At 37.0% G+C, this 60385-nt stretch overlaps 1 protein-coding gene across 5 annotated transcripts; it reads right to left on the bottom strand.

The window, feature by feature from the left end:
- Positions 1-3638: 3638 nt before the first annotated feature.
- SYDE2 (synapse defective Rho GTPase homolog 2) lies at positions 3639-52878 on the bottom strand. 5 transcript variants are annotated; one of them, XM_070268757.1, is made up of 9 exons: positions 51431-52877; positions 42369-42557; positions 42135-42248; positions 41862-42014; positions 35412-36514; positions 30711-30837; positions 17711-17892; positions 14568-14799; positions 3639-9753 (listed from the first exon to the last, which is right to left on the bottom strand). In XM_070268757.1, exons 1-9 carry the CDS (start codon positions 52737-52739, stop codon positions 9263-9265), a joined length of 3900 nt encoding a protein of 1299 aa, XP_070124858.1. In that variant the 5' UTR covers positions 52740-52877; the 3' UTR covers positions 3639-9262. The 5 variants fall into 5 exon arrangements, with proteins under 5 accessions (XP_070124858.1, XP_023497511.2, XP_070124857.1 ...); XM_023641743.2 differs by adding an exon at positions 10328-10375 and having other exon boundaries at positions 41862-42557; positions 51431-52878; XM_070268756.1 differs by having other exon boundaries at positions 42135-42557.
- Positions 52879-60385: the final 7507 nt, after the last annotated feature.

The raw sequence follows: 60385 nt of genomic DNA, 5'->3' as shown, positions 1-60385 counted from the left end.
ACACATGGCATGAGGTATTTTATTGAAATAGTTTTTTTATTTTGCATATGAATATCCAATTGTGCCAGCACCATTTGTGGAAAAGACTACCCCTTTTCCACTTGACAAAGAGATTGCCTTTGTCAAAAATCAATTGTCCATATATGTACAGGTCTATTTCTGAACTGTTATGTTTCATGGATTTGTTTGTCTATCCTCATGCCAATACCATACTCTCTTGATTACTGTCACTTTATAAGTCATCTTAAAATCAGATAGTATTGGTCCTTAAACGTCGTTGTTGTTTTTTTTTTTTAGAAGGTGTTTCAGCCAGTCTAGGCCTTTCATATGTATATTTGTGTTGATTTACATATATAATTCTGACTTCCATAAAATTTCCACTAGGTGATTTGCTAGAAGCCCAACCCCTTTGTGACTCAAGTCCTGTGTAAATGCATTAATGGCATAGCTGATAATGGATTAAGTACTCTTCTGTGGTGGCTGAGGATATAAGTACATATGGGAAGTTGAGATGGCTAATACAAAACTGATAATCTTTCAGAAGTGAACGTGACATGGAACTGTAGCAGCAGCATCAAGGAAACCCACAGTTAACAGAAAGAACTGAGAGAAATTAAGGGAGTCCCTTTGGTATTTTCTTATGCTATTCTTTAAAAGGGGGTTAATAAGCTAACTACAAATAAACTCTACCGCCATTAACACCCTAGTATTTTAATCAGATGAGGCAACTGCATATTTTCAGGTGAGACTGTAGAACCAAATGGAAGGCAAGTTTTTCCTGGAGGCAGAGGAGGCCGATTCTGTTGGGTATAGGAGGGAAAGGCAAGACAGCTTGGGACATCTGAGGCTCAAGGCACCAGAGCTGGCACATGGCCACAGGGGCTTGAGAAAGAACGGATTTATCAAGAGAGGTGAGAATATGTCCAATTTTGGCCACTTTGCAGGTTAACTGGGGTACCCAATGGCAGCAATTGCCTACCAAAGACGTGGGAAACCTTTACGTGTTGTTTTTGGCTGCCAATAAGCAGTACAGCATTTCCATTTCCCGCTCCATTTGACAAAGGGTCTCAAAGTTCATCCCGTGCCATTTGGTCACTAGAGGAGGAAGCAATAGTAGGCAATTTTTAGGGGATAACATCCCGTACTTCTTAAGTTTCCATAAAAGGGAGGGCACTTCTCCATCTCTCAGGAGGAAAGAGTATGGGAGGAAGAAGCCCCCTTGGCCACAGACCCAAGCCATATTCTCCAGCCTACCTGTATCAGCAGTAAATCTGCTACTTGGATCTCCACTTGTCTGGTTCCTAGGACTGGTTCTAATTTTGGGGGGGAAAGATAGTGTTGTTGGTCTCCTACCACACCTGAGTTAACACAAAGGTAGTTGGGAGGAAGATATGTTGGTAGGGGAGGGTTAAAAGTGTAATGAGAAACAAAATGAAAAAGAAAACGTGGTCAGGGCCACAGCTCCTCAAAGTCCCCAGAGTAAAAACTCAGGCTGCAAGGATTGGACTTTGGTTCTATTCCTGCCAGTGTGGGGCCTGCAGGGCAGGGGGGTTGACAACACTAGGCTTATGAGGGATAGGCCCCAGTGGGGACAGAATCTCAGAAGGCCGTAACCGATGCTTCTAGTCCTGCGGTAGGAAACCCTCCACCTCCCTTCATCACCAGCTCAGGTGAGGCTTAGGCAAGTCTGGGTGTGGTGCTTTTGTCCCTTAAAAAGAGAACAGACTGGAGTCATCTATGTGTCCAACTTCCAGTGCAGCTTTGACTTTTCTCGGGTCCCAATATTTGTGACAGGAAAATCGGGAAGGATGGGGACTATAACTCAGTGTTTCCCAAAGTGCGCCAAGTGTGCATGCCAAGGTGGACAGTCTGAATTTACGTTAGTGTGTATGTAGAAAAAATATGCATGGTTATCTTGTTTATGACAAATAATACTGGTTTTCCATTTATGGTAGCAATATGAAGTTTTACTCTAAAAATAAATTTAATTGAAAAAAGATTTTTTAGAGAAAATTAGAAAATATATGACGTACTGTACTTGAATATGGTAGAAATTGTGAAGGTTCTCTGTGAATGATGGACATCTAGGATAGCTAAAAGTAATGTGGAAAGGATCACAGTGTACCCAAAATGTGCAGTACTTTTTAAGGGCTATTAATAGCAATGTTGGATCTTTCCAACCGTGATGAAATCTAGGATCTGTGGTGAATTCACATATTATATGACTCTTTTAGAGGTTAATTATAATCACACAAAGTTCACCTCCAATTCATTTTTGGCTTCCAAAATGACATTTGTCGTGAAAAGTGCTGATGTCTGCAACTTACTTTAAAACATACCAAACATTAAGACAGATAATGGTGCATGGATATATGATCAAACAAACATAGCAAAATGCTTAAAATTATAAAATCTAGCTGGTAGATGTATGGGTATTCACTGTAAAATTTTCAAGTTTTCTATTTGAAAATGTTCATCATAAAATGTTGGTGTAAAAAGACACTAACATGCCTTCTCTTAAGCATGGCTTGGTTGACTTTACAGGTGAGTTTTGACATCGAGTACAGATCAAACACAGCCCCACAACCTTGGACAGACAGCACTTTATGCTCTGACATTTCTTATCTATCAGTTTAGACAAGCTGTTTTCACTTACCTAATGATTCAAACTTGCTCTTAGGTTAAAAGTGGGTTTTACAATGGCTACAGGGGGGAAAAGGTTAGGCAAGAACAGACGCAAACAGGCTGGCAACCTGCGTCCCTTCTCTTGAACAAAGGTCAAGAACAAGGGATCACTGTTCAGTATCCACAGCTGCAGAAAGACATGAGCTGCAGGCTCGCTGTCTCGTAACTTTCACGAAAACATCTTAATGCGAGGGACTTTCCCTTTCTTTGATTTAACACCCATTGCACTTTTATAAAGTTGGAATTTTCAACTCTCCTTGGAAGAGTTTATTTTGAAGAATGGAATTTCCAGTCAAAGAAGTATGTAGCATATTGAGGGCAACACCAAGTTTTCACTACATAACTACCTCCATTAAGGAGGTGAAGAAAGATGAACTCAAATGGCTTAAAGCACGCCAATGGCCTTACCGAGCAAATAAGGACTAAGGCAACCCAGCTCAGGAACAATATTTAGGCATCTTTCTCACTTGCTGAAAACAAACACTTGGCAGTGAGAACAATAAAAACATTAAATGTAGTGCCTGTTCCCCAAAGTGGTCTCTGCTATTCTTTCTAATGAGAGTTCTATTTATAGGATTCACTCAACTTTATGAAAATGTTTTCTCCTAATAAAGTGAAAAATAGGTTTTTCTAGTTCTAGCAAAAAGTGTACATTAAAGTGAATCAGTCCAAAATTAAGAGGACCTTTTTTGCTTGTGATTTCTGTAAAGAAAGAAATGATGTCTTTTAACAAAAGTTTTTTTTACAGACCTTCCTTTCCTACAGTGAGATGCACTCTTTCATACATATATCATTTAAATAATTGTTTCTACTCAACTCTGCAGCAAAAAATAACTATAAAAATTGCCCGAAATTTACCACACCACTAACTTTTTAAGTCATTCATTTTTCCAAGGCAACCCTAGTTCCAAAAGAAACACAAGTCATTAATAATAAAAAAAAAAAGACATTACTTTCTTAACCATAAATAATTTATTACTCAGGAGTGACATTTTGAAAAGTTACAGACATTGCATCTCATGGTCCTTAGTCTTTTCCTGACAAAAAGACAACCATTCTCTGGGAATCCCTTTACATTCATCCATTTATTAATAATTAACTGAACATCTTCTATGTGATAGCTCCTAGGCATATAGCAACGAACTAGATACACAAGGTCCCTGCTGCCACGGAGATTACATTCTAGAAGGGTGGACACAGATAATAAACAAATAAACAAGGTAATTGCAGGTAGTGATAAATGCCTTGATGAAAATAAGCCAAGGCGATATGACAAACAGTAACAATGGGTGTGGATATACTTTTCAAAAGTTTTTCTTCTTTAATTTCATTTAAATGTAAACATTTTCCAAAGTTATAGATGTCCATTGTTTAATCAAATAGTACTGTAACTTTTTGGTATTTGTTATAAGAAACAGAAATTTGAATTCTCAAAGCAGGTTGATGATGGGGTTTTCAGAGGCAGCCTCTGAAGTGACATTTGAGCAGAGAAGTGAAATGACAAAAAAGAGCTACCCAAGTAAGATCTGGAGAAAGAGCTTTCCAGAGAATGGCAAGTGCAGGTCCTAAGACAGAAATGAGGTCCTCAAGGTTGCTAGAGCACAGGGAGCAAGGGAAAAGGCCCAGGAAATGATGTGGTTTATCTTTTTAAATGACTGCTATTTTCCATGTATGGAATGGATTGTGGGTGTGGAGTGGGGAGAGTGATAGCAAAGAGATGAAATAGGAAGAGACTGAGAGATGCTGGTGGCTTGGACAAGGGTGTAAGTAGTGACAAGTGCACAGTTTCAGGACATATAGCAGTCAGAGAAGGTTGATGGGTTGGGTATGGGGGTGAGAGAAAGACTCCAATTTTGGGGCAACAGGGCGAGATGAAGACTAGGGAAGTGTGGATATTTGTCACTGCTCAGCATCTCAATCCCTTCTTATATTTATAGAAGCTACCACTGTCTTAAGTTTCGGGGAAATGATGCTAGCCCATCGCTCTCTGACTCCTGGAAGCTGGGGCACAATCTGATGCTTCTGTCAGGGTCTTTGAGTCAGCAGTGATGCAGAGGAGCAGGGACGCTTTATAATGAATTCCAGTGCTGTACATGGGGACTGTGTTTGGGGGCAGTGGCGGCAACAGCAGTACCCTAACGTTGCATAGCCTTGGTCGCTGTCATTCTGATCACCTAGCTTCTCTTAGTTCTGCTTATTTCCAAGTCTATTTCTCTAGCTTTCCCATTAAAAAAAAATTACTTAAAAAAATTGAGGTATGACTTCCATAAAGGGCACAAATCTGAAGTATGTAACCACCTATGAAACTTCCACCTAGATCAAGATACAAAATATTTTCAGCGCCCTAACATAGCCTTCCGTCTGACACATTATTTTTTTCAATAAATACAATTTCTACCTGAGTTAGTCAGTTTATAGCTGAGTCAAATGCAACCAAGCACTCTGATTTCTGGCACCTCAACGTCTATCAAATATGAGCCTTACTGAATTCAGTGAGCATGCGGCAGGGAAAAGAGCCAAGGAGCACTCCTCTTTGTACCAACGTCCTAGGTCAGTAAGTAAGACTCAAGTTATGATTCTTTCTTATTAAACATAATAATTAAACTTTATTACTATCTAAGTAAATAAAAATTGATGTTTTTAAATGATAAAAGCCTACGCCTCATAGTCACTCTGTGGTCTGGAAACAATTCTTTTTAGGAACCACACCACTATCCAAAGCTGTTTCTTTACAGTCCCTAACATAAAGCTACACAATCGGAAATTTTCCAAAGACAGCTACAATGTGGAACTTTGCTTAGATCCATATGAAGTCTTCCTGCTTTCTTATTCCTGCAATGACTCTACGGACATCATTACCAGTGCAGGAGCATTAGTACTTACAGTTAACAGGACACTATAAGGCATTTTGTTAACTAATATATTAATAACAACATCCACTACAAGGAGCTCATTTAAAAAATATGAGCCATCTCCATGTCATCTGATGGTAACTCCATCCTTCAGATGCTCAGGCCTTACTTCTTTCAGAGTCCAACTGGCAGATTCTTTTGGCTCCTACTTCCAAAAGATACGTAGAATACAACAATTTCTTGCCACCTCTATTGCTTCTTGCCTGGTCTGAATCACCATCTCTCTCGCCTGAATCACTGCAAAACTGGATGCTAGAAGATTAAAGAGGAGAAATGCCTTCAAAGTTCTAACGGAAAATGAGTTTGAACCTAGAACTGCAGGTCCAATCAAAATGAGGTAAGGGGAAGAAATAAAGCCCTTGTCAGACATGCAAGGACTCAGAGTTTATCTCCCATGCACCCTTTTTGTGTGTGTCAGGGGGGAAGTACTTATAATATACTTCAGCAAACAAAGAAAACGAAATCCAGAAAGAGTGGGATACAAAACAAAGCAGAACATAAGAGTGCAAAAAATATATATCCCAGGATGACAGCTAAAAGTTACTTTGTCCAAGTCTGATAGACTTGATTAAGAACCTTAAAATGATCTCAGGGTTATAGTGAAGAAGATATTTGTCTTCTGTCAAAGAAAAATATACAAAGGCAAGAATATGTATTAGAAATCTCAGGTTGAGAGCCAAAAGCACTCTGAACAAATCTGGTAATTCAATAGTATAAAAGAAGTGTTATAGTGAAGAAAGCATTTTTCTTCTGTCCAAAAAAAGGAGCAATTTATTTGCTCCAGGAAAAATAAACATCTGCAAAAGTCATGACCCAATTATGAAGCAAATAACACACAGCATGATTTAGAGAAGTTGATGGCTGTAAGATAAAATAACCCATTTGACCTCTGGCTTGGAACATTCTGCTTAAACCAACACAGACTTCAGGATGTAAGACCGGATATACAGGAGACAAAGTCACCTGGTTTACCTGTGAATACTTTTGCATAATCTAGCACATAACTGCTAGTTGTCAATTTGTAGTTTTTAGAATCAATATGTAAAGGAAAAGCCTAAGTCAAGTATAGTTTCCCAAAATAATATACATCTATTAATGTTTATTATATAAACTAAGAGTGTAACTTAGAGAAGTTAGGAGGTAAAGGACAGTAATCGGTTGGAAAGAAAGCAGAGGGTTGGTCATTTCCACAATGGTGGGGAGTCAAGAGACACTGCTTAAAACTGATGGATCAAGAAATAAAGATTACTAGCTAAAGTTACAAAGGAAACCAAAAGAAGAACTAAAACCATAAAATGGGGAGGAGGAATGGAGAGAGATACACTGCTTATCATCCATAATGGACAATCAACAGACAATGACAAACCAAGAAACAGTGGCAATAACCCTGGAGGGAGGGAGGCAGCTACCCGAAGAACAAAAAGCGGCCTTTATCTCAGAAAAGTGGGCTTGGCGTGGAGGGCAGCGAGAGCACTTCTACTTTTTATTTTCTATCCGTCCGAACTGTTTTAAGATTTTTCTTCAGGGACATGCACTAAAATTAAAATTGTTTGAATCCTGAAAAACATTAGGGCTGGTAGTCTTGGAAGGGAATGCCAGTTGACAGCCTAACAGTCTAGGAAGACCTCAGGAGTTTATAAAAAGCAGGTATAAAAACAAAAAAGATTTGAAGTGAAAGGCCATTTAAAATAAAGGCATAAACTTATTGAGCACTACTGAATACAGGTGAGTCAATAAAAGGTTTATAGTTACGACTCGGTGATTTAGACAACAAAAACTGTTTAGTATTTTCTATGTAAGAGATCAGGGATTCATTTTAAAACTATTCCCGTCCAAAATTATATAACAAAGTAAGTGTGGCCCTTAAAGTATTTCAGATTCTGGAAAACTCAATTTTGGACAAAAAGATGTTATTACATACATTTATGGATACTAAATGATGGTCTAATACTTTAACATGTTGGTTTAAAAAGAATGACCTTAAGAGAAATGATCCTTAAACTCATTATGATAATTAATAGCATGACACCAAGCTTATAATATTTTAATAAAACGTTCACATTGCTGGAACATCGTATTCAGTTCATCCAACAGACATGATAAAGCAAACAAAGGGAAGAAGACCGAGACAGTCCTCCCACAAAACACCTGAAGTACATTTCTTTTGACTGTTTACTCAACATACATACCTGTCACATACTCTTTTGGTATTCTTCTGAATTGCTATACAAAGCTTTAAAAAATGAAAATTTCATATAAAAGTAGTTCTTTATCTGTTTTTTTAACAATTGAGTTTTCAAATTAAATAACGAGGTGTTCCATTTACCAACCTATATTGCATAGAAATAGTTAAATACTTCAATGTGTAGGAAAACATCAAGAAGTCAGTTTTTTTAATGGCTGCTACGTCTTTAAGTTGGTAATTCAAATTTTATTTATAATTTAAAAAAATTACACATTCTGTGGGTATAAAAGTTAAAAAAATACATTCCAATTTAATAAAAAAGACTTCTCAGTTTACATTTCCAAACACTGCGGTGATTACTATAATGACTACTTTGTAGATATACTTAGCCAAAATAAGTTATCTTTTAAAAATCAATAACATGTAGTATGCTGGCAAGATTTCTTTAGAAACAAATGAGGGTAATTATAAAGTCATTGTTATAAATGCACTACTACAAATAAATACATTTTAAGTATAATTACTTTGTTTCATAAAGCAGAACATAAAAATGCATAGAATAGGTAAAGATTATTTTAATCTAAGTCCCTAGTGCAGAAATCTGGGCACTTAATCCCTTAAGAAGTTAGAGGATTTCAATTTAAAAGATGACTTCTCACTGGGGATATTGTGACTTTCAGTGAATCAAAAAAAGAAAGTCTATTATTTCTATTCAGATGCTTCTAGTGTTTTGGTTCAAGTGTTTCTGTACAGCTCCTCCTTTAACTTAAAAGTTCCTTCCCTGAAAAAGATATTTTAAGCTAATAATTTTGGCCTCATGACATAGATACTTTAAAGATACATGTGATTCTGCAGCAAATCCCTCTCCCCATTCTAATACCTTTACATATAGGCACTTATAAATATATACATATTTTCAGGATTATAAAAATATTTAATTTTATAAGCATTTAAATAATTACTGGATGTTAATACATTAATATTTGTATAATTTTACTTTTATTTATAGGAAGGTTTTCTTATAGCAGCATTTGCATTGCAAATGAAATCTGATCAATGATGTTGCAGTGCACATGGACTCATACCGCAAATCAGACTGCGCAGCTGCAGCATTCCCCTAAAGGGAACATCTATTTCAGCTACAGAAGAGCAGTTCCTAGAAAGTACAGAAATCTTAAGGGGCTAATAACTTCTCTGAACCTTACAAGTGCATTTAAAAGTTATCTCCAAAAAATTGGCAAGATTCATTAAAATACCCACAAGAAGTCCATGTTATCTTTACCCCAAGAAAAATTTTCTAATGAGATAAGTAAAAATTCTAATAATGAATAGTTTTTAATTGAATCACATGAACTTAGAAACTAATTGAAGGTTTCAAGAGTAAAATAAGAAAAACGTCACTGTGAGAGGTATAAGAAAGTGAGAAAGATTGATTTGACAGGTTAAAGTATTATGAAAAACCAAATAAAAACTCTCAATCTCACACACTCATATTAAGCTTGTTTTTGTTGAGCTCACGCTCCAGATTTCCAATCAAAGTGTCAATACTTTCTTGTAGATCTTTGAGATTGGCTTTTCGATCTGCTGTAGACTCAACTGTCTGCATTGTCAAATATGTCTGCAATGTGCACTCCTTGGACACGGGACTTGGCTGTTCAATCACTATACCTGGTCCATACATTTTGCTACAATTTTCTCCATCTTCAGAAGGGACATCATCATAATCCACATCATTTAAATGTTCTTTCGTATTTAAAAAGTAGTTCTCTCCACAGCTGCTCCAGTCCCCTGCATAGCGATTGCTAAGAGGACTGTCTAATCTGGTTTGCCTGGGCCTAAGTACTCTTGATGACTCAGTACCACTCAAATTTAACAGGTAAGGTCGTTCTTTCTTCTGCCTCATATAATTTAGAGAAGACTTCTGCTCTGGGAACAAATTGTCTGTTGATTCTTTAACAGTTAAACGCTGCACTGGAAACAAACAATAAACTTGCTTTAGTAACAGTAATCCAACGGACCTTAAAAAAACAGAGCTAGAGATAAGCCATTTAATAATCAACTACAAACATGCAATAAAACAAAAAACATGCACACTATCAGAAGAAAGCATTCCACAATTATTTTTTCTATCACCAGACATAATTAAGATTAGGGACAGAAGCTAGTAGAATGTTCAGTGGTGCTAATTCATGCTATATCATAACATCCCAAAACAAACCAAATTTCCAACGTTGATTAACTTCCTGAGCAAGTTAATTGTTATCTAGCTATAATTCAAACAGTAGCTAAGCTGGTAGCTCCTTCTAAATTAAAAGCCACAGCAAAAAGCAGGCAAGGCATGTTGGTGTACAAACAAAACAAAACAAAGTTCCTTCGTCTGCAAACATCTAAATAAGGCAAAGGCATCTAAAGTGCTCACTCTAAAAGTTCTGACCTTTGTGTTTTTTTGCAATTCTATTAGCAGCAGAGTCATAATTTACTTTACTAAGCAGCCCAAATTTCACTTTGATAAAATGCAAGAATACTAGACTTGACTACTTATTACCTGAGTTTGATTATACAGCATTAGCTACTAATAGTCTTCATTTACGGCCTGAAAATAGTACAGATATTTTATTTTCCCATTCTGATTAGGTATCTAACAATCTCAAAAAGCATTCCTCATACTAAGACTAATTTCTTCTAAGAGTATGCATTGTACTGGCCACAGAGATTACCACTGAGACACATGTTACTTCATAACAAACCAAGGCTTTACCACTTACTTTTTTGTTTAGTATATTGAACACAACATTTGTCTAAGGCTATTCTGCATATAAAATGGACTTAATTTAAATGTTGAGGAATAGTTATTAAATGTTGTCCATAATACGTTTCTCTTTCTGCTTGTTTATTCCCCATTAATAAGTGCCTCTCCATTTATACTTCCCTTCACTAAGATAAAGGGAACATATTATCAGTGATAATGCACCAACTTTACATTCCAACATATAACGAATGCTTGCTGCCTATTGTACAAAATAAGATAACTGAAAAATAAAACAAAAATGTATGAGGTTCTAGTTTTCCAGACTTGCAGTTATATCCATAACGTTTTCCAGAGATCAAGTAATTTTTTTTACTTAGATTTTATTAAAATGCTTGATACTTGTATACAGGGATGTTTTTAACATTTCTATTTATCTGCATTTTTATGATGGTTATTGTATATCATTATGAATAGCTACAGGCTCTTGATCTAAAGTTTTCTAGAAAATAAAAGTCTGATATTTACTTTAAACTGATCTTTAATAACCATATTAATGCAGAATGTCCCATGCCATTCACTGATGTAACTGTAGAATGGATTCCCCTGCTCAATTATTCACACTCCTTTTTCTCCTCTAGCTGCTTCTCTCCACTAAGCCTCCTTGCTTCTCTCCCTTCATTTTCTGTGCTATTCCTGTTCTTCTCAGTGCTTAAGTGTCATGCCTGTTGTTTTTGCCAAACCATTACAGTGCTCTGCTAACCTTGAGGTCATCTGTTTAGTGATCCAACCAAAGTAAAACATTTTTGACCCTGTGTGTTAAGCTGGTCTTATTGTGCCTGTTTTCTGACAATTATCTGCAAAACCCAGATTCATTTTGTTGCCAGTTGCTTAAAGTTGTTTAACCACATCCCTATTCGAACATTATTTTTGTATATTTTCTTGGAAAACATTAAGAAACCAATTATGATATTTTATATCTTTTATATTAAAATTCAATTTCTGAAAAATCAACTTCACTAGCTTTTTAAACTAATGATAGTGGAATGGTTTCCTATTAAATAATGCAGAGAAAATGGCTAATCTTAACCCCAAAAGAAAAGTTCTGGTTTTCCCAGCACTGTTGACTACTCCTCAACAGAATAAAAATGAAAAATGTAGTCTATAAGGTTGCTGAAAAAGTTTCAAAGTCTAATGATAACTACTAAGAAACTTAATTTTCTTATCTTTTCTACCAAAAGATTTAAATTTTTAATTAACGCTTTATTAACCTTTTCTCTATAGCATAATTACCTTATTTAACAGAATATATTGAATGTCTAGTTAGTGTCAAGTATTCTGTTAGGATCTGGGAGTACAAGAATAAGCAAAATATAGACCTTGACCTCATGAAGCTTAGTTTACTGAGAAAAATGAAACAAAAAGGATTAGCAAAAAATGTATAGCTTTTCCAAAAAATCCTGCCCTAAATCTACTCATCATGCAAAAGGGGACACAGCAAACAGCTGGTCTAGGAGTTACGCTCTCTCTAAAGCTATTTCCCCATCTGTAAAGTGAAAGGTGGCCTACTACTAATTTTCAATATTCTTCTTAAAACAGAAAATCCATTTTCAAAAAAGCAACAATTTTGTAAAAACTCAATGCATAAAAAAGATTAAATGAGACTGCTCTGGTCAAAAAGAAAGTGTGTTTCCATTTTGTTCCCCTACCTATTGTCAATCTGGCCCCAAAGCTGCTTCCGAAGAACCTTAGGGTTTGGCAGAAGACACTCTGACAAACCAATGGCAGGACAGTTTTCACCTTTCAGCGCCAAGGTACTAGGGTTCTACCTCATCACTTTAAGACAAGATTTTTCAAATAGAAAGCTCAAAGCAAATTATATTCTTGCCCAAAATTAAAAAACAGAAAATACCACAAAAAGAAAAACTAAGAAAATAAAAAGGAAGGTGGGCGGGGGAAGGGTGGAATCAACTCTTTTTATCTTGGGAGTGGGGGAAATTCCAAAAAGAAAAATAAGTAAGAGATGCATAGCAAGGAGAGCCAAAATCTTCCACTGAATGCACAGAGGTGGGCGCTCGCCAAGTTAACATGCCAGGTATGGCCCACTCTCTACAGCATCATCAACTTTCTCAGGCTCAGTGACTGCTCTACCTCTGCTTGATTTCTGCCTTTTCTTGACTAAAAAAGCAAATGATTTAGAGGGCAAAACCAACTGCTGTTCCCTCTCATCTTTCTGCCCTGTCTGTCCTTTGTCTCAGGTCCTACAGCTAAAGAAAATAACCGGTTATGGAAAGGCAGCAGTTATTTTTAAATCCAACAACACAAATCTTTGGAATAAGGTGCTATTCGCTAGCAATCAGTTGTTTAAGGTTGTCATTGAAATAGAGTGAATCTGAAATCTGAACCTGCCTTTTCTATAACATAGGATATAAGGTGAGTTTTTGCTCCTATACCCCAAATTAAGGCGGCTATTACAAAATAATGAAATGATATTAACCTCTGATACAGAACTGATAAAGAACTCAAGTACTGATGGTAAACTTAATGATATTAACTTTTATTTTATTTGTGATTAGAATGAGAAGATGGCTCCTCTTGCAATTCCTGATGTTTATTAGAATTAAAGCAGTTCTAGGAAAAGCTAGGAAACGTACATTTGAAACTTTAACCTGACAGATCCCTTATCTTGAGTACCAAATGCAGAAATCAGATCAATTATCCAGAGAATCTTGATTCAGGATTTTTAAATAATTAAAAATATGCACTACTTCAGTTCAAATATAAATTAGAAATACTTTTTAAGCTTGTGTTTAAAAGAAAGCAAAAATTTTCACTCTCCAAACTTAAAAGTTGAAAACTTCTATTAGCTTTATTTTTAATTGACTCTTTAAAATTAATCAGATTAACGTATTTTAAAAGAGCAAATCAAGCATTCCTTTGTACTTTGGTCTATCCTTCGCATATAAACAAATGAGTAACAAAGCACATTTACTGAGGGCTCACTTTACACTAAGCAGTGTGCTCGTTGCCTTAGATGCTCTATCTAGATAATTCTTCAACACTGAGGTAGGCGCTATCTATAGAGAAGCAAACTGAAGCTTAAGGAATTAAATATTTGCCTCAGCCCACACTGCTGGTGAGCGCCACAACCCAGATCTGAATCCAAGCCTGGCTCCAGGGCCCAAGCCCTTTACCACAGTGCTACACCAAGCATCTAGTACTTTCACCTCTGGGATTATGCTGGGTGGGGGGAGGGGAGCAGAGGTTACTAAAGGATAAAAATTTTGGAACTTAGATACAGCATCCTTTGTAAAACATCTAACTAAATCCATATTCCTTTTAGCTCTGAAACTATATAAGAGATATATTAGGAAAATAACTGTCCGTCTTTTGTTATTGACTGGAATAAGGGATGAATAAGAAAGAGAGAAAGATCAAAAATAACTGTTAATTTGCGCCTGGATAATAGGAAGAATGACCATGAATACAGTACAGATGTCAGGAAGAAATGATTAAAGGAGAAATACAAATTCTGCTTCATACCCATTGCACCAAAAATGAGAAGAGTAAAGAAATTAACATTTACTGAGTACCTATTAAGTGCCAAAAGCTGTTCTGAGCACCTTACATACGTTTTTTCATTTAATCATTTTGTAAGCCCTATAAACATATTATTAAATCCTTGTGACAAAAGATGATACTGAGGCTCTAAGATGTTAAGGAACTTGCCCAAGGTCAGACTGCTAATAAGTGACACAATCAGCATTCAAATCCAGATCCGACCAGATCCCAAATGTGTACACTGATCTATATGTTTATAATATTATCAGCAAAAGCAGAAACTTTAGATGGAGAAATCTAAAGGGCAGGTATCAATTCATAACTGTTTGAAAAACCAAAATCTAGAAAAGATTTTCTTCAAACATATATGGGCATATTTAATGCAAATTCAAACTAAGGCTAATTTAGTGCTAATTAATAAAGCTAATTCAAACACCCTATTGTTTAAAGAGAAAAATATGTCCATAGAAGTATTTACCTGGCCAGAGTTGAAGTAAGTAATGAAGAACTTCAATATGTTTTTTAAAATCCAAAGCACTTGCAAGTTCTTCTGAATCAGTAAAGACTCTGTTGTTATGGGTGGAAGTCTCTTGCCTCTGACTCAATAATACTGGTCCAAAGCACACGGCCAGATTCTGACAGGTCATCTTATTCACTTCATAATAAGAAGCCACCAATTTCAAGTGATCCAACAACATCGTTAGACTCGCCTAAATTAAATTAAATTAAATTTCACTTAATGGAGTTATACAGGGGCAAATTCAAGGACACAATTTATAGCAGAAAATACAGACAGGCATCCTGTCACTTTTAAAAAGTTTGTTTCAAAGATTTGCTTGTAAGTTGGATTTTTGGAACTTGAAATATATTATCTTATAGAAATGTTACACAAGACCCTTAGGTTCCAACAACATAATCTCATCTATTAAATGGTTAAAATATATATTCTTTATAAAATGCTCATGGGGCCAGCCTGGTGGCCTCATGGTTAAATTCTCGCACTCTGCTTCGGCAGCCCGAGGTTTGTGGGTTCAGATCCCAGGCACGGACCTACACACTGCTCACCAAGCCATGCTGTGGCAGCATCCCATATACAAAAAATAGAGGAAGACTGGCACAGATGTTAGTTCAGCAACAATCTTCCTTGGGCAAAAAGAGGAAGATTGGCCACAGATTTTGGCTCAGGGCCAATCTTCTTCACCAAAAAAACCCCCAAAAATGCTCAAGAAGGCATTCCAAATTTCAGCTAGAGTCCCTAGGAAAATATACCATTTTCCTCTCTCCTCTCCTCTAAAATGACCACAGCAAAGGCTGTGATGGAAAGGGAACTAGGGTAAGAGTGTTCATTTTTAAGTACAGATAAATTCTGTAATCATAAGTAGGGGACTACTATCCTTAAATCTAGGAAGGTAACCATTTCAGAACATGGCCAGGTTCTATCGTGATCCAGATTAGGAAAAATGCCAATGTGCTTCTTAAGTTATAAATAATTTTAAGTAGATAAACCATGGAAAAGGGAAGAATAGTATAGTTTGAAATGAAAGAAAAATTTATTAAAAAAATACTCTATTTTTTAATCATTGAAGAATGCTTACTCATTTGCTCAAGTAAGGGGTGTTTGCTCAAGAAGTAGAATGGTTATTAAATTAGGTTTACGCAATTATGGCACGGAATGTTTTTGAAGTAGTGGCACATAATCAATCATTTAACAAATAAAATGAGTGGGTAATTTCTTCTTCATAACTGTATTGAAGAAACAAATGACAAAAACTGTAACTTTAAAAAATCATAAAAAAAGAAAAAATCAAAATGACATGTTATTTCTGGAACCAAAAGTGACAAATGGATTTGGCGATTAGAAGGTCATTAGTAACCTTGGCAAGAACAAGTCCAGAGAGATGGGGTGGAAGCCAGATTGCAATGCACTGAGTAGTAAATGAGTGGTGAAGAAGTGATGTCAGCTGGGATAAGCATTCTTTCAATGTTTGGCTGTGAAGGGAAGGAATAAAGAGAGAATGAAAGCTAGAGAAGACTATAATTGATATTTTGAAATCAAAACCAGTCAAATATGTGAATCCAAAAACAGTGTAAATAATATTTGTTCCTCTTTTCCATTCATCCTACATTTCCTAACACAAGTGGGACTCCACATACATTGACTTCTTAAGGCTATTATCACCATGTTATATTGTGAACAGCACACACACACACAACCACAACTGGTTAAATATATTGAGTTCAATCTCAACAGCAAACCAAGAAATGCAACTTTATTTATTAATAAGAAAATCTTCTTCTGATCTACTAAATAAGATGAGACAAAAAATGTAATTGTTGTGTTCCTTTTGAAAAGTAATATGAAAACGTAGTAAGACGCTTAAAATGTTCACATCAGTTAAATCAGCAATTCTACTCTGAGATTCTAAGTAAGTAATTCTAACTGAAAAGAAATCTCTGTGTACAAATATATACAAATAAGTTCAAAACTTAAACACTATACAAAATAGTGACAAATTATGTCAAGTCCACTCAATGGTATATTTTGCAGCCTTTTTAGAAAGGATATTAATAGCATGAGCTTTAGGGACGGAAAGACCTAAATTCATGTGACAGACTACAACACTCAGAAAAGCTATATAACCTTGGGCAAGTGACTGAAATTCCCTGACACTCATTTCTTCACTTATAAGTAAAATGACACTGACAATTTTACCCTGTATTGGAGACAGAATATTTCTACCCCTTCATCCCACCCTTCTGCTTCTGCCCATCTGTTTGTAGCTGTTCCCCTCCCCCCACCCAAAGGAGTAACAATTGCTAATCTAATTGGACAGAGCAAGGACATTCAGAAGACTACAGTAAATTTGTGAATGAAGTTTCTGGGCTTATGTTCCTACCTTAACATTCCTGCACTCACTCTTGCACTTTCTACCCTCACATGATAAGAAATATGTGCAAAGTGAGTCTCATGTGGACAAATCCAGCCTCATCTCTCTCTCTCACTTTCCCTTTTGTCCTAAGAAACAACAGCTAAACTTAGGCTAAGATTGGTTCTGCAGACCCAGCCATCCCTCTGTCTCTGTTGTAGGCATACCTAAAGATCCTGGTCCCAAGATTTAGATTGTGGGGAGGCGGCAAATGGGAAGAGGCAAGAAGGAAGGAAATGGTGGTGGTGAGGGTTGCTTAAGTTTTGAGGCCAAGCCATGTGCACTAAAACAGTTACCATATTTTTAAAATATTAAAATGAAATAGACCAAAATGTTAAGCATAGTTGCCTTTGGATATTAATAATTGCAATTTTCTATTCTTTTCTATATCTTCCCAATTTTTCTATAATAAACATATATTATTTTAATAATAACTATTCTCTTTAAAAACTTATAGGGAGTATTGTACATAGACTAAAATCATATACAGAAAAGATAAAATTATTTTCTAGATTTATTCTGTTTAAGAAGTAGTTTCTAGATTTATGCTGTTTAAGGAGACTTTAGTAAAGGCAGAGCTTAAACTCATGAGTGCCACAAATGTCAAATACCTAAAAAATTATTTGTAGTTCTGGAGCTGACTACATAATTCATTAACTGGCTTTCAGGAAAAATGTACAACAACTACGCTTACCTTCTCAACATCAGGCAGACGATCCAGCAGGTCAACAGTGTACTTAGAGTCACTGAGGTCATTCTCACAACCACTTGATGACATTTTCAAAGGATTTTTTGCCATTGCATCTAATACAGCCTCATAAAGCTGCTTTGTTATCAGAGGAGAAGGAAGTTCTCTTAAATAATCCTTAAGAACACCTTTAGAAAAACAAACAAACGACAGACAGTCGGCAACTGGTCTTCAGAGTGAAATAAAAAACTGCAGTGAATTTTTTTTTAATTTAAGTATTATTATAGCCAACTTTTAATATTCTGAAAACAATAAAAGCAACAACATAAAAAAGAAACTATTATAACAAACACTAGCATTTTGTATTCTTGTAAACTGCCTTGGTAATCGACTTTTTGTTTTGAGAGCATGCTAAAAATGCACACACAAAATTTCCAATTATCATACGTTAGGTTTGTTACTCATAAAGTAAGCAATTCTTGATACATACACCCTATTGATTCTGTCCCCCTATGAAGAGCTCCTCTAAATGCACATAAAACAAAAGTTAAGAAAGCTAGGCATACTAATGGCAAATTATTCCAATTACATGAATTTTGAATTTCTAGATTTTTAATTGATAATTAAAGAATACCAATGGTCCATGTACAACATTGTGACAACAGTTAATAATACTGTGTTGCATTTTTGAAAGGTGTCAAGAGAGTAGATCTTTTTTTATTTACTTATTGACAAGATAAAGAATATTCTTCCTAACATTGCTTTGAAGATTTTAGTGGGTGTTGCATCCAAAGAGGAAGCTGGATCAAAATACCCGTCTGAATAAATTGGAATCACATCTTCCTGCTATGCCATACAATTTTTAAAACTAGAGATGGGAATTTTGATAGCTTTAGAGTAATTTACCTTGGGAAAGGATAAACTTAATGTCTGTTTTGTCTTTTTTTTAATTGAGATATAACTGACATACAAGAATAGCTCTTAAAAGTTCTCATCACAGGAAAAAAATTTTTGTAACTGTGTGGTGATGGATATTAACTAGACTTATTGTGGTGATCGTTTCACAATATTTACAAATATCAAATCATTATGTTGTACACCTGAAACCAATATGTCAATTACACCTCAATAAAAAAAAGAAAAGAATATCAATGGTCCAAAGCCCTTGCAAATAAGTGAGCTATATAAATATATTTCCTCTTTAATACAGAAGATGTGTTAAACATATATACTGGATGGCTGGATAATTTCTAATGCTACACTATTTTTAGAAGAAAAAAATCATTCCTAAAACCAAACAAATGAAATCAAAAGCCAACAGCAGAAATCGTCAGACTTGTTACTACATTAGGAGTGAGGGAAGTCAATTCCAAACACACCACAAGTGGTTATGATTCTAGAGAGATGACCTGTGTGGCACAGGAAACAGGAAAGGTTAATTAATGGTTGTTACACATAAGCACGGTAGGTAAAATACTAGCTAAAGGCCGGAATGTGATCACAAGAAAAATAGGAGATATTCCTGACATCAAAAACCTAAATATAGACAACACTGATTCAGAACATGCTCTCAGCTTAACTGAGAACTTACTTTGAAAGCTTGGTTTGAACTTGAACATGATCACATAAGAAGCTTCCCATCTATAATCTGTCTAAATTTTGACAGTAACGTGGTTCATTAGTTTCTTCCGCATCCTTCCAGTGTTTTTTTTATGCAAATATAATGTATTACCATTTGTTCCCCTTTATTAAATAAAAGTATATACCTCCTGTTCTGTTTCTTGCTTTTTCATTTAACATCATATCCTTCAGATCTTTTCAGTACACAGAGAGCTTCCTCAATCATTTTTACAGTCACATGATAGTATTCCAAAGTACAGATGTCCCATTGTTTTATCTAGTCAGTCTCTACAGATGCATACCTCGGTTGTTTCTAATCTTTCATTATTCCAAAACATGCTACAATGAATAACCTTGCACATCATTACTTTGTATATATGCAGGGATGTCTATAGGATAAATTCACAAAATAAGACCACTAAGCCAAAAATGCACTTGTAATTTTGAGGGAAAAGGAGGAGTAAGAATGTTTCCTAGGTTTGGGGCTTGAGCATCTAGGTGGATAGTAGTGGCTTTACTTATAGGAAAAAAAGAGGAAAACCAAGTTTTAGGCGATAGAAAGGAGTTTCATTTTGAACATGTCAAACTCAAGGTATCTATGGGACATTCAAGGTTGCTGGATACAAGAATGTGAGGCTCAGGAAAGGGATGGCTGGAGACACAGATCTGAGAATGATCAACTTAGAGATGATAACTGGAAACCTGGGAATAATTGAGATTATCAGGGAGACATACAGAGTGATACAAAAAGGCCCTTAAGAATATCACCTCTTAAGGGTGAATCAGAAAGAGGATCTTCCACAGGTGACTAAGGAAGAATGGCTAAGGAGGTATGAGTGGTAAGAAGAGGCGGGATGGGATTGGGGGAGACTGGCAAATATGCTGCCAAGGAAGTTAAGGAACAAATGTTTCAAGAAAGAGTCTATGGTATCAATTGATACCCAACAATGGTTAGATTAGGTAAGAACTGTGTTAAATATTATGGAGAACTGTATTTCTCAAACTTGGCTACATACTGAAATAACCTGAGGAACTTTGAAAAAACGGATTCTAGAGCCCTACAGCAGCCCTACTAAATCATAATCTCCAGGGTCAGGGCTCATGTCCCTGTATTTTTAAAAAATTCCTGTTGTGCTTCTAAGGCAGCAGGCTTTTATAACTAGGAATAAGAAACAATGAGATAATTTAAGACAAGGACCAAAAAATGTCCACCAGAGAAGAAAGTCAGCCACCTTGGTAAGCACAGTCTAGGGAATAAAAGACACAGAAGTCAGGTTGCAGTTTGTTAGGAAGCAAATGGATGTTAAAGAAATGAGAAAGAGAAAGAAAGACAGGTAACCTGCTCCAGAAATCTGGCTATGAGAGAAGGTGATAACCACAGAGGATCAAAGTAGGGATTTTTTTTTCTAAGATGGGAGAGACTTGAACATTTAAATGTTAACGTAAAGAAGATATTACTATGGTTTTCAAGGTCCAGGAGAGAGGAATATAATCAATTGAGCAAAGACGCCAAAGAGAAAGGAAGAAGAGGCTTCTGACAACACATGAAGGAATTAAAATTAGTCCAAAATGTACAGATGATCATTTCTATACTGTTACAGAAAGGATAGCGGAAAAGTGGAAAGGATGTATGCCAAAGAAGGCATGTTGGCAGGTTGGATCACAAAGTAGAGGAAGTTCCCATCTGATGGCTTCTATCTTCTCTGTCAGGTTAGGAGGCAAGGTCATATGCTAAGGGTGACATGGGTGAAATAAGATTTGAGGAATAACAAGATATTAAATAGACACTCTGGAGAATGAGACAAAGAGAGTGAGTGAGCAGATAAGAAAACATAATTATTAGCAAGTGCCACTGAGAGCCTAGTCAATTTTGAAGTTCACAGATTTATACTGCTACCAAGATATACCTTTGTGTGATGCTTTTCTAGTAGCAACTGGCAACCCAGATACAGGCTAGAAAAACAGACCAGTGCTTCCAGCCAAGATGGAGCGATAGGGACTAAATTTACCTTCCTGCCTGCAACAACTGGGAACACTAGACAAAATATCTGAAAAAAACTATGTCCAATATATTGGACATCAGGCAAAGGACAGTGATCTCTGAGGTATGGGAAACAAACAAGGTGTGCCCATAACTGCCCCCAGCTTACTCCCAGGAAAGACTTTCCAGGTCACAGTGAGGAAGTGGAAACCCAGGAAGCTAAGAGGTCTAGACCTGTTAGATAGATACTGATAGATATAAGTTGAAGAGAGAAGGCTAGAAGTCTAAGGAGGTCAAAGTGGCAATCGCTTGCAGGACAGAGTATTAGAGAGTAAGGAGATGCCCAGAAAGAACTCTGGAGATCTGTAAGGATCTCCTGAGTCTTCGTCTAAGAACTGATCAGCACATGCAGGTGAAGAAACCACCCAAGGCTGGGGAAAGAACCACACAAAAAGGATTAGAGGGAACAATTTTGGGAGCTTAGCAATAGCTCCTGTTCTGAGCAATCAAGTGGAAAACTTGATAATTCATAGGATTTGGGTACAGTCCTGTTATAGGCTGAATTGTGTCTCCCACAAAAAGATATATTTAAGTCTTAACCTCCAGTGCCTTAGAATGTGACCTTGTTTGAAATAGGATCTTTACAGAAGTAATCAAGTTAAAATGAGATCATTAGGGTGGGCCCTAATACAATATGATCGGTGTCCTTATAAAAAGTGGAAATTTGGACACAGAGACAGACATGCATAGCGGGACATGCACACAGGAAGAACACTATGCGAAGAGAGAGGATTGGAGTGATCTATCTACAAGCCAAGGAATGCCAAAGATTGCCAGCGGAATACCGAAAGCTAGGAAGAAGCAAGGAAGGATTCCTTTACAGGTTTCAGAGGGAGCAGGGCCCTGCTGACACTCTGATTTTGGACTTCCAGCCTCAGAACCATGAGACAATAAATTGCTGTTGTTTTAATCACCCACTTTGCAGCACTTTGTTACAGGAGCCATGGGAAACTTATATAAGTAAACAGAAGGGTTTTGCTTCAGTAGTGAACCAAAGAAGTAGAAAAAGAGGAACTTCATTTAAAAGCTGCTCTCATTCTGCTTAAAAGCACAACTAAAAAAGAATCAAACTCTTTCCAAGTAACTTAACTGCATACCAGAACAAAGCTCAAAGTATTTATAGGAATATAAAAATATCCAGCACCCAAGAAGGTAAAATTCACAATGTCTGACATCCAATAAAAAACTACCAGGCATATAAAGAAGCAGGCAAAATATAACCTATAATGAAGAGAAAAATCAACTGAAGCTGACCCAGAAACAACAAAGAGGATAGAATTAGTAGACAAAGACATTAAAACAGTTATTGTATGGTATTTCATATGTTCAAGAAGGAAGAAGAAAGACTGAACATACTAAGTAGAAACATAGAAGGTATGAAAAAAAATCAAACTTCAAGTAGAGAAAACTAAAATGTCTGAGGTTTAAAACACAGTGGATGAGACTAATATCAGAAGAAAAGATTAATGACTTGAAGAAACAGCAATAGAAACAATTTGAAATGAAACAGATTAGAAACAAAGGCTGGAAAAAATGAACAGAGGAGTATCAGTGAGCTGTAGAGCAAATTATAAGTGACCTAATATATGTGTAACTGATGTCTTTAAGGGAAAGGGGGTACTAGAGGATGGGTGGTGGGTGAAAACCACAATCACAGTCAGAGATTTCAACACGCCTCTCTCAACAAGTCAAAAGAAAACAAGTAAAGACATGGAAGATTGGAACAACATTATTAATCAACTTGACTGCATTGATAATTATAGCATATTATATCCAAAAACACTACAATACACCTTCTTTTCAAGGGTTCAAATGGGCCATTTACCACAAAAGATCATACACTAGGCCTTAAAATAAGTCTAAATAGATACAAAAAGATTCAAGCCATGTGAAGTATGTCGTATGATTTTAATGGGATTAAATGAGAAATTAATAATAGACAGACATCTGGAAAATTCCCTAAATATTTGACACAAACTAACACACTTCTAAATAACCCATAGATCAAAGAAGAAAGCAAACGGAAAATGACAAATATTTTGAATTGAATGAAAATGAAAACACAACACACCAAAATTTGTGGGATGCAGTTAAAGCAAAGTTTAGAGGGAAATCTAGAACACTAAATGTCTACATTAGGAAAAAAGGAAGGTCCCAAATCAATGGCCTGTTTCTACCTTAAGAAACTAGAAAAAGAGGAGCATATTATACTCAAAGTAAGCAGAGGGAAAATATAAAGATCAGAGTAGCAATTAATGAAATAAATAATAGAAAAATAGTAGAGAAAATCAATAAAACCAAAAGCTGGTTTTTGAAAAAATCAACTAAATTGACAAATCTTCAACTAGGCTGACCAAGAAAAAAAGAGAGAGACTCAAATTATTAAAATCAGGAATGAAAGAGGGGACATCACTACCTACCTTATAGAAATAAAAAGGATTATAAGTGAATACTATGAACAACTGTATGCCAATAAATTAGATAACTCAGGTGAAGGTTAGAACACAGAAAGATATAAACTACTGAAATTGACTCCAGAAGAAATATAAAATCTGAACAGAGATTGAATATATAACAAGAGACTGAATTAGTAATTTTAAAACTTTCCACAAAAGAAAGCCCAGGTCCAGACGGTCTTACTGATAAATACTACCAAATACTGAAAGAAGAATTAATACCAATTCTTCACAAACTCTTTCCAAAAATAAGAGAGAAGAGAACATGTCCCAACTCTCTCTACAAGGCCAGCATTACCAGACAAAGACATCACAAGGATACTACAGACCAACCAATATCTTTTAGGAATACAGCCACAAATTTCTCAACAAAATACTAGCACACTAAATCCAGGAACATATTAGAAAATAAAAAGAGTATACATCATGACCAAGAGGGATTTATCTCAGGAATGCAAGGTTGCTTAACATCTGAAAACCAATTAATATGTCAATAGACTAAAGGACAAGAACCACATGATCATTTCAAAAGACTCAGAAAAGTCATTGAATAAAATTCAACACCCTTTCATGATAAAAAACACTCAATAAACTTGGAATGGAAGGGAACTTCCTCAACTTGATATAGGAAATCTATGAAAAACTCAGCTAACATCATAACTAATAGTGAAAGACTGAATGCTTTTCTTCTAAAACCAGGAAGAAGATAAGGATGTTCTCTCTTGTCACTGCTGTTCAACATTATATTGAAGGTTCTAGCCAGGGCAATTAGGCAAGAAAAAGAAAGAAAAAGGATCTACTTTGGAAAGACGGGAGCAAAACTATGAGCCTCTATTTGCATATGACAATCTCAGATGTCTAAAAACCTAAGGAATTCACTAAAAAGCTAATAGAACTAATAATGAGTTTAGCGAATTACAAGATCAATGTGCAAAAATTTATTGTATTTCTATACACTAAAAATGAACAGTCCAAAGAGAAAATTAAGATAATTCTATTTACAATAGCATGAAAAAGAACTAAATGTTTAGGAATAAATTTAACAAAAGAAGTACAAAGCTTGTACTCTGGAAACTAAAAATCATTTATGAAAGAAATTAAAGAAGACTTAAGCAAACCGAAAGCCATCTCATGTTCATAGATCCGAAGACTTAATACTGTTAAGACGGCAACACTCTCCAAATCGATTACAGAGTCAACACACAAGCTATCAAAACCTCAGCTGCTTTCTCACAGAAACTTACAGGCTGACCCTAAAATTCACATGGAAATGCTAGGGACCCAAAATAGTCCAAAAAATCTTGAAAAAGAATAACATTGGAGGACTAACACCTCCCAATTTCAAAATGTGCTACAAAGCTTCAGTAATCAAACCAGTGTGATACTGGCATAAGAACAGACATATAGATCAATGAAATAGAATTGAGAGTCCAGAAATAAATCCTCACGTTTATGCTAAGCTGATTCTTGACAAGGTGCAAACATAGTTCAACAGGGGCTAGTCTTTCAATAAATGGATTCTGGATTGGTCATTTGTATGTTAAAATCACTTAGGATGTGGCAGAACATTGGTTGGAAATATAACCGCAGGCGAGATATCAAAGTCTTCACTGAATAAATGGGAATGTCCAAGAGTTCTGTAGATGACGTTAAATAGGAAAGTAAAGGTGGTATAGGAATATGCCATGAGCTTCAAGAGAGCTTTATTCCTCAAGAGAGTATAAGTTTCTACTCAACAGTGAACAGATAATAATCTGGAAATAGAACTGGGGAACCAAGAGAATACTGACCAAACTTCTTCCTTGACGTATATGAAGAGATATGATCAAGTGCTTGGCATATCATAACAATCAACACGTGATAACGATAAAGCCTTTTGTACACAGTAGGGCATGCAATAATTGTTTATCCCTATTTCTTAACTTATACCATGTGATCTTTACTACTATCATGAGTTTTGCAGTCTAAACCTACCCACACTGAATAACAACATTCAGCGTAAAGAGGACAAGTGAGTTACAATTAGAAAGTGGAAATGCAATTTTCTGTAGCTGCCAAATAAAGAAACTACTAACCCTCTAGGGCATGATTTTTAAAAAAAGGATTCCATATTTGCTCCTTGACAAAGCTCAGCTTGTTAGTTCTAACAAAACTCAGTATGCCCTGGTAGTCTGAGACATGCCCTATAATGCAATTACATTAAATTAAAACCTAAAAGATCTCCAGAAAAGATAACTTTATAACTTAGTGAAACATATATTTCAAATATCATTATCTTTTATGTAATTAATATACTAAACAACCATAATATAAATGGAGCTTTAAATTAATCCAAATTCAAGATCGTTTCACTATAATTTGCGGGCAAATAAAAAAGAATTAACAAATATTAAGCACTTAAAGTATGCTCAATGCAAATTATGTTCAATGAAGTAAAAGTTATAGTTCCTTTTCTAAAAGCAGACAAAGAGTTTATAGGAAAAATAAAATATTTTATAAAATGATACAGAAAGGAGGTATTTACACAGTGTTTTGACATATACTAACTACTCATAAACGTAAAAATTAGCTATATGGCCTTATCCCCAAAACTTAGCGATAGACAGGAGCATCTTAAACCATACTGACTTCTTAGTATCTTTCAAACACTTTGGCGACCTAAAAACCTTGAGATAATAAGTTTATGGTGATAATCTTTAATGCTACAGGAGGTACTTAAGGGAGACTTGGGGAAAACTTATAATGGAGAAGCTTAGTGCAACACAATAAATCTTGCATCATGTAATTGAAGAAAATGCAGGCAATAATCGGTAAATAAAGAACTGGTTCTGGCTATACCTCTGAAGCTGCTCATAAGTTTGCTGTGTAATAGATAATACGAAACCATATGTCTCTCACCTTCATATGCAGAGGGCCAACTACACAGGAAAATTCTATTCATCCCCATGATGGGATATACATGTATCATCACACTAAAGGAAACAAAACATTCTAATCACTAAAACTACTTCTACCTCTCAGAGGCTGGTTTGTAGTATCTGTATTTTATTAATTCTCAATCACAAAATTCACCCTGTTCTCTGTGCCTAGAACTCTGGCCCCAGATCCTCCAACAGTTAACCATAGGTGCTCCTCCTCATATATTATAATTAGCTATCTCTATGTCTGTCTTCCTTTTTAGACTAATATTCTTGAGGGCAGAGATTATCTCTTGCACATCATTGTATTCCAGATGCCTTAGCAAAGTATCTAGCATATAGTAAGCATTCAATATGTGATAGTTGGATGGATGGATATCATCTTTCTACTAGTAATAGCAGGACTATGAAGATTAATATATTAAATAACCTCATTCTTCAGGTGAGACTCTGTCCCCTGGGAAAATGGCCCTTATCCTCTACCGGCACCTACCATAACAAAAGATTAACTCACTAAAACCAGAATATTGAATATACAAGTAGAGAACCATGAGAATCATTCTTTCTCAGGTAAAACTTACATAGATAATAAAGATACACTAGAGCAGGTAGATCTGAATGTAGAATCATTGACATTTCCTGAAGTTAGTACTATAAATTAATTTTTTAAATCCATTAATCTACCCCACCCTACCTCACGTACACTTTTTGAACTTACTGCTTTCTTTAGGCATACTCTATACGTGTTACTCAGATCAAATGGCTCTCACATACTGCCTCAGTATATTTTCGTTTCTAAATTATGACCATTCCTCAATGTTTTGCATTCCTTAGTGTTTACATACTTGAGACGTCTGTGTTCAACTCAGATGAAGACAAACAGAAGTAATTTGGAAGTTAGTGTGCCAGAGATCAGAGAACATATACTATATATGATGGGAAAAATGTATATTAAATATGTGTAAATGAAGAAAATTATTAATGATTTGAAGATAATTTCTGGCTTATTTCTGATCAAGTTTTCTTTCAAAGGAAAATAAAAGAATTGAGGTAGGATTAAAATCAGAAAAAGGTATGGCCAAATGAACTTTTAAGTACTGAACCCAGATACTGATTGTGTAGCACTGACATGTGAAGTCTATTTTACAGTGGGCAGACACATTCAAACTGAATTTTCCTCCTCAAGAGATTTATTCTTTTCTAATAATCCCTAAGTAATAAATATTTTGACTTTTCTAATTTCTTCTATTGTTCTGGTAAGTAAGCCCCATAACAAGTGTGAATAGATTTCATATCTTAAATTTTGCATCTGATTGAAAAAATCTGGTTTGTCAGGAGCACTTCATTCTGTATTCCAGACTAACTACTAAGAACACATTAAACTGTAAGTAAACTCTTTCATTCACTTCATTAATTTCTCATTTTTTAGACCTACTGAACTGTTAATTATATTTCAAAGTTTACTCAGAAATGTGAGTTCACATGGAAAAAACACATGAGGCAACACCATTACTGGCCAATTTCCCAAATCAACAATACCCTTTATTTTGAGCCAAGATGAGACCTTCTGTATAATTTATTGCATTTCCAATGATCCTTCTCAGACAAATATTAAATCATTTCATTGGTTTTTTATCAAGAAAGAAAACAGCTCTATGTTCTTTTGAAAAACAGCTTCACTGAAATGGAACAGTACAAAAAATAGAGCCACGAAATAGCCAATTCATAAATTATGGAAACTCTCGATTTTAGATAAGAATGATATAAACCTAATGTTCATTGACCTGTTGTTCATATCTTCTGCATATGCTGTAAATTTCCAACTACGGGCCTTCTCTTATAGCAAATAATCAATTCAAACCACATCACTTCATCTTCTAAAATCATACATGTTTGACATAATTTTTATTTCTAAGATAAGGCTTCACCGAGACAAAACTTCCTTTCATTTAGTTGTAGAGTGTAGTTTCCTGAGAATTGCTATTTATAAAACTTCTCTTCAATGAATTTATAAAATGGATTTTGTTAATTACATATTATTAAGGAAAAATTCTACTATTTTGTAGAAATGATATTTTTCTTATAGAAACGATAAGCCTTCTTCTTTTACAAAAATAAAAGTAACCATTATTTCTGATTGGCTAACATTTATAAGAAAGAAAAAGTGCCTTGGTTTGTTTTCTCTTAGAATTAAAATGCTTAGGATCAAAGTTTTGGTTATCCAAGAGTATACATTAAATATTCTATGAGAATATAGTCATTCAGAGTTCAGAGATTGAGAACCTCAACTGTTTAGAAGGCCTCAATTCCAAAAGTAAGGTTTAAGAAGATTTCAACTAAGAAAAATCTCTTCAATATGTGCAAGTGGAACTTTCCTCAAATTCTCACCTAGAAAATTAACTGTATGTAAAATAAGAAAGCAAATTAGAAGAGAGAAACACCCTATAACATGGGAAAAAAATGGCAGTTGACAGTAGAGAGAAGGGAAAGAGCTATCAAAATACACAGAAGATCTGGAGATCCATAGCAGAGCATCTGCAGGGGAAAGGATATGATATCTGAGACATGCTTCATAATAATCCAAGTTTGCAGAGAATCAAATGAGAGGTATAAATGACACAGGTTTGGTCATGTGTTGTTTATGGAAGCCAGGTGATGGATAAAGAGGGTTTAACACAGTATTGTCTCTACTTTTGTACATGCTCAAAAACTTCATTAACAAAAAGTAAAACAACAAAAACAAATATGGAATTATAAGCCCGTAGTCCCTGAAGATATCAATTAGTTATGAATAATCTCCTAATAGCCCAATTCAAAGGTCTTTTTTCTGTTCTCATCTTACATGATCCCTCCACAGAATGACACTGCATTACACTTTTCCTTAAACTCTGTTGTCTTGTTCCCCAAACTTTCTGACTCCTTTTCTCTCAGTCTCTTTAGCTGTTTCTTCTTCCTTTGCCTGCCTCCAAAGTTAGGAGATCCTCAAAGTTCCTGTCTTTTCAAACAAATGGACAATTGCAAGGCGTTAATTACAACTACATCCCAATGTCCCTCAAACTGCCATTTTCTACCCCCAGCTCTCAGGTGCACTGGAAGCGTGTTTCCCATGCTTACCTTGGATTACGTTCACCACTTGGGTAAATAAAAAGACCCCTCAAATTCTACTCCATCCTCTTCTTAGCTGTAGATGAGTACTCTCAACTTTGCTTTATATATCCACTTAGGTCTCCTATTGGTACCTCAAAGTCAATATATAAGTTTGAAAAGAAACCCAATTTATCATCGTTCTCTCCATTTCTCCACTAAAAGCAGTAGCTCTCCTCCCAGCTTTCTTCTTTCTTCTAATGGTACCCAATTACCCAGGTGTCAAAGTCATGTTTGTCTGGGCCCTCTTTCTTCCTATCCTTTCACTTCTATTCCCCCTATTGCTACCGCTACGGGACTCCTTCAGCTCTCATTACCTCTTTGCTGGGACTACTGCCAAGGCTCCCTCACTGGTTTTCCTTCCTCTGGTCTCTTCTAGCTTCAACCCATTACATAGAGTTACCAGATTAATATTCCTGAAGACTATCTCTAAAGATTTCACTCCCTGCTCAAAAATCTTTGATGCATCCCTGCCTAGTAAATAAATCTAAGTTCTCTGACCAGATAGTCAAGCCTTTACATCACCTAAGCTCCAGTCAGACTGAACTCTGATGGCATTTTATTTATCCCTCTATGAAGAAAAGGTACCCTTTTCCTTCTGCTAGCTACCACAGCTAATTCACTGTGGGTCTTACTTCCGCCCAAGAATTGAAGCTGTTGAAGGGCGGGTACCTCCCCAGAGAAAACAACACAGTAGTGTTTGTGAAAGAAGGGAAATAAGACTTCAGAATAAAACCAAATTAAATTTAGGCTACAAAATAGTATTTCAGTTCTCTCTCCTACAGATGTTGTTTTTCCAGTATGTGTATATAAAATCTATTTCTTACCTGTTATTACATTTATATCTGGGTACTGGTTTTCACAGAGCTCAACAGCTTTACTATCCTTCTCAAAAGCCTCTCGAAGTTCTTTCTTGACTGCTGCCGAACCACATAATCGGTAAAGGCCTACTACCTAGAAATAAAATTATGGCCACATTCTGTAAATTTGATAAAAAGAAAATGTAATTGTACAGTATGTATAAATCACATAAACTTGGCAATCAACTATGTTCTAATGGCATTTAATTAAAAATACCTCAAACACAGCTTTTGAAATCTCACCACAGACTATATTCATTAGTTTTATTAGAACATTCCGTTCTTTCATTTAAATTCAAACAATATACTATGATTTCTGTAGTGCTGGCTGTCTTACCTTAAACAAAGATAAAATCTCTTCCGTTTAGTTTTATATGTTCAACCAATATCTCCATGCCCCAAGATGCCCTTTTATATGCCCTTTTATATCTTTTGCTCTAGACTGAAGTAACACAGCACAGTGGTTAAACAGGGGTTTTGGATTCGTAAAGAAAGCCCCACTCCATCACTCCTCGCTTGGTGAATTTGGGCAAGTTATTTAATCTCATTAAAACTCAGTTTATGTATCCACAAAGAAGTATACACTACTTGAAATAAGGTTCCAGTATACTATTTGCATGAAGTTATCTTTTTAGGGAAAAAAAAGATTCTCAGGAGGAAACAAAAGCAAACCTAGGATTTTTTAACTTATCAAATTAATTGACTATAAAGTGATAGAGGAAATTCAATTAAAATAACATATTAAAGGTAAAATAAAATCTCTAGTTCAAATGTATATAAGATGCATGACACCATCCACCTTCCCCTCAAGCTACACTAAAAAAATTTGTTTTTTAAACAGTTCATACAGGTTCTAAAATAGCAAGTCTTAAGAAGTTCACTATGAATTCTTGAGAAGAAATCAACACGGTATCTGTAAAGAGAAAACATGCCTGATTAAGCAATTGGAGTTTTTCAAAAGAATAAACCTTCAAGAAAATTAAGGAAAATAAGTGGGTGTCACCTATACTTCATATTATAGACTATTTAGGAAGTTCAATCACCTTGAAGTGAAGGAAGTTATGGATAAAGAAGTTATTTCAAGATAGAAATAAAGTAAAAACAAACAACGGGGATCCCCAAGGATTTGAATTAGGAATCACTTTAAAATGTTATAAATGATCTAGAGGAAGAAATCACAAATGAACTTTCCAGGTTTACTTATGACACTAACTTCTTCTGAGTCATCAAATAATTGATAGAATATACTATAGAAGGTGGGAAATACAGGATATATAGGAAAACTGTCAATATGGATACAGGGATATTTATCCAAAATATTTGAGATGATAACTATTAAGTATTAATTGAAAGATAGTAAGGAACCTACAGTTATTTCTAGGAGAAGGTAATGCAAGGTGCTGCTACATTCAAAAGGATCAGTATAATATGGGAAACCAGGGAATGTACTGAGGAAAAAAAATTCAAATTTCCTACTCTTATCCACATTCACAGTGCATTCACATTGAGAACAGCATGTGCTATGCTGGTCACATCATCGCAAGAAAGACATGGTAGAACTGTAGATGATCCAGAAAAATGAAACTAAAATATTGAACAGGATCAAAGGAAACGCTATCACATTAGACGAAACTAACTTGAGTAGAGCCTTTCTGGTGTAGGCATACTTAAGTGTCACAAAATCCCATAATAAGGATGTATCCCTTGAACTTGAGAAGGAAACGAGCCTAGAACAAATTGAAGAAAGGAATACTTCAATAGTAAGTAATAAATTATGGACCATGTTATCCCAAAAGCTGAAATTACAAATACATATTTTTTAAGGTGAATAAAGGAAGGAAGATCTAATATAGATATTCCAAGGAAAGGATATTTTAGGATATATCCCTAACTTCAGAGGCTGACTTTTTGAATCAAACACTTGAAGTACGTGCTTGATGCTTCCATCAGAGAGAGACTCTCTACTGGGTAGACCACGAGTATGATTTCTATAGCAATTTTTCCCTTTGGAAGCAGGAGATGGGTGACAGTAGCATTCAAAGCATTTGGAAGATGCCACAAACTATTTTGGTATGACTATCAAAACCTGATTTGCATGGTGAAAAAAAAACAAGAATAATTACTGACTAAAAAGGTAAACAATAGATGACTGGAAATATGGAAGGAAGCTGGAGCATTAGGAGAAGCCGCTCTTAATAGAATGCGGCATACACTTAATAATTGTTGAGGAGGTAAACGGAGTGAATGTATTGTTCTTCAAGCTTCCAGTTCTCCAACTAAGTAACGTGTGCACAGAGTAAAGAGCTTACTGTGAGAATCAAATAAGAAAAATGCAGGTGAAGCCTCTTTGTATACTGTAAAATACTACAGAGATAGGAGGGCTTGCTGTTATAAAAGGCTGATTGAAATGTATAAAGATCACTAGCCTTAAAATCAGAAAATTTAGTTTTAAATTCCAGCTCCACCATTACTAACTCTGTGACATGGGTATTACTAATAATAACTAATATTTATTGCGTGCTTAAAAAAAAAAAGGCAAACAAGAGCCAGCCCTGATGGCCCAGTGGTTAAAGTTCGGTGCCCTCACTGCTTCAGCAGCCTGGGTTTGGTTCCTAATTGTGGAACCACACCACCCGCTTGTCACTTGCCATGCTGTGGTGGCAGCTCACACAGAAGAACCAGAAGGACCTACAACTAGAATAGACAACCATGCACTGGGGCTTTGGGGAGAAGAAAAAAAAAAAGAAAGAGGTACATTGGAAACAGATGTTAGCTCAGGGTGAATTTTTCCCTGCAAAAAAAAAGGTAAACAAAATTTAAGTAGTGTGCTGTTCTGTAAAATGCAGTGTAAAATGCAGGCACAATAAGCCTCTTTCTGTGTGTGTCAGGGTGCAGGGGGCTTGGAGAAGCAAAAGAGATAAAACAAAAAGGTGTTTAAAAAGTGCAGTTCCAGGGCTGGCCCTGTGGCTGGGTGGTTAAGTTCAGCATGCTCTGCTTTGGTGGCCCATGTTCACAGGTTCAGATCCTGGGTGTAGACCTACACCACTCATCACCATACTGTGGTGGCAGCCCGCATATAAAGTGGAGGAAGACTGAAACAGATGTTAGCTCAGGGCTAATCTTCTTCAGCAAAAAAAAAAAAAAAGTGCAGTTCCAACTGTACCTTTTTTACTTCACAGGAAATAATTCTTTATTAAAATAAATCTTTCTAAATGTTAAGTATAGAAATAAAAAGCACTGTTTTCTTGGCATTTAAAATAAGTTTCAATAGTCTTATACACCTGCTCTTTTAAAATATTTCAGAAAATAGACTGTAAAAGTACAGTGCTATTTGAGTTACTTAATTTAATATTCAATTGTAAAAGTTTCTGTTGAGTAATTAGCTGTAAAACCTGCCTAATCTCTGACTTCTCTACACGCTGCCTGAAAAAAAAATGGAGGAAAAATAGAACTTTATGAAAAAACTAACTGGACCCAATGTTGGATTGCAAACTAAAGGCCTCATTCCCACCGAGACAACACAAACTCAACCTGATAGAATCACATATCTGAGAAGACATTTCAAAAGTTCAGATGTCCTACTTAGCTTCAGGAACCTATTGCATCGATACAAGCAAATAACGCCCACAGAGATTAAGTGATTTGCCCAACATCACACAGCTAATAATTGGAGGAGAAATCAGAATCCAAGTCTCTTGCATCTTAATACAAAACTCTACTAACTTATGCTGTTTCTACAGTTTCCATGTTAAGTTCAAGGAAGGCTATTTTAAAATCCTTTCTATATATAAAGAAATTCACATTCCAGATTTTGTGATATTTACCCTTGACATTTATAACGAATGTTTTAAATTCTGATAGCACTAAAGTAGAAATGTCTCAGAACATGGTGATTTTTAGGCTTAATTTGTGTTGCAAAAATGAGTATAAACAATTACTTGTACCTCAGAATAATATCCTCAGTGATATGCTGATTCTCACTGTCATAATCTATACGTATTAATGAAAATAAAGAAAGATAAGGTCTACTAACTGGTTAATATTTACATATCTTGTTATAAATAAGACCAGGTTTTCTGTTTGTTTTAATGGGCTGTTTTCACCTTATTTAAAAGGAAAAGAGAATGAGATGTGTTTTATCAGTAGGACCTCTCCTCATCCTCCATGCTATCCCAAAGTTAAGAGACAGATAAGCTTCTGCTTTCCAAAGATGAGGGAAAGTAGAGAATAAGGGCAGGGAATCAATTTTAAAAGTGAAGAGGAGTTACAAGATTCACTGCTGGAACTCTCTACCACAGGAATGTCAAACCAGCAGAAACATTCCTTAAATTAATTAGTTTTTGCCTATGTTATCAGCTCTGGCTTTTCCCAGGAATGCCATTGTAAAGCAATCTTGATCTCTAGGCATATGGTGCCTGCAGCTCTGTATCAGCATAAACTGTGGAACCATCTAGCCTGCTCTCCATCATTGACAACATAGGAGAAGGTATGACTTACACCCTAAACAGTAACGCAATAAAAATAAAGAATAGGAATGAGAAAATGTCTACATTAGATTTGTTATACCTTACCTTGAATTCCTTCCCCTAAGACTTACTATAAATAAATTTAATTAACTAATTAGGCAAAGAGATAAGGGGGTAGTAGAGAAACACAGTGAAATAATACCTGACAGCCTCTTTTTTCAATTTCCATAACACATTTCTGTATCAGGAGTGGCACCATCAATCCTGTATTCTCTTTCTCTACAACTTTTCGAATATCAACACCAAATATTTCTGGCTCTCGATTTATATCTAGTCCATGAAGAGAATTCTCCCACTGTTCCAAAAGAGTTACTTTCACATAAATAAGACCTCTCGGTTCAAGTTTGACAGCCAACTGATGTGTCTTTGTCACTCTGAATAAGGTGGGGAGAACAACAGTCCCGTGACAACACACTCGATTTTTTCTTGGAGTGGGTTCCCAACTGAATACTACTAATTTCAAATGCTGCGCATTTTCAATTTCTATGTTGAAAGTGTGATCCATGTCTAAAAACGTTGTCCGACACGTGAGCAAAGCTGTTCTTGCTTTGTTTACTGAATCCACCTGAATTGCACAAAAGACATCTTTCGAATCTATCCGAGGTGGTTTTAAATCCTCAGCACCATAGAAATGCACACTCATGAGCCCAGAAATATACTGTGAACACTTAGGTTGATCAGAAAAGCTATAATGTCTAAAAGCATCAATGTCTATTTCATTCTTGCTATAGATGTTTGGAATTATTTCTTTTCCTTTTCCAAATTTGTTTTCAGATCCATGTTTGCTAGATTTAGTTATAAGCTCAGGTGAATCTCCATCACTGAGGTAACCTCCTTTGCAGGAATACTTAGAAGTCACAGAGGTTTTCTTCTGGTAGCTGTGCTGAGAAGATACACTGGTATCTAGATGATATCGACTGATAACATTCCTCCTAGCAGCTGTGGTTGTGTTCCCAGAAGAGAGAATCACACTATGATGAATTCCTTGACAGTTACATTTAGACAAGGAAGGGGCACTATCTGCACCGTGTACGTAATTCAAGGTTCCCTTAACGCTCAGTTTTCGGCTAAGTTCTGGCAACCTTTTCATTTTCATGGAAAGTTTCCTCACAGTTCGTGGAGATTTTATTTTATCTGGGAAAGACCAATTAATTGAACTGCCTTTTTTCATAGGGCTAGGGCTTGGAGAAGATGGTTCTATAACTCCCAAATCAGTCTTACTTGTAGCAGGCAGGATCCCAGGACCTTAAAAAAAAGAAAAGATATTATAAGTTGATATGTTTTCATTCCTACTTTTACTCCTACTTTATAAACCATCAACTTAACAGACTCACAGGGACAAAAATTCCTCCCTTGTCTCATCTCAATAGGGAGACTTAGTTATAAGTTTAGGTGCCTCTCCATTAACATATTTAAGCAGAATATCAAGGATCTCCAAATGGCTTACAGTAAGCAGCAGCATCTTCCTCTCCATCTGCATTTCTATTCTGAAGATCTGGAGGAAGGGTAATATAGGCGCCTTTCTAAAGCTTTCCCACTGCAATATACTTCAGTGAGTACGTTATTTTATAACTGTAAACAGCGAATATCAGAGGAAATTTGGAAAGCTTCTTATTTTAATGCTTATTTTAACATATTAAAACACTTATTTTAACACATTCCTATTTTAACATGTTTACTTAGAAATCCTAAATCTTACTATAAGAATGTTTCCTCTAGGGGCTGGCCCCGTGGCCGAGTGGTTAAGTTCGCGCGCTCCGCTGCAGGCGGCCCAGTGTTTCGTTGGTTCGAATCCTGGGCGCGGACATGGCACTGCTCACCAAACCACGCTGAGGCAGCGTCCCACATACCACAACTAGAAGGACCCACAACGAAGAATATACAACTATGTACCAGGGGGCTTTGGGGAGAAAAAGGAAAAAAAAAAAAAAAATCTTAAAAAAAAAAAAAAAGAATGTTTCCTCTACAATCCTCTAAAAACTAAATTTTATCGCATAACAGTGCTGGTTTAAAAGAAAGTTAAAAACAAGTTTATAATTTTGACAAGAATGAGCCCCTCCTTATTCTAAAATTCTATTAGAACACATCACCAAATATTATATAGAATAAACTCTAGACAACCAAGAATAACCAAATATTGAACATCATAAATCTAACTAAATAATTTTCAAAACGGTAAAGACATTTTCTTTCTTGTTTTATTTGTATACAATAATTCCCTAGAATTTCAAAAGCTAAATTAGGGCCTTTCCTTGTAATTTCAACATATTAAACAACAATGCAGAGATATAAATAAGTTTTCTTATAATTTTCAGTTTTCATAAAGAACAATGCATTGAAATGTTTTTGAATTTTTCTCCACACAAAAATAGCTTCATTTTTTTCTTAACGTCAAAATTATCGAGGTTTACAAAAAGTTTTTAAAAGATACAAAAAAGTATAAATAAAGTAAACAATAGCCTAAACTGCACTACTAAGAGATTAAGCATTGTAAATACCATGGTAAAATACTACTACAAGTAGTTTAATATGAAATGATTAATATTTAATTATTAAAAATTAAATATTTAATTATTAAATTAATATTTAATTATTAAAGCCAATAACACCAGCCAACACTTATTGAGCTAGACAACATATGAAAAATTAATTTAATACTTAGTATCCACAGATTCTCATTTAATTCTCATAATAACCCTATGAGTTAAGATACCACTAGCTCCCTATTCTCCAGATAAGGAACCTACGCACAGAGGTGTCTAATTTGTCTAAGATAACATAGCTAGTAAGTGGCAGAACCAGGATTCAAACCTAAGCATAGTTCTTCAGAGCCAGTGCTCATAAATACTACACTTTCAGCCTCTCCATCCTTCTAAACATTTTTCTGTCCATATTTTTAAAGACGTTTTCTCAACTATTATTAAGAAGTTATTCTATTTAACCTTAAACTTTCAATCTCCCAGTAAAAAAAAAAAATGTACAGACTAACCAGTTTCATTTTTATATTTGAACCTGTTCCTAGTAAGCTTTCAAACAAAGCAAAATTAAAAATCTTCTAAAATCTATTATTATACAAATTTAAACTGTTGCATTAAAGAAACAAGCTAGTATTATCCCAATTATTTAAAGTTTAAATTAACTTTTCCTACTTTATCTAACTATTCCTTATAAAGATCCCTAATGACCCTAATATTGGAGGCTACTCTACACTATACTAGAAATGAGAAAAAAAGCTTTATTCATTTTAAAAATCAATAGGTTAAATACCCTTTCCTTAAAGTATCAATACAATATTCTCCCTCCACCCCTCTTTATGTGTCTAATAACAAAGAAGTGGTTTCTTTAGAGAGAAAGGACTATTTTAAGTATGCCTGCTAGGCTTTTCTGGTAAGCAACTAATAAGAAATGGAGTGTTTGATAAACTAGACAAAGCATTGCCTTGTACTGTAAATTGTAGTACAATTCTACTGGTTTACTGCTCTAAAAATTCTACGGTATCAGAGACCTGCTTTAGTCTACAAGCTATCTATTTTGTCACAGCATAAAAAAGCTCCCCAGTATACTGAATTGCTCTGTTTCATTAAATTATTAAGGAGTTTAATCTAACATTCTGACTTCTATTTTACACATTGTACATTAAATATTTCCATTGAAGTCCTTAACTAATTATTAAAATGAAATACTGTATATGTTAGCAATTTCTACTGCAGACAAGACTGAATTTATTAAAACATAAATGCTTTGTTTTTAAAAAGTCCAAGAGGGAAAATATTACCAAATTCAACAATCACTTAAAATTAAACTACAATTGTACTAATCAAATTACAGACTTGCTATATGGGGAAAGCACAAAATGAAAATATTTAAACATAAATTTATGACGCAGGCTAGAATCAAGTGAAACTGGCACACTCCTTCAGCACCTGGAACAGTAACGGGCAAACCGCAGAGACTCAGCATTTATTGAATAAATGAATTATTCAACCAACCAACCAATTGTTGGCTGCCTGCAAATTGGTAAACATTTTAGGAAATACAATAAAGGAATTACCAATAGTAGTTACCGGCCATAAAGACCCAGTAATGAATCTAGTACTCAGTCCCAAGGAAGCAAAAAAGATCCTAACGAAAATCATTGCCACAGTAGTGGAGGAAACAATCTATTAATGCCCAACATTAGGGAACCGGTCAAACAGACTAGGGCACGTCAACCCAATTAAATACTATAAAGACTGGGAAACAATAACATTAATTTTCATGAATAATACAGGATGAAGATACAAGTAAAAATAGCAAAAACCAAAAATAGTCCACTATGATTGCAACTAGACAAAAGACACATGTACATCTAGAAGTTAATAAGCAAAAAACAAGTCCTAATTCTGTTATGATTAAAAAATTGTTTATATTCAAAATACTTCAGCTCTCCTATTCCTTGATCAAAAATTTATTTTGAAATTCGACCATTCTCTTTGCCGATTTCTCAACAGTCTTCTGCCAATATTGCTAAAGAAAACAGATCACTAGGTAACTTTTCTGATCAAACTTAAACAAAAGGAGACAGCATATAAATAAACTGTCTACTTCCTTTGGTTAATTTAGGATTGTGCTTATTATATTCTAATAATATGTTTAAGAGAAGAATGATAGTAAGGACACATAAATGACAGCCCTATTGTACTTACAAGTTTTGGGGGGTCTTTTTGTAATGTCTCTCAGTCTTTCCAGCTTCACAATTTGCCACAGACATAAAAAAAGTTTAAAGGCAGTAACCTAAATCAAAGTGTGTATCACTTTAGACAGTGGCTTTCTAGCTTTGCTCTTGTCCTCATTCCCTCTTGCCTTTTGGCAACATTTCACAGGCATCACTATCTGCTATACCCCTGCACGCCTTCCCATCACTCCATCCTGATCACAGCCTGTGTTCCAAACTGTTATTTTACATAGTATTTGTTCCTCTCTCCATCCAGACTACAAAAGAAACAAACATTAACTCTGGAAAATCAGTCTACAATTAGAAATGCACATACACACACACACACAGTTTTAATTACCTTCAATCCCAACACCCCCGGGAGGGGGGTTAGACTAATATTTCTAGTATAGTTTTCAGTGCTTCTTTTAAAATTGACATCATACAGGACACACTGTATTATAACTTGCTTTTTCTCTTAACATAACATTTACTCCGCCTCCTCATATCTCAGAGAAAAGGATACCAGCCACAAACACCAGGTGAAATTCAAGGTGAATTATCAAGCCTGCTACCACTATGGGCAAGTGGAGCCTAAACGCATGAGAAAACTCTGAGAAACAATGCAGATTTATCCCACTCAAGGGCAGAGGAGCTGCGGTAGTCCTACCCAACTCCTGTCAGTCCTGGTTGAGAGGCCCTCCTAGGCTCCCTCTACCACTTCCAGAGAGAGCCCTCCAGCAGAGATGCAGATACTGATGGTTGGAATAGGCTGTCTCCATTTAAATAAGTAATAAAACCCAAGGGATATGGACACGGTACTGACAGCACCTGCTATACCTCACATCTTCGAATATTCTGTATCATTTCAAATTTTATAAATTAAAATGACTTCCTATAAAACATAATTACTTTCTATTCAACATCTGATATTTGCAACTAAATGTGCCATATGCTTTGTTTCCTGGGTAGGGTACCTGGGACTAAATTTGAAAAGAAGCACATCACAAAACCGCAGGCAATCAAGGAAGAATAAAATCATTAGGATGAACCACATGAAATGCTGTTTTTTGCAGATCAAAAACAGTTGAATATTAGCAGCTTCATATGGTTCAATGTACTATGAATCAAACTTCAATTACTTGCTTTCTGGGTTCCCTAACTATTGCAGAACCCATCGGCAAGGTATTTACTTCTACCTCTCATTTCTTTTTCTCTTCTCCTTTTCCTTGTTCATGAGGAAACATAGGCGTAAAAACACAAACTAATGACTACTGGTACACTAAAAGTACAACTTCTCACCTGTGGCCAGACCAAGTGTGAGCAAATGAATGAATGAATGAATGAAGCAAAATATGATTTACATAAAGAATATATCTTTCTCTTCTACTCCTCATGTTTCCATTCTTTCAACTAAAAGAAAAATTACTATCTCAAAAGACTGACATACTGGGGCTGGCCCCGTGGCCAAGTGGTTAAGTTCGTGTGCTCCGCTGCAGGCGGCCCAGTGTTTTGTTGGTTCGAATCCTGGGCGCAGACATGGCACTGCTCATCTAACCACACTGAGGCAGCGTCCCACATGCCACAACTAGAAGGACCCACAACGAAGAATATACAACTATGTACCGGGGGGCTTTGGGGAGAAAAAAAGGAAAAAAAAAAAAAAGACTGACATACTAAAGCACACCAGAAGACAAAACCAAGACTGTGATAGGAATAATTAAACCGCCACATACATAAAAATGTTTATAAACTTTTTTGAGTTTATTTTCATGAAAATACATTCACTTTGTAAGATAAAGTACATAGCTATGACAGACATCTCTATTTAGTTTTAGCTACTACCAAAGATTTGGAAAACGGAGAAGAAAGAAAAGGCAGATACATGCTCATCTTTACCTGCTAATGGAGATTTCACCAAGGGAGTGTCCTCCACCGTTATACCTTCTTGTGTCTTGTGTCCAAGCCTTTGCTTGTACTGCTGCCCAAACCCTGTGGAATGGATGGAATCTACAGAATTCGTTCCATTTGACTGTGTGGTCTGAACATCGCCTGTGTGTTCAGAGGAGCAGAGCGAGTCTTCAGTACGCTGCTCTACTTTCATTAGGTTGCTACCAGGTAATACTCTCAAACCGACAGCAGGAAACTTCAGAACAGCAGAGTTGGCCTCACCCAAACTCAAAGCATTTGATATCCCAAAGTCATCATCCTCAGGAATGGGGTTGTACCATATTTCTCCTTCATCATCTGCATCATTTTCCTCATTAAAGTCTAGAGAACAGTTTCCTGATAATGAAGAATTTGTAGCATTACACACCACATATGTACAATATTCTTCAGATGATTTGAGGAAAGGTCGTGATAGCTGATGTTTAGGTAGAGAGAGGGGGGAGACAGATAAATTACTTATATCTTGGCATTTCTTATTTTCTTCTTCCAAATTAAAAGATCTCAGAGTACTCTGATATAGCCAATTGCGTTTCTTTGACACAGTAATGCTGTTAAGTGGCTTATGACCTCTGAACCCAATATTATCCTTGAGATCTTCAAGTTCTCGTCTCTTCATTGTAGACCCATACATATTTTCAAATAAATCTGTTTCAAAGAAAAAAGGAAGGTAGAATGTAACGCCTGTATACCAGGAAAGACATGTCCCTTGAGACCGGTTATTAAAGTACTATCTTTAAAAAGAAAAAAGAAAAGTAGTATTAATCACATTCAAAGATTAAAATTGAACAAGAAAATTTTTGGATTTTTCTACCTAAAAATGACTTCTATAATTTAGAAATCAGATTGCTGGTATAAGTGTCACAAGAATTCTAAGAAAAAGGATGAACAAACTCTGAGACTGCCTTTATAAACAATCACGTTTATAAAGTGCTAACAAAGCCTTCTCTAAGCAAAACACACTTTGTAAAAAGCTTATATAGGACGCTTTGTATACAGCATGGCTTCAATTAATATTTAAATAATTTTAAACTCACTACTACAAGGACCAGAAGTCTTCAGAAAACACAGGTAATGTTCTTACCTTTTCAGACAAAGATTAACTTTGAATAAAAATAAGTGTGACTTACTTCATACTAAATGCCTTACTGATTACTAAAATTTCAAAATAACATTTATTTCTTAACCATAAAGTACAGTAGTATCTTATGCAGGGTTTAAGTTCTAAATATCTAGGGCAAAAATAAAAATAAAAATCCCTTAAGCAGGCCCAGATTAGAAGCAGGTATCCTGTCTCATGAAGCACAATACAGCTATTGCTATTGGTCAGGCACACACCTAAGCAGCAAGAATATATGGATGAAGAAAACAGTCTCTGCCCTGAAGGAATTTGCAGGGGGGAACATCAAATACTGAGATATGTGTGTGTGTTAATATAATGTGATAAGACTCTAATAATGTATATATAACATTAATTCCACATAAAGAGGAAAAATATTTATGCTTCCAAAGAGTGGTGTAAAGCTGGCTCCAATAACAATCAATAAGCTAAATATATATCATAATACTAATTCACTACATACAATTAAAAAAAAATAACATTTCTTAAAATTTAAGATCATGCCAGGCTTGTGAATTAAGGAATTATGGTCTTATACTACTTCGGGAATGTGGTTGATTCATCTTAGTATTACAGCAAGTAAAATATAATAGTCTAATACCACAGAGTGATAAAAACATGTTCAACTATGAGGAGCTTAATAACAATAAAAAAATCAGCTTCATGCATAATCATGGCTTTCAGTAACCTCCCTTCTACTGAAAAAAATCCTTTAAAACATGTACATTTGGGGGGCCAGCCTGGTGGCATAGTGTTTAAGATCGCATGCTCCACTTCAGTGGTCTGGGGTTCGTGGGTTCAGATCCCAGGCACAGACCTACAGGCCACTTATCAAGCCATCCTGTGGTGGAGTCCCACATACAAAATGGGGGAGGACTGGCACAGATGCTAGCTGAGCAACAATCTTCCTCAAGCAAAAAGAGGAGGATTGGCAACAGATGTTAGCTCTGGGCCAATCTTCCTCACTGGAAAAAAAAAAAAAAAGAGGTAAATTTGCCCTTTTTTAATCCTATACATTACCCAACCAACCAGATTAATTACAAAAAAACCCCAAAAAACCTTAAACACAAACTAGTTTTCAAGTTCAATTAGTTCCAGAGGCAGGAATAGACTAGGAATCAGAAGGGAAGGAAGCTCCCATGAACAAACGCCTACTATGCCAGACATTTATTTACTCAGCAAATACTTACTGATTGCCTATTATGCGCCAGGAACGAGAGAGAAAGCAGTAAGGAAGCCCTTAACCTCATTGAACCTCCTCAACAATCCTGAGACAGGTATAATTATTTCCATGAGCTTCAAAAAATATGAGGAGCATGGTCAAGGTGTTAGCCCTAGGATTCAAACTTAAGTCTGTCTAACCCTGAAATCCATGCTCTTACCCATCTCCCCACACCATGATACCCACTAAACACAGGGAAGTAGGCAACCCTCTGAACATGGCAATAATGTCAACCAGTTAACCCTGTAGGGTGGCTGCTGGTAAGGATTAAGTGAGATAATGTTCAAAATACTTTGAAAACTATATAGTACTATTCAGAAAAGTCAAGTAACTTGCCCAAGATCACCCAGATGGTGAAGGGAAAAGGCAGCACTCAAAATAAACTCTTCTGACTGCAGAGTTCATAGCTGTACACCTGGGCTACCACTAAGGGATACCCACCTCTCTCTCCAGGATTTAACATGCAAACACGTAACAGATATTCAATAAATATCTTGAATTGATTTCGTTTGATTTAATTAATGAAAACCTGAAGATTCAAGTCTTTCTTTGGTTCTGTGTCCTTTACACTTAAAATTCAGAACTGAAAATCAACACATACTCAGGCATCATTGAGGCTCCTGGGTTTTAATGACCATATCCTCTTGCCAAATGCATTAAAATCTAGATCAATTTCACATTTTAGCCCAAATCCCATATTATTGAGTACCATTTCAGACCTTCGCAGAATATTATATGTAGTTTTGACACAATTATAAACTTGAAACAAAAAGTATAAAATCATACAACTTACAATGGCTATGAGCCACATCTAACATTACCTTTTTCTCAGATGTCTCTCAAAACATGCAAAATTTTATATAGACACATTATTTTGAGTTCTATTAGAGTTTTTTGACATACACTATATATAAAATAAACAGACTTTTACTAGTACTACACTCCAAGGAACCGCAATGAGAAAAATAAAGCTAACAGCATCCCATATTTAAGCCAACTGATACTTCTATTGACATTAGCATTTAATGAGGGTGTAACATTAAAAGGCATAATTACACTGTGAGATACACTGCAACTATTTTTCATGAAACTCCAAACTGCAAAAACTTGAAACCAAATAGTCTGACTGCTATTGCTGAATATTTCAAAATACATGATGCTGAAGTTTAAATTTAGAGACAAACAGGTGCATTATTAAAATTTCTGATAAAGGCCAAATTGATTTAGTTATTTTAAGTGAATATAAGCAATACATTATTTAGGGCGGCAAATTTTACTGAGAAACTATTTATAAATAATTTAAAGCTTTTCACTTATATCTCAGTTAATTAAATAGATGCATATAAATGTAAATTATACAGAAATGGAAAGCTGTTTGCAATCTTCCCTTCACTCCCTTTTTGTGCTAAAATTAATCTTAAACCCTATTGGTATAAATTTAAAAATTACCTTTAGCTTCAGATTTTACACACACACATGCATGCTGAAAGAAGGCACAAGTAAAAAAAATATAAAAATAAATGTGCAAAGTTGCAAGGCAAAAAAGTCTATTCTCTTGCAACTACACATTACAGTATAATTATTCGATTCTATCTAAAGTCATTTTACTTTGAAAACCTAAAGAAAATGTAGAAGTGGCAATTAAAAGTTTTCACTCAAAAAAATATTCTAGGGGCTGGCCCAGTGGCACAGCAGTTAAGTGTGCAGCGGTTAAGTGCACACATTCCACTTCGGTGGCCCGGGGTTCGCCGGTTCGGATCCCAGGTGCGGACACGGCACCACTTGGCAAACCATGCTGTGGCAGGCGTCCCACGTATAAAGTAGAGGGAGATGGGCATGGATGTTAGCTCAGGGCCAGTCTTCCTCAGCAAAAAGAAGAGGATTGGCAGCAGTTAGCTCAGGACTAATCTTCCTCAAAAAAAAAAAAAAACTCTATATAGTGGTGAACTACTCAAGCCAATTTTATGCTCTCAACTATTATTTCTTAATAAACCTAGATGACTTACTATTACCAAACATTTAACTAGTGAGTGCCCAGCTCAAAATCATCAGCAAACTTTCTGAAAAATTATGTACTTGAACTCTCATTGAAAATGTACAGTATCTACAGACATCTTTTCATCATTTTTAACTTTCTACTGCAGAAACAAACTCTGTTGCTTTTGCTTACTTCTCATTAAAAATCCTAAATAAAAGTATTCTTATGAACGTCGTGTTAGAGTTTAAATAAATACAAGCAGTGCTGCTTACAGAGTCAAGCCTGGCTGCCCAGATGAAATGACTATAATAAACTTAAGCTTTAGGTTTATATGAGTGTGTTCAGACATATGTCTTTATCTTTCCTGGATAAATCTAAATGGGGTAAGGGGTACAAGAAAAAGGAAAGAAGTGCTTTTTGTATCTTATTTTTCCTCCCTTGTGACTAGCAATAAAATCCCTTAAGAAAAAAGCTGTGTGATAGCTTTGGGGACAGGAAAGTAGAGAAGAAAACTTTGAGACTGTTTTCAGTTCCACAAAAGTAACGGGGAGGAGCAAGACAAAAGCAGCACAGAAGGAAAGATGAACAGAATAAATAAGTGTCCCTAAAGGGGGGAACTCTAGTTCAATTCCCAAAGCTCCTCAAGGCAGTACCCCGCAAGTGATCCTTTCATTCTCCATCCAGAATCATGCTGATGTGGGGCAAGGCAGTACTCTCCTCACAAAGTCAGCATGCCTTTCTCCTGATAACAGTTAACTAAGCACCAGGCATGGAACCAAATGGATTATCTTTCTTCATCCTCACAGCAACCTGAGGACTGAGGCAAGGCAGGGCTATGCCTGTCCAGTAACAAGCCTGGTAAGTGGTGGAGTCTGATCAGAAACCAAGAAAATCTATTTTGTTAACCACTGTTCTACGTGGCCTCCTCTCTTGCAGATTCCAAAATATCACTTTTCTTAGTACCAGATGAGACCAATATGGAGGGAACTGCTTAAACTTGTCACACACAAGTAGTAATCATAAATTCACACAAATAAAATTGAAGCAGAAAGAGCTCAAACAGTTTGCTCTAATAGAGGTTAGTTTAAGTATCAAGTATCAGAATAAAGTAGAAAAGTAGAATGCTTTTACAAAACTTTAACAAACTTATCAAGATAGGTAACTGGCGGCACTGAGAACCTTAGAACCTTACTACTCAAAGCGTGTACCAAACAGCAGTACCTACACTGCCAGTTTATTAAAATGCTGAATCTCAGGTCCCACCCCCATACACACTAAATCTGCAGTTTAAGAAGATTTTCAGGGAGTTCATATGCACATGGATTTGAAAAGCACAGCTCTGTAACAGTCAACCACAGTTTGAGTGGCACAGGTCTAGAAAATAGCCTTAGTAATTCTCAAAAACTAAACACCACTTAGAAATATAGGACTTTCAAATCAACACAACATTATTTTCTGCTGAATTTGTAGTTCTCAGAGTTTTCCTGCCACCAGCAACTCTAATGTTCTATGGCACTCTTCCCCCCCCAAAAAAACCCAGAAAGCTGGACTTGCGTCTAAGGCCACAATGACAGAATTTCTCAGAGAGGAATTTAACACTAGAAGACAGTCAAAAATTATATGCCTATTGCTACTACTCTTGAAGAGGGCTAATACATAAAAGAATTAGTTGGAAAGGTTCATCAAGATAATGCAGCTCACAAAGATAATAAATTAGAGATACAAATAATTGAGAAAAGAGAAATAGATGGCAATCTGCATTATAAGTGTCAACTTTCTTTAAGATATAATGCACAAGATCACACATCTAATTAATACTATTTTACAAGAATTGTCTAAAGATTTTAGACAAATTATTAACAAGTTACATGCCCTAAATTTTTTCTTTCATAGATCATGAAGCAAGAAAAGTAGAGTCAAAGCAGGCTCATTATTTTCTAAAGTAGTAAAAGGCCAAAATAGCTCAACCTGGTACTTTTGAATTTATTTCTGAGTACTATATGCTAATTAAAACTTATTTATAAAGACATAATGAAGTATAGTTAGCAAATAGGTTAAAATTCCTTTGTAACCTTAAGACTTGCAGAAACTTGATGATATTTACTATGTGTAATGACTTTAGATTTCTTAAATAATCATCTCAATTAGGAACAAATTGGCCAATCTGTGAACACTACATACCCAACTGCATCAAATCACTGACATTATTACAATATCAAAAGTTTTAGTGGCTCTTAGTAAGAGCCAGAAATCAAAACAAATTTTGGCTTCCATTTGTTAAACAGTCTCAAAAGTTTCCAAAATATCTAAGTAGATTAGGTATCTCTATCCCATTATATAGTTATTCTGTTTTACAAATTCTAACTATAACTTTATTTTGAAAAAAATACTCACAAATGATATCATATAGAAAAATGTGATATAAGCCTTTTAGGCTATTTAACATCTTTATACAACCAAGAATGTACTGTTTCATCTGGACTGCCCAATTAATTTTTTAGAAAACACGGTTTAAAATAATTTTTTAGAAAACATGGTTTAAAAGTAGAATCCAAGTAACATCAATTTGAACTAAGTAAACACTTAAAGGTAAAAGTTTAAAATGGATGTAGCATTAATTAAAAAAAAAGTCTTAAAACCTATTGTAGGATTCCTCCATCTTCTTTGCAACTTTGGGGAAGTTACTTACCCCTCTAAACCTTGTTGGAATCCATCCATCTCCTCAATTCAAGCAACTTAGCAGAATTAAGTGAATCAAACCTCTAAAGAAGTTTAGAGTCTCTTTGACCTTATACAAACAGGGGTTTTGGAGTCATAAAGACCGGAGTTTGAATCCACATAATAGATGGAATCCAGATACTAGCATATACAAACCACATACTAGTTTGAGTGGCCTAGGGCAAACTACTTACCCCTCTGTTTCTTTTGTTGTTGTTGAATGACAGCTGTCATACCTCCATTGGGGGGAGTAATAAAGATTATATTCGAACCACAAGAAGTATCCAGAATGGTTTTAATAAGTACAACTAACCTTCATGAAAAATAGTGTAAAAAAAGTAAATTCTCCAAATCTATACTAGATAGACATTGCACAAATTATTTTTACTTTTTCCTAGAAGATGAACCGGTGCTAGGAAAGGAAATAACATCTAAGAAAGTTGTTTAAACGAAAGATTATTGAAGCTTTTGCTTAGATTTCTTGTAAAATATCTAAAATACTAAAATGGGGTAATTCTAATGTTTCATTTTAATTTCTTTTAAAGTTAGTTTCACTTAATTAGTGTCTCAATGAAAAAAATCAATGAACTCATTCTTAAGAGTTACTACATTTATTATTACTTGAAAATCTTTGAATGTTTACACTATAACTGAAGGCATTAAAAGTCATCATATGGTACATGTTTAACCTTTGCAACAAGAGTAAAAAATACCTGACTAAAGTTTTATACAGATTTGTGTTATGGCCAACATTTAACCATCGTACAAAGGGTTAACTAAACCAAAATCAGAGAAGGTAAAGATATAGTGGCAATAAAATGTAATAAATGATTACAAATACTTGACTCTTGGAAATGCACATTTTAATGTGAACTTAGCAAAAAGTACATGTCTCGTCGCAAAAAATTTACATTCTACTACTCTTTTATTCAAGTGAAATGGAATTAATTTGAGGGAAAAAATTGACAGGTTAGATTGGATTAGAGATTTATAGATTCGAAAAAAACTTTTCAAGTGTGTAGACACTTTAAATGAATCATTTGAGAGGGCAGCCCGGTGGTGTAGTGGTTAAGTCCCAGTGCTCCACTTGGTGCCCAAGGTCAGAGGGTTTGGATCCAGGATGCGGACCTACACACCACTGTCAAGTCCTGCTGCTGTGGTGTCCCACATGAAAAATAGAGGAGACTGGCACAGATGTTAGCTCACAGACAATCTTCCTCAAAAACAAAAAGAGGAAGATTGGCAACAGATGTTAGCTCAGGGCCAATCTTCCTCACCAAAAAAAAAATAAAATAAATGAATCATTTGATTTGTCCTCATTGTATAATTAGAAGTTTTGTGAACTTTGTTTCTCCCCACTGTTTTTGTGTTTACTGGTTAAACAAGGTTAATGTGTATAAACCCAGTCCTGTAAGATTTCTAATTCTTACCAGAGAAACTGACAAGTACTGTGAAAACTTTTTACATTTCAGCATTTAATATTTTTAAAATTATCACTGACACCTGAGTTATTATGTTCACTAAAAGTCTTTACATTTAAGAGTAGTTCGAAAGATCATGTTGGTTTTGGCTCAGTTTGAAGGTACTACTTTTAGAAGAGAATTTTTGCTATTTAGAACATAATTAAGAGATTTCCAGAATTCATAACCTAAATCTTCTGGGAAAATTAAAAATCACGACATACAAAATAGGCAGCAAAATCCTATTGGAAGGACATATATACTTAAGTTTACAAATGACTTTAAATGTCTGCACTTTCTTAACAAGTACATAAGGGCCATTTGTCTTTTGATTAAAATACTAGGGCCCTTGATTTTCCACAATAAAAAGCTTACTGACTTTGCTGGGTTTTTTGTGGGGGGGGTGGGGGTGAGGGGATGGAAAGGTGGAGAAAAGAAGCACAGGAAATCCTACCTGACTAAAAAGAAATTTTACTCTGGTAGATTTTTGGTTTGGTTTGGTTTGGGTTGCATGTAAGTGTCTGTATGTGCGGGTGCCTGGAAGAGACAGGGAAAAAAGGTGTAATGAGAAAAATGACAGTTTATGAAGCCCATAAAGTCTACCCTGGATCAAATTCAAATGCACAAACTTTACAAAAGTCTATGGATTTGCCTAGAGCTACAAAGAATAGAAATCAAGGCGGCCCCGCCCAACTCTAAACCTACTAAAAGCGTGTGATGAACTTAACCTTTACTCACTGTTGTGCTTAGGAGTAGAAACACGGGTTCTTAGAGAAGAAAAAACAAAAACTCCAAGTTCCTCATGCCACTGTCTTAAAAGAAAATAAAAGGCAAATCGAGTGAATGCATTATCCAAGTACCCTCGACATCGAATTAAGCTGCCACTTACCTGACACTTGCTTTGGCACGGACACCCACCTGTCTGCAAAAACAAAACCTACTCTTCGCTCTTTAGCCAGAAGCCCAGTTGGTAAACACTACTACGGCTCGAAGTGTGCGCATTTTGATTGCAAAGTGTCCTACCTGTCAGCGTAATTCTTTGGTCTGGAGGCACCGCGAGGACATGGCTTTCTCGCATTTTCAAAGCGCCCAGGTGTGGAGAGCTTGCCTGCGTTCCTGTGACTTTGGGGGCTGTCCCACGGGCGCGACCCTTCATTCCCAGGGACAGCAGGCGCCCTTTGTACATCCACTTCTGCAGCTTCTTGACTGTCACCGCGGGCGGCCTGAGGAAGGGCAGCCCCTCCTGGCCGTCCCCTCCGCCGCTGCGCAGCCCCGAGGACCCCGCAGGGTCCCCGAAAGGGCTTCCCGAGGAGCGCCCGGGCTGCGAGGAGCTGGGAGGCGGGAGGCCAGACGGCGCCGCGGCCCGGGCGCTGCCTCCGCTCCAGCCGTGCATCCCGCCTCCACGTGGCGGGGGCTCGTCCCGGTCCCCGCGCCCGCCGCACCTGATCCAGCTGTCGCTCGGCCACCGCTGGAAGGAAGGCGGCTGGGCGCCCACCCGGAGGCTCTCGAGGCTTCTGCTGCAGGACAGTCGCATCCGAGGAGTCCGCAGGCGGCCTCCCCCCGACTCCCCCGGAGGCGACCGGGGCGGGGACACCTGCTGCCAAGGGCGGCCGCCGCCTCCCCGCTCCCAGTCCCGAGGGCGGGCGGGGCGGTGGGCAGCGCCGCAGGGGGAAGGCGGCTGGCCCCGCGCCCCGGCTCCCGCAGGGCAGCTGCGATCCGCCCAGCCGTGGCCGCCCCGCCGCGCGCCCGAGTCAGGGGGCAGGTCGTGCATGGCCTGGATCAGCAGATAATAGGCCTCTCGCAACTGGGTCTGCAGCCTGCCCGTCTCCAGGCGGCCGCCCTCCGCCCGCGGGGTGGAGCCCGCCGACGGGGGAGGCGGGGGCCGCCGCTCCGCCTCCGCCCCCTCGGGCGCGGGCTCCGGCGCGGGCGCGGGCTGGCAGCCGCCGGGCAGGTTCTCGTAGTAGTCGGCACCGTCCTCGTCGTCGTCGCGGTCGTCCTCTCCGCTGCCCTCGGAGCCCGGCGCGGGGTGCGCAGAGGCGCGAGGGCGCCCGCGGCCCGGGGGGGCGGCCTCCTTCCCGCCGCGCGGCCGAGGCCCGGGCGCCCCCGCCTGCCCCGCTCGCCCTCCCGGCCCCCGCGCTTCGGGACCCCACGCCTGAGGCGACGGCGGGGGCTGCTCCCGGCTCGGCCGGGCTCCGCCGGGGTGCGCGCGCGAGGGGGCCGAGGAGGCCGCCACGGTAGCTGCCGCGGCCGCCCGGAGCCCGAGCCCCCCGGCAGCGCGGGGACCCCGCCTCCCCCGGAGCCTGGACAGCGTCCTCCTCAGAGGGTCCGCCATCCCCTCCGCCTCAGCAAGCAGGCCCGCCCCTGGCGCGGGGAGAGGTCGGGGCCCCGCTCGGGAGAAAGCCGCGCTCGCGGAGGCGGCGGCGGCTCCCCATGACCGGCGCTGGCCCTCGCGGGCTCCTCACATACTTGGCATAACTCTGCCGCTGGAAGGGGGAGGGTAGCGGCGCGCACGGCGCATGCCCCGGAGCCCGGGCCGCGACGGGGCGCGCGGGCCGCGGCTGCGGGACTGCGTTTGGAGGGTGGGCGCGGGGCGCGGCTGGACGGTGGGTGAGGGTGAGCACAGGAGCTGTGGGGCGCAGGGCGAGTTGAGGCTGCAGAAAGAAGGAGCGGGAAGGGGTCTGGGTTTGGAGGCTGCAAAGCCTCGTTGGGGGAGACGGAGAAAGGGAAAGTGCCCTCCTGGCTGCCTCTCCATCACCTTCGCCACCCTCCCCATTGCCACCGCGGCACGAGGTGTGTCTAATACAGCAAGTCCTAGCTTGAGAGAAAACTAAGATTGTTGTGACGGACAAAGTATGAATACGAGTGTATCCCACTTAGCGCAACGTGTTCGAGAAACGTTCCGAATCATTTCAATTGCACAGGGAGCTAGCTATTTAAAGGAAATTTGCAGCGATTTCTTTTCATAAAGAAGAATCGTTTTGTCCAAAAAATCATCACCGGTGTCTCTTTTAAGTATATTTTTCTTTCTTTTGTTTTCAATTAATGTATACTAACGCTAAATTCTGACGTCAACCAAAACTTTTAAAATGAAGCCGCAAATATCGTAGTGCCCCCCTATCACCCCGCTAACACTTCATTTTAATTAAAACTGGGTTGAGAAACAATTGGATTGAAATTGAGAAAGCATGCTATTTGGAAATACGAGCGCTCTCTCAAAAACACTGAATCCCGTGCTCTATGTAACAGTTGTAAACTGAAGTACCACCTGTTGCCACAGATCAATGGACCTATCCGTGATTGGGAAGAATCAGTGTTGTCATCATCCCTGATTTCAGAGTTGCATTTTTTAGTGTTTACATATTTAAAGGGGCCGTTGTCTGAGTATCTCATGAATGTACTCCTAACTCCTAGCACAGTGCTCACACATAGTTAGCACTCATAGTAAGCTTGCATAACTGAGTAAAAGAATGTATTACTTACCCTATTTCCAACTACATTTATCTAAATTCTTTTTTTTTTTTTTCCGGCACAAGCCAAAGACTCCAGTCTATAAATGTGCATTGATCTATACTACCTTTGTCAATAGCTATTCTCTGCATCTGGGAATAATTTTACCTGCATCTCTATTTGCAGAAATCTTACCGATCCTCTAAGACTCCATTCAAATGCCTTCTCCAAGAAGTCATCTCATCTCCCACATGGACATGATCTTCCATTCTTCCAAACTCCAATAGTACTTTACTCATACCCACTCATAATATATTTATTGTTTTTTGTTTTATACAAGGCATGCCCTATCTCCCGTACAAGACAAATTCTTAAACTCCTTAAGGGCGGAGACTGTCCATAATTGACTTTTGTATTTTCCACAGAGTATAAGTATAGCATCTTATATACTGTACATGATGAATAAATATTTTTAAAATTAGTGTCAACTTTAAAGGAAACAAATGACTTTCATTTCCAGTCTGTTGCCAACTCTGCACTAGACCATGCTGTATTAGTGTTGTTTTAAAATTCTTTCAGTGATGAATAAGAAACAGTTTGTTAAATAATCTTAATTCTCATCTAGGAAAATACCGTGAAATGTTACACTATAATTTGCATACATTATTATTTATAGTTCTCATTATCTTTATTCCATGGAACAGGCTATTTAATAAATAGACAAAGCATAAAATTATGTTCCAGTGAAATATTCCCACAGGAAATGACTGAGAGTAAATCTGGCAATAATGGTGTCTATAAACACAATTTGATCTCTGTCTCAGAGATTGTTTCCATTCCAACTCCCAGTTGCAAAATCTTTATTTTTTTTTTTTTTTTGTAATTAACATAGTTGTTAAGAATACCCTAAGTTGCATATATATGTCAAAATGAATAGAAAAATATAATCTTGAAGGTCTAGATCGAACTTCATCCTTAATTTCAAGTTGTCAACTTGTTAAATTCAGGAGTTATAAAACACATTGGCCAATATAAAATATTGCATTGTTCTGGGCGTTGCTCAAAACTAAGTGTGATGCTGTACAGCAAAACTCAACTTAATGCTGCTTTAAGGTTGAGAATGTTCTATCGCATAAATTCACAATTTTTAAGAAGTATTTGGGGTCACAACAGAAATTAATAAGGCAGTTATGGCCTTGTGGCACTACTTAAGGGCCTTAAAAATGCAAATCCCACTTTTCTGTATATGTATTACACTTCAATAAAAAGTTTATAAAAATCTAATTGTAAGAAGACAGTGCCCATAGAACTTACAATATACATATTACAATTAAAACAGTGACAAGATATAAACATAAGCTATGCTTTGTAAAATCCTTTTTGAGTTTTAACAGTTTAGACTCTGTTCCCCCAGTTATCTCAATTTTCTAATATACTTAGAAATAAATGTATTCTATATAAATATATATTCTAATATACTTCTAATCAACAGATTCCCATGACTATTAGGGGGTGGCGGTACATTTTCCACTGTTTGTACTTGTTTCTCACTGACTTGGAAATCATTTTGATGCCCCATGAATTAACAACTATGTGTTGGCACAATCACAAAAGATGCAACAACTGTGAGATAACAGGGCTTCAGTAAGGCAGGGAGCCAAACTAGAGATGGGTAGGACCAACTCAGTCTGGGGGAAGCGGGGAACAGCAGAGCAGGTTGAGGCAGAGAGCTAAGTTTAACACTAATAGAGGGCAAGTGTCTAGGTATGTTATGGTTATTTTCTAGGCAATTTAGAGTGCATTTCTGTCTCACCACTGCTCAGTCTTCCATTATCCTCTTAGTGGAAACAAAGGCAAGTTTAGCTCTGGCATTGGTCCAGTTCTCTCTCTGCACTGCCTTATAGGGATCCTCTGGTGTAGACCTGCCTGGTCTGCCATGTAGTTCCATCTGTACTGAGTGAAAATGCTTCAGCCTAAAGCTGACCACACTACCACTGCCCTAAGAATCAAGGATGACATGTCCTCAACACAGCAATTTTCACTGTTAATTTTGTCTAATTAACAATATCTGGCAATTGACAATATTCCTTACCTCAACCCCCACCCCCAACTAAAGTAATAAAAAGGGGGCTTTTGCTAAATACATATGTATTTTCTAATGTTTTAAAAATTTATAATGTTTTAGAGTATTCGCTGATATTTCGGACTCTCTTGTTATATATTTGGGATGTATAGAGTAATTTGCTCAAGGTCACCATAATAAGTGAAGGGGAATTCAAACCCTGTCTATCTGATTCCAAAGTCATTACAGCCATGGGACATTTCCTTGTATAGAATAAGAGAGTAAACATTTGCTAAAATAGTACTTGCACTGACTTGAACCTTTGTTTCCATAAATTATTTAGTTGGTCACCTTTCAGAAAAGACTTTAGTATTTCAGGAGCTTTTGTGAAATGCAGCTGACCATGGGAAAGCTGCGTATTGCACGTTGAATGCTTCTGCGTGCATTCCTCTTTAAGGGTATTAGAACTAAATCCTGAAATATATTCCATTTAACTGTAAATATTAATCCATAATGTGACACTGCATCCTGTAAATGTAGTCTAATTTTAAAAGTAGGACAAGCTACAATTAAGTACTTTAAAGGCAAAATATATGCATCCTTAAAACCACAGGAGCTCTCAGATAAACCCTTTTCAAAAGTGAACTGTTGGTATAGCCTGTCTTTCCTAAATGACTTGTACCTCAGGGTAACCTGTAGTTGATGAAGGGAAGTTGCTCTCTTTCAAAAATTGTCAGTCTAATAAAAAGAATTGATAGACTATCACCATTTCGCACCCTAACCAGATAATGGATCTAATAAGGGATCTAAGCAAAAATCACAAGTGGCTACTAACATCGCAAAAAGAGAGAGACAGGGGCTGGCCCCGTGGCCGAGTGGTTAAGTTCGCGCGCTCCGCTGCAGACGGCCCAGTGTTTCGTTAGTTCGAATCCTGGGCGCGGACATGGCACTGCTCATCAGACCACGCTGAGGCAGCGTCCCACATGCCACAACTAGAAGAACCCACAACGAAGAATACACAACTATGTACTGGGGGGCTTTGGGGAGAAAAAGGAAAAAATAAAATCTTTAAAAAAAAAAAAAAAAAAAAAAAAGAGAGAGACAGCCTGATGTTACATGGCCTCTGATCGAGTACACAACACCACCTACGAGGTTTTCTTACCAAAAATGAGACGTGAGTCTGGTCAGCCTCAAGATCTGATTACCAATTTCTGGAAATTTCAGAGAACAGAGCAGCATGATAAACACCACCATGGGAATGCAATCACAAAATCCAGATGCTGGGAAATTACAGGATCTAGTTTCTTCAACATATTAACCAATTGCCATATATGGACTTTTTTTATTTTAACAGGAACCCAACTTTTAAAATAGATCCTGGCAACTGTCTAAATCAACACAACTTTGAGGGCAGTCCAAATGGTTTACTCTGCAGGGATGGCAAGAGAATATTGAAATCCCGGTCCAAGAACTATAAATCCATTCCAGACTTGAGGTGGTATAATGGAAATGATTTGAAATCAGATAGAACTAGTTCAAATCCTAATTTGATCAGTCATATACCCCAAAATCACTAATCATGATGAGCTCTTGCTCATCCTTGCCAGTTCCAGATCACTTCTCCTCCTCCTAAAACTCCACAGCTCTTTTGAAGTACATGGCATTAAATACTTGCCGCTTGCCGCCTCTACTTTTCATAGTCGTCTACAACTTGTTCATTCATTCCAGCAGATGCCTCACTATCTCTTTCTCTCTGCCATTTTTCTTGTTATCACACTTAGTGATTCCATTATTCACAAAAAGGATCCATCCAATACCCTGGCCTATTGTTTTCTTGAACTTCTCTTCTCTAATAATCTTGTCCTCCACACACCTCAGCCACCCAATCCCAGAGTCACACATTACATTTTGTCGCAACCAATAACTGCAAACTCTCCAGATACCACTTCCTATTTCTGCTTGCTCTCTCCATCACCAAGGTTCCAACAATGCTTTGATCCCACTGTCCCTCCAGTCTATCACTCCCCCTCTGTCCTTTCTTCATGCCTTCCCAGTCTCAATTGCATTCATGGTCCCTGTGTAGTCATTCTCTTGCATACATCCTCAACTCTCTTGTCCCTCTTTCCCATCATCTGACTCACTCTGCAAACCCTCAACGCTGGTTAAAACTCACTTTTCTACATACTTTGCATTGACAATTAGGCAGCTTAATGTGGCTGGGGAAAAGCACATTGCAAACTTCAAGTGGTCCCTCAGTACTGCCGAACAACTCCACTAAATATCCTTAGTCCATTCATTCTCTTCTCTTCCTCAACTTTTTGACAGCCTCTCCTCCCTCAATTAGCGCTTTTCTTTTTGTTATACTGAAATAACAGAAACATTCAGGAGAGAGCTTCCTCATCCTTCCACCACCAAATCGACCAGCTGGCATTATTTATTCTCTGATACTCCACCTCCCCTGCGCCCTCATTATAGATGAGCTGCCCGCTCCCCCACCCCCCACCCACCCCCCCGCGCCCACCTGAGGCCAACTCTCTGACCTCCTCTCCTCTCCTTCCTCCTCTCCTGCCCTCCAGCCATGCTGGCCTCCTTGTTCCTTCAACACGCCAAACACTCCTGCCTCAGAGTCTTAATTTACATTTGCTGTTCCCTCTGCCTGAAATGATTTTTGCGTGACTTACTCCCTCCCTCCATCCAGGTCTCACCTCGAATGCTACCTCCTCAGAAATCCCTTACCTGACCATTCTATCTGAAAGAATACCCCTGACTCTTCCTATCCATTCAGTTTGCTTATTTTTCTTCATTGTACTTATTACTATTTAATATTACATTAAATGTCTGTTTATTTGTTTATGAGACATCACCACCACTCCCAAATGCCATAACCTCACCTTGTAGAATAGTTCTGGCATGTGTACGTGCTCAATACATGTTTGTTGAATGAATGCGTGATTTGCATATCCAAGAGCAAGTTAATATATGTTTCCATTTCCTCCATGGTAAACACAGTTTGCTATTGTTTCATGAAGTATTGGTAAGAGGATTAAAGAGGTAACAGACAACATAGATGAACCTTAAAAACATTATGCTAAGTGAAAGAAGTCAGTTGTAAAAAGCCACATGTTGCGTGATTCCGTTTATGTGAGCTGTCCAGAATAAGCAAATACATAGAGACAGAAAATAGATTAGTGGTTGCCGGGGGCTGAGGGAAGGGGAGAACGAAGAGTGACTGAGGGAAGGGGAGAATGAAGAGTGATTGCCAAAGTGTATGCGGTTTCTTTTTAGGATGGTAAGAATGCTCTAGATCTAGATTTAGTTCTGCTTCTAGAACTAGATTGTAGCAATAATTACACAACCTTGTAAAAATACTAGAAATCACTTAGTTGTACACTTTAAAATGGTGAATTTTATAGTCCTCAAATTATTTCTCAATTTTTAAAAAAGGAGCATTATTTTCCTGCTCTTTTATCTTTAACTATACTCCCAGCTAACATTCATGGAAAATCTCAATGAAAAAGAAAATATTTTAAGGGAAGCTTTAAAAGGAGATTGGGGATGCAAAGAACAGCTTGTACGCTGCTTCACTGGGCAATCGCGGTCAGAAATGCTTTCAGATACCAAATCCTAGTTTTTCAACAGAGCTTTCAATCCTACATATTCAACAAATAAATACCAACGGCTTCTTTCTTAAAGTTTACTTTTCTCTATCAATTACCAAATGAATTCAAACCTAGACTTACAAAATTAAGTAAGAAACAAGACTTTTCTGACCCCTTCAACCTCTCACTACCACCAAGAAAACAAACAAATGCATTTTTAGTATTTAGAAATAACTTCCTTTCATTTCTTACTGGAAACTCATGGTTCTTTCATGTAAACAAAACGAAAGAGCATCATTTACACTTATAGCAAGAAACTGCTGGGAAAAACCATAATTACACTGAAAGAGATAAGTAAGTAAATGCATCTTTAGCCCTTTGTATTTTTTTTACTGGAGAATTTTCTCTGAGGCACAGGATAAAGCGCTACATATTACCTAACGTTTTGGAATAACAGGGAAACAATTTAGGGCAAAAACAAACCAAAGACTGCCTGATAACTTCTTTCCTGATTGAAATCATATTCTGATGATTCAATTATATGTACAGAGGGAACTTCAGGTAAGCACTTATTTATTAACTATTTCAGGTAATCAAGAAATAATGCTGGACTTTTTTTTTACTATACATAACCAGTTATTTTCTTCCCAAGCTCATTTTAACAGGTGTTCTTATAACCGTTAATATCTCCATGGTTTTACTTTAGAAAAATCTCAATTTTATTTCAGTTGCTATTTTAAATTGTGATGTATGCATCAATTATGACACATACAAGAAAGGAGAACACAGTATGTGCAAGGCCATAAATGTCCATTCAGTGTAGAAATGGCAGATTCCAAGAAATACATTTTAAGTGGTGTGATGGACCGA

Source organism: Equus caballus, chromosome 5, assembly GCF_041296265.1.
Source record: "Equus caballus isolate H_3958 breed thoroughbred chromosome 5, TB-T2T, whole genome shotgun sequence".
NCBI classification, from domain to species: domain Eukaryota; kingdom Metazoa; phylum Chordata; class Mammalia; order Perissodactyla; family Equidae; genus Equus; species Equus caballus.
Note: the sequence above shows the minus strand (reverse complement) of the source record. Positions and strands in the feature narration are given on the sequence as shown.

Bases quoted from the DNA above. Each gene is read 5' to 3' on its own strand.
- SYDE2 (XM_003365059.5), bottom strand. From the start codon at position 52,739: ATGGCGGACCCTCTGAGGAGGACGCTGTCCAGGCTCCGGGGGAGGCGG. The intron at 42,558-51,430 runs GTAGGACACTTT...TCTTTGAAACAG, and splicing joins CCAAAGAATTACGCTGACAG to ATTTATTTGAAAATATGTAT. The intron at 9,754-14,567 runs GTAAATACTTCT...GTTTGTTTCCAG, and splicing joins CTTACTTCAACTCTGGCCAG to TGCAGCGTTTAACTGTTAAA.